This window comes from Rosa chinensis, chromosome 2, assembly GCF_002994745.2.
Source record: "Rosa chinensis cultivar Old Blush chromosome 2, RchiOBHm-V2, whole genome shotgun sequence".
Lineage (NCBI taxonomy): Eukaryota > Viridiplantae > Streptophyta > Magnoliopsida > Rosales > Rosaceae > Rosa > Rosa chinensis.
The window spans coordinates 78,263,620-78,335,434 of record NC_037089.1 but is presented as its reverse complement, the minus strand read 5'-3'; the positions used below and the strand labels follow the sequence as shown (position 1 = coordinate 78,335,434).

The window sequence follows — 71,815 nt, the reverse complement described above, 5'->3', positions numbered from 1 at the left end:
GAAAATTTAAATAGACAAATTGATGATTAATACAGAACTAGAATCACTCAAAAATGATATTTTTACATTTAGTTATGAATTTCTGAACTTAAGTGTTAGTAAATTATATTATTTTTAACCTAGGTAAACGTTTACTTAAAACTGTACCAATCCATTAAGAAACTTGAAAAAGTTCCTTCTGGACAATTTAAATAGACAGCTTGAGGATTGATACAGAACTAGAATCACTGAAAAATAATATTTCTACATTTAGTTATGAATTTCTGAACTTAAGTGTTATTAAATTATCTTATTTTTCACCTAGGTAAACGTTTACTTAAAACTGTACCAATCCATTAAGAAACTTGAAAAAGTTCCTTCTGTACAATTTAAATAGACAACTTGATGATTGATACAGAACTAGAATCACTCAAAAATAATATTTCTACATTCAGTTATGAATTTCTGAACTTAAGTGTTAGTAAATTATCTTATTTTTAACCTAGGTAAACCTTTACTTAAAACTGTACCAATCCATTAAGAAACTTGGAAAAGTTCGTTCTGGACAATTTAAATAGACAACTTGATGATTGATACAGAACTGGAATCACTCAAAAATGATATTTCTACATTTAGTTATGAATTTCTGAACTTAAGTGTACTTTGTTTAGGTGCTGGGGTGAAACTAAAAGATTACACTTCACCTAACCAAACTTGTATAAGCCTACATGTTTGGAACAAAAAGAAGATTATGAAAGAGTGAAAGGCCAAGTTGAATATCTGACAGATAAATTGGACAAGTTGACTCAAATTGTTCAAAGTTTGATGCCTAATACCTCAGACAATTCTAAAGCAAGAAACTCACATTCTGTGGTACTATTTCTATCTTTCAAATATTTGTATATGTTGCTATTGTTCATGCTATTTACTGCATGTTTTAGCTCTTACTTATTTTACATTCTAACTTCTGTGTTTTTCTTTTACAATAGGACAATATTGCAACAGATTCAAGTGCACACCATGATGAAGATGGTACTGATGAAGATGGTGATGAAGATGTTGCTGATGAATATGATGCAAACTCTAATTAAGACTTTTATTAGATATATTATTAGCTTCCTTGCTTAAGAATGATTATATTATAAGGACCAAATATTGAATATTTATCTTTATCTGAACATGTATGAATGATTAACTATGTTTCTTCTAATGCAATTTTTTTATGAAGATTTAATTGTCTCCTTGTATGATTAATAAAAAAATTATCTTGATACATCTACCTCTTCCAATCAGGTTAATTGATAATTAAATTGAGTGGGAGGAAAAAAAAATTGCTAACAAATTTCGATGAATAAACCTCGTGAAAAACATTTCCGACCACTTTTTCCGACTACAATATCATTCTCGGAAATATTAGACTATATTTTTCCGACAGAAAATATCAATTTCCGAGGAAAATATGACCCTCGAAACTTATTCATTTTCGATGCCAAATAGTCGTCGGAATTAAATATTCTTATCGGAAATAGTTTTTTCCGACCACTACTATTTGTCGGAAATAAGTCCTTGGAAAAAAATGGATTGGCTAGCAACCAATTTTTTCCTACAAGCAACGAATTATTTCCAACAAACATCTTTTGTCGGAAATATTATTTGTCGTCGTTGAGGAGTAACAATTTCCGACCACCGAAAAATTATTTACGACCACATCTGGCTATCGAAAATATATCTTTTTCCGAGGGTTGGTCGGAAAAAGACTATTTCCGATGATATTTTTTCCGAGGACCACCGAGGGCACCTAGCTGTCGGAAATAGCTTTTTCCGATGGGGAAAGTGCCTTTTGCGACCAAACACCACCCTTGGAAATGACTATCATTGTTGTAGTGTTTCTACAAAAAAAAATAGCAAACCAGTCAGCCTGGGACAATCTGATCAAAGGTACGGGTGTGGCGGAGATTGCTTACCAACGGCACCAGTAAGTTGTTGATCGACCAACAACTCCCAGCCAGTAAGGAGATGAAAATCCAGCAAGTTGCGATTCCGCCAGCAACCTCTGATACGTGCCACGCGGCACTCTTCTTTGCGAGTCAGGTTATAGCGCAACCCCGCTGCACAAAAAGTAATTGTCAATACAGAGTACAAGGCTATTTATAAAAAAAACCCGCCAGTTAAGTTCATCGGAGACCGAAAAACAACCTCGGATAGGCTGAAACTCCGACTTAATCCTAAACGTCGGCTCCCCCTCGTTGGACCCCGCTTGGTATTCCCACCCCGTCGTGGCAACACAGAAGGTACCCCGCCAGTGAGACATGGAATCTCTCAGGTTCTCGATTAGCTTGGGCGCTCCCTGGCGGCGACTCAGGTTTACCTGCCCTCTGCAACCTTGGCGCTTCACATACACCAGTTCGTAGAAGTGCAGCACCTCCGCCACAATTGGTCCTTCGCAACCAGACAATCGCCATAGCGAGTTCAGCGCCAGCATCAATCGCCACATGTTGGGGCAGACCTGCCTAAAAGCAAGACTAAACTCGCACCCCAAGATCTGAAGGTTTGGCACCAGCGGGAGTGTCACTCCCTAGCGGAATATCGCTTCGTGCACGGCGGCAAACCCCGCTGGAAGAATTGAGGCCTTCTCGTCCACCGTCGGCGGACGCAGCTTCACCATTCCTGGCAACCGGAATACCAGCTTCAGCCGGTTGACGGCGACAACGGTCATCCCCCCTCCCGCCTCATCAACAGGGGTGCCGTCTTGGAGGACCCACGCTGACTCAGCCTCCTCCCCCGCTACCTCTCCCCTGTAAGCCGAACCACTGGCAGCACTATTGCTTGCTAACCGCTCATCATGCATATTTTGGGCAGGGGCAGCCTCCTCTGCCCTAGAACTCTCTGGACGCGAAGCACGACCCATAACTATGTCCCAGGGTATGGTTTGCAGTGGCTCAACCGCTAGCGGTTCTGGCAGTGAGGTTCCTGCACGGACAGACGCACACAACGAGTCAATAAAAATTCTATCCGCCGCGCTGAACGACACTTCAGATCAGGAGTCCACACTACTTGAAATCTCTATTACGTTGGCCATCCCAAACCCTAAAACCCAAATAAGTCAGCTCACACAAGATCTAACCTATCCCTATATCAGTTAATACCTAAGAACGTCAAGAACAGTCACCCAGAAAATGCCAAAACAAGAACAAACACACTCAACCCAGATTCGACCATCTAGCAAATCCCTAAGCCCTAACCCTATCAAACACTATAACCCAGCCCCAAGACTCACTTTACACCCTCAGAACACATCGGGGAAAAACATATCACACAAAAAAAAAGACACAAAACCCAGAAACTGGCCATAGCAAAGATCCAATGAAACAGGGATGAGGTTCAGATTAGGGCTGTCAATTCCGACACGACCCGATAACACGACTCGAAACCCGCACGAAATAAAGCGGGTTGAACCCGCACGATTAAAAAGAGGGTCAGCCGTGGGTCAACCCGCCATGACCCATTTAATAAATGGGTTGGCCACGAGTCAACCCGCCAACAAGAAGTGAACCCGTATAACCCGATTATGTTATACTTCTTCTTGAAATTTTGGACGTTAGGAGTATTTGATCATAGGATTAGACAATTTGAAATATTTTGCTTTATAATTATTGGATTTAATTATTTATATTATTCATCTTGTGGAGTTTTTAGTGAATTTAATCAATTTATGCATTTTTTTAGTTAAATGGGTCGCATTGTTAACCCTTAAATGGGTCATTTTGTCTAACACGACATGACCTATTTGTTAAATGGGTTAAGCGGGTTGGAAACGGGTAACCCGTTTAATAAATAGGTTGGGTTTGGGTTTAGATTTTTGACACGATTATTAAATGGGTTGGGTTTGGGTTTGGGTTTGTATCTTGCGACACGACAAATACCTTGACCCGACACGAACCCAACCCGACACGACCCATTGACAGCCCTAGTTCAGATTACCAACCTCAAAGTTGAAGTCTCAGGTGAGATCGTAGGCACCTGTCTTCGATGCAGGAAATCGTCGTCCTTCCAGGTGTGATAACTCCACGAAATCGCCGCAGTTTCCTTCTCGAATCTCAGACGAACAGACCTTGAAGATGAAGTGTGGAGTTTGAAGCTTTGGCAAAGTGTCAAATATCGCTAACTTCCCCCCCCCCTTTTATGTTAACGTCAAACAATTCTTGGCCGTCTATTGAAAAACGACATTAAATACCAGCCGTACACGTGTCCTACGACTCCACTTACTCTCCGGATTAGCCTCGGTTACAAAATCCATCATTACTTAGCATTAATGGCGAGTAGACGGCTAGGCTGAAGATATACGCCTCCACACGCTAACCCTATATAGGTTAGCCTCGTGTCGACCACCATCAGACGAAGCGTCTAATGGAAGTCACCACTTGGGAAGAAATCGCTAATCGTCGGAAGTCTCCGCTGAGCGAAACCCCGCTAGGGGAACTTCTCCCTTGTTGCCTTCCAAGTGACGAAGTCTCCGCTGAGCGAAACTTTGCTAGTGGAAACTTCTCACTTGTCACATTCCAAGTGACGAAGTCTCCGCTGAGCGAAACCCCACTAGCGGAAACTTCTCAATTGTCACCTTCCATGTGACGGGGCCTCCGCCAGCGGAACTTCCACTCGTCAACTTGCAGGAAAGGCAGCCTCCGCTATGCGCAACACCGCTGACAGAACTCCCTTTCCATCTTGCAAACCACGTACTTTGCTGAGCGCAACACAGCTCAATAAAATACCGCCGGGCACGTCTACGCGACGCTGCTTCCTACTACGACCAGGGGGGGATATCCGCCAGCGGCGAATCCCGAGGCCACGCCTCACTCTGACAACGATCGCCACGCGACGTTATGGTCAGATCGTCCCTACGGGACACGGGGACGTGTCAACAGTCTACGACGGCCCTGATCAGGTATGTTGACCCCAGTCACTCAGGTACTAAAGATTGGGCTCGCTACCCAACACCCTCTGCTCCTTGCAGCTCCCCCTCAACAAACAAATTACCGACCGTTCGGAGGTCCGTCTTGGCTAGGGAGTGGGGGACTCCCTGGTGGGCCTAGCAGGGGCCCACCTGAAAGGGTATAAAGCGTTCGCTCAGTAAATCCATGGTTGACAACGCACTGACGCTAATTATGCTTTTGCAAGTCTAGCGGAGGTAACGCTTCACACCGCCGATGAACTCCCCAACCAAGATTGCCCTCCTTGACTAGGGACTTGGGGGACTTGTACCTACATGTGCATTTGCAAGCATAATTAGCTATAATGAGCCACGCTCATTGTACCGCCAGAGGTACCAACTCTCACCAAAGGAGTGACCTACGAAAGCACAGCCAGGCGGGCTACCGCCTGAGCCCCGGATCGCCCCCAGATCACCGTTAACGCGCCACCACGCGTCGTTCCAAGATAGCATCAGAAGCTCCAGACGCTGGGAATCGAAGCACATCAGTCCCACATCGAAAACAAGAAGAAGGTCAACCTTCTCCTCACCTATAAAAGGTTCTCCTCCTCTTTCCTCTTTAATTACTCATTTACTACTCATTCATTGTTATGCTGCCTACATGCATTGACTGACTTAGGCATCAGAGAAGTGAAGACCGCCCAACGCGGTCTCCCTCTGACGCCATGTTTCTCGTGTGACAGCTAGCAAAGGCTATACATCAATCCTCAGAGTAGCGGTCCGCCCACCGGACCTGTGTTAAATAAGAGATCGGCTACCGCCGGACTTTTAGCATTAACAGTCACTTTCCTGTTATATGGAAGATGCTACAGTTTAGCAAACCCCATATTAACCAAGTGGGAATGCAATGGTGTGGTGCATATACCAGCTCTGCCTAGACCACTATGACAATAACCAAAGGAGAAACAGACAAAAGCATTACAAATTTCCCTTCTAGATATCTATTCCAACTTTACATGATAACACAGAAGCAATGCAAATTTTCTCTTAAAAAGATAAGAACAAAGGTTTTTGAGATTTGTTCAAGACAAGCTGGAGAAACAATTGGATAAGTGAAGCAGGTTGAAAGATTCAGAATAAAGCAAATACAAGGTAGGGAGGTTCAAAATGAATAACATTAACATATATATGGTACAATGGTAATACAGCAACGCATTTCAAATCCTCCATTTCAGGACCTACATTGATTCAAGAAAATGGATGCTTTACATTAATGTGATTCCGACTACTCAGGAAATATGTTTACCAAGGCAGAACTTTCAGTAAATCTAGAGCCTATCATTCAGTTCGAATTTTGCCTAAGCAACTAAACATATATTGCCACTTAAAAAAGAACTTATCTTTTAGCTCAGTTCATTCCCTAGTCTCAAATTGCTGATCCGTATAACATGTGATCCAAGTACACTAATTCAACTGCTAACCCAAAAAGATTGTGCAGATCCTAAAGCATAACTCCATGTACAACAAAGTTAAGCCAACAAATCCATAGCAAATATAAGATTCAGTCTTTTTGCTAAAAAAAAAAAAAAAAAGATTAACAGTATGACCCCAGCTACAATTGTAAACTAAAATTTGAAGGAAAAAAAAGATTAACATACCATAACTCATGATTGAACAAGAATAGAAGCGAATTGGTATACTCACAGATAAGATATTTTTATTTGGATTTAGGGGTTGTTACCTGGCCATATCCAACATCAACTCCATAAACAAACAATGCACCATACTGAAGTAAACAGTCGGTAAATCCACCAGTTGACCAGCATGAATCAAGAGCTATGTTGCCAGTAATATCAATAAATAGCAGCTTCTAACTTATGTCCTGCTCTAGATATACAAAACAGAGGAACAAATTAGCATAACAGGTCTTACCAAAGTTCGAGCATAAAATGATTCTCATATAATGAAGTGCAGATTGATTTGTTAAAGTGAATCACCTAGATACATATTTGGGGACTTCAGCCATATTCTTTACAACAGCTTTATTAGATACTGGAGTACCGGCTTTGTTGATCACCTTCAGCATAACAGGTCTTACCAAAGTTCGAGCATAAAATGATTCTCATATAATGAAGTGCAGATTGATTTGTTAAAGTGAATCACCTAGATACATATTTGAGGACTTCAGCCATATTCTTTACAACAGCTTTATTAGATACTGGAGTACCGGCTTTGTTGATCACCTTCCCATCCACCAATACTTAACCTACACCATCAGACAGATATGTAAAGAGTTTATAACTTCATTGCACGCTTTGCTATTTTTCAATTTCCCAACCATTGAAAGAATATTAGGTTCAATTGCCTACCCAAAACAAGCATCAAATTGTGCATACATTCTCCTTAGACAAGTGAGGTTTCTGTATTTAGCTCAGAACATTTATTTCAAATCGAAGGAAACTAGGCTAAGTATTATTTCGTTAACGAGCAAAATTCATAAAGTGGTTGAAGTGCAAATAAATTAAACAAGTAAAAGAACCATTGCTAAAGCAAAACAAACCAGACCCACTTCATTTGTCTATAGGAAATCAAGCTAAAATAAATAACTATGCATATATCCATATACATTGAAATTGTGGAGGGACGAACAGCAAATCTGATTACAAATCGGATATAAGAAATGGGAAAAACAAAGTACACCCAATATGATGGACAGTTACTTGTATTGAACATATATGATGGTCTAGCCAAGTTATTGACAGTTACTTGTATTGAACATATATGATGGTCTAAAGTGTCTAAAACTAAAAAACCTGATACACAGAAAAATACAAGCAGTTTAAATAACGAATCTTGATTAGTTGAGTGCAGAAACAAACCATGTCAGGCTTGAACATCGCCTCACAAGCACCATATACGCACGCTGATGCAGTGCCAGCAACAACGAAATCCTTTGCTAGTTCCCTGAATATACATATGCACAAATGACATCACTATAGGAAGCTACTTAACATCTGTAAGCATATACACTCAAAATAGGAGAAAAGCATGCATCTTTATCCTTCACTTCATTTCATTTTGACAAGCATAGTGTGCAAAGTTTGCATCTAGCTGCTGTTGGGAAAAGAAATGCATTCCCATCATCCAAAAAATTGAGGCTTCCATTAATTTCTTTTCAAATTCATGATTCAACATAATTCACAAAATAAAACCTCAAAACTTACAAAGGCTAGCCTAGACATTTGATCCAGCTTTAGAATTCTTATCTGTAGCCACTTTAGTAAACCTTATTGGAAATATTTCAATGTTTGGAGCAACAACACAATACTCAAGAAGGATCAGTCTCAATAACCTTGAACTCGATACTCCTCATTCCTCCTCTCACAATCAAGAGATCACCCTTCCTCACTAGGGTGTAGGCCTCCAGGAAATAAGCTGCAACATATCATAACAGTATGTAAAGTCTAATCAATTAGCAACTTCTGGTCTCTGCCTACTGAATGAAGTATAATCATGAAGAAATAAGTGCAAAAAGGAAGCTAAAGTAAACCTGAGCACTGAAAGACTTAAGGGGGTCCTTATCTTCCTTGAATTTTTTCTTGAATCCACGGCGACCAAGGTTGGCAATCTTAACTCTCTTGCTGGCTTCTTTAGTTGTTGCATTCAACAGATAATCAGGCACAACTCGGTGAGGAGCAGGGGGCTTCTTGCTCAGAACCTTGTCATGTTTCAACAGATCTGCGCAAAAAAAAAAAATTAATAATGCTCATGTCTTGCAACTTGAACTGATACAACGAATATAATATAAGACTCAAATACATCCAAACACAGAAGTTTGGTACCTAGATCCTTTCGGTTAGCTACATATTTAAGCTGATTACTTCTCAATAAAAACAAATTTCTAAATCCAAATAAACTGCCAAATAAATTTCCAAGTTCAACAGATGTGTAAAACTTTTGGTTAGCTACATATTTGCCAAATATATATAAACTATGCCATGTGTAAAACTTTCTCTAAGGTAACTCCTTCTTGATGTAGCATATTGAATCTCAGAAACTAGCCGAAGTTAACAATATATTGCATCATTCTCAATATACACCTATAACATCCTTCATGTCAGAAGTACAACTAATACCCTTGACTAAAAGCAAGATCACTCTGTTATAAATAGACTTACTTGGGCATCACTTGCCAAAACAGACCACAAGAAACACTAATTAGTTAAAGACTATACAACCATCAAAGTCAAACAAATACAGAGAATGAATCAAAAAGTTACTGAAAGAGCAGAGCGAAAAAATCTAACTTACAGTGTGCCTTCTCCACACATGTTGCCAAATTTAGAAACAAAACTCCAGCCATACAATCAATAACAGTGCAAAACCCAAATAATGAATTGCATTACAGAAAGATTAAACATGCCTTCTCACAAGCCCTTGTTGATTGCTGCCCGTTGCTTGTTTACTTAACTTCAACCTAAGAAAACCATCTGAAATCAACACCAACCCAATTAATTCTTCACATCATTCCATCTTATAAAACACCACTTTCACGAAGCATAACAAGACTCATCACTAAAGCACTAAAAACCGAGACTTAGACACTGCTAACCATCACGTTTTTATTTTAAATGGAGTATAAAATCTAACAAAAGCAACAAAACTAGAACTTTAAACATTAGTACAAAACTTAAAGTAGAAAAGTGTACAAGAATCATTACCCAATATCAAGAACAGGGGAAGCTATTATACACAGAAGGACCAGCCTGAGTTGTCGAAATGGTGAAGATGATGCAAAGAATGGGAATTTGGAGACATTTGAATCGTACAAATATGGGGTATGGAGCAGCATCTTCCATCGTTCTAGATTGCTACTCTGATTATGATTATAATCATGGCACAGTTTCATAAAAGTAGGAGTTGCCTACAAGAAAGAAAGAGTAGCATTGAGGCAAAAAAGAGCCAAAAGGGTATTCAATTTTAGTGAAAAGGAGCTACCTTTACGAATCAACCTAAGTGCAAAATCATTACGGATCAGCGCCGCTTTGAAACACCCAAAGTTGTGAGTCAGCTCTTTTAGCTTCGCATCCATTATCCTCAACATTTACCCCTCTTTCTAGTTTTGCTTTCGCTTTTCGTTTTGCTTCTCTTCACTCTAGATCTGGGCATCAAATGGCGTTTCGGTTGTACCCCATCTTCGATTTATAGTTCGGTCGTCGGAAATTATAGTTGGAGAAACAGCAATCGGGGTCGGGGTCGTACCGATTCAACTTCCTTCAATCACAGATTATTGTTGTCATCAGAAGATGGGGCCGGAGGCGTAGAAAGCAGGAGGAAGTCGGGGTCGGGGTCGGGGTCGGAGGAGGTAGATGAAGGTAACAAGAGCAGCGAGTTCGAGTGAGGAGAGACGCGCTCGAGTTTGGGAGGAGCTCGAGACTGAGCTTAGAGCAAGTTCACCCGTAGTCAAGAAATGTCAAGGTCGGAAAGTCAAGAAATCAACCAGTCAAGTAACTATTCACTGCCACTGGACATGGATTTCCACCCGTTTTTTTCTTGACCGGTCAAGACTGTTCATTTTTTCACTGTTCATTTTTTTTGTACTGTTACCTATATAATCATACATATTAATTATATACCATTAGATATTCACATCAATTGCAACCAACGGCCAAGATTAATTGACCGTTAGTTTTAAAATTCCAAAAGCCCAACAGATGACTGCCACGTCCTTGCAGCTGTCCCTCCCGCGCTAGGCGACAAAAAAAGGCTCCTTCATGCGCGTCTGCACCATTCAGCCTCTCCCTTCCTTCGGCTGACATCACCCATGTTCACACTTGGGCCAAGCTGGCAGCTTCTTCGACTGGGCAAGAATTATGTCAACCCATTGCCCTTTTTCTTGGACTGGGTCAAGAAAAGCTAAATCTTGGCTGGTCAAGGACAAACTGGTGGAAGCCACAATTTCAACTTTGATGACTGCCACCTCACCAAATTCATGTTTTGCCCGGTCAAAGAAGAACCGCTGAACTTGCTCTTAGGGTTTCTGTTTCAGCTTTGGGGGCTTTATTTTTTTCTAAGTGCGAAAATTTTAAGTTTTAGAACCCGCTTCCTTCAATTCACTTAAACACTTAGCGCGTTCACGAAAATGAGGTTCCCGCAAATTTTCAAACAAAACTTTTAACACCGGTCATTTTAAGAACCGATGTTAATGGTATACATTTAAATCGATATTTTTCTAAAACGATGTTAACTTACTTTTTTACATCATGTGCAAGTCTGACAGATTTAAATGATGTGATGTAAATGAACATAATTCTAGTAGTGTGGCAGCAAGATGGTATATTAGAGGGTCCTAACTCCTAAATACTCTTCTTCTGATTAGTCCTCCCAATACTCTTTCATTCTTTTCTCCAAAAGAAGTAAATTATCAGGCATTCTAATGTAAATAGTTTATAAATTAACATTAAAAAGCAACAGATTATGAATGTAAATTAAATTATTATTCTCAATATCTCAATTTATATTTTATAAGACGTTTTCAAAAAAATGTCTGCTGTTTCATAGAAGTAGTGATCATGGTGGTGGAAACGGTTCTATGGTTCTTAAGAAAGGATATACTAAACCTAAGGTTGCCCACTAAAAAAATGTGTCCCTAAAGCATTGTTATCAAAAGTTTCCCACCTTGAATTATCCAACTTGCCAATTCTCTAGCAATTATAAGCTTTGCACCTTAATTTGGTAAAAGAATTATTTAACTTTAGCACCAGTGGTTGAGATGCCCAAAACAGCAACAATACCGCAAAACTATAACTTCAAACCTAGATTAAGATGTGTAAGTGAACGAGACAAAAACAAAAAGGCAGCTGGATTAAGTCAATACATTGAATCTAAATATTTCCAAGCCAAAATTTTTTTTTTTTGAAGAATATCATGTTGATTTATTAATAAACTCAGGCCAGAAAGGATCATTACATATCCTCCCTCTACCATCTCTGGGTAGATAAAGAATTTGTGGTATACCACATCGATACATAGATTAGATCCGATCATTTGATGGTACCCATGCTCACTTATTCAAGAAAGCTTATAAACTATGTTACCAAAGACAAGTAAATAGGCTAAGTACATAAAAACTTAAATGAGACCCAGCCATAGAAGGCTGATCCACTCCTCATGAGGCCCAAGATAAGGCCCAAAGACCTCATCCCGCCAGCCCCAAAAGAAGTAAGCAAGCCCAAAAGGCCCAGCCAATCCTAGCGTCGTGCAGTTATGATCCAGCAGCCCCATGCCATGGACTACATCGCCACCGGACGCTGCGAAAACCACCATATTGAAAAGCTTCAAGTGCAACCACAGTTGCACCATTTGGACTCCCTAGCCCACGCCTTGGAACGTTGAATCTGGTCGGAACCAGATGAACGAAAATGGTTGGATGAGGAATCTGATCTGCCAAACCAGCAACTCCGACGCCGATAGCGTCACCACCGCCTCGGCCGTACTCGTCCAGCGATAATCACAGTCGCTCGTCACCAGAGCTACAGATCGCAGGCTTGCCTTTTCTTGCATCACCGCCGGCAGCGCCCAAGCGGAGCCAAAATTGTGTATTCCTATTTAAGCAAATATATTGTGTGCGGCTCTAGATTCCTCTTTGCTAAACATTATTGTGTGCTTAGATTACGAGTCACTAACCCCCACCTTAATTATATGTTAGATTAATTAGGAAGCGCCCATAGAAATTGGAGACCAATCCTCAGCGGTTTTGCGAAAGAGAAAAGACCCTCCTAACATTTAGGAGTTAAATTTGTTTAATCGCAGGTGACGTTTCTCCACGAAACCAACGTTGCGGGTCTGACATTATTCCTTTTTTTTTTTTTTTTTTTTTGAGAAATAGGTCTGACATTATTCCTGAAACCCTTAACGTGAAGACCACGCGCTCTTCATGTGTCTTTGGTTTCGATGCATGGATGCCACATTTGTCTGAGCTTTTCCTCAGCTTCCTGCACGTGTCCTAGGGTTTAGAGAGCTTTTCGTCGACATCGTTCTCCTTCATCCTTAGCTTCCCATAAAGCAGAAGCCAATTGATGTCTGTACTCATCTCTCCGTTGCTTTCTTATCTTCTTCATTTTCTTCTTCTGGATCAGTTCGTTTTCTTATCTTCTTCTTTTTGGCATGATTGAGCTTTTTATTTTACTGTAATGAGTCGTTTCTGGACCGCTTGTTTCCACCCATGGAATTCTCTTTGTTTTGTTTAGTAGATCTCCGTCACTTTGGGGATTTTTCACGCTCATACAGTGTTTATTCCCGGATTTATTTGCCAAGTAGCTAGGACATTGATAGTTTAGTGCTATTGCACATGAGGCGCCCACAGGGCCTGGAATATAAAAAACCCTAAAACCAAAACCTGGGGAAGAAGAAGCGAGTGGTATTTTGACCATTACACTTCTCCAATGGGAAATGAGAAGCTTCCCAAAAACCAGGAGCGAGCTATTATGTGGGAAACCAGGTCGCAAAGGTAGTTTTCCCGCGACAACGACACGTGGTCGATTAGGTTTCGGAATTTACCGTTCAGCTCATTTTTGACCTGTCATGTCTGTGTGGACCACATTTTAACTGTTCTCCTATCTATCGGACACGTATGATAGTGGTGCACTCATGGAATTGGTGAATTTGATGGATAACCTAATCTAATGTCCGCGTCAACTCACTAGGGAGTTGAGAATTAGCTATATGTGGTTGTCATCCTTTTTTACTAAAAGCCGCTAGCTAGTTTTATATAGCTGTAGAAATTAATTTCACTTCTAAAGCCCCCTCCTCTAATAATAGAATCCGAAAACGTTAATGAGTAGTGAATTTAAATGAACTGTAGATTAATCCTAAATTGCAATCCCTTCTAAGAAGTAGATAAAGAACATGTTATTTTATAAAAGAAAAATCTAATTTTTCTTCGACCACTCTCTAAAGTGTAGAATGATTGCATTTTTTTTTTTTGAAGAATAGATAATTCATTACTTATATATCTATGACCAAAAGTCCAAAAGACATGTACTTTAAATGCTATCTTATACCAAAATCATAAAGAATGAAACTATTGTCACTCTATAATTTTCTTTGTTCACCCTACTTGCTCATTACACCCTACATTTTAATTTCAATTATTAGATTTACTTAATCAACTCATTTCTCTTTCCAGGAATATCCTCCATCATATGACATATCAAATTAAAAAAGAAATTTTGTTTAACGAAAATTTTTCATTTAATTTATATCAATTAAAAAAACGTCCTAAAATATATTAAAGTTTTCAAATAAAATCATAATTTGATTTACTTCCATTTTTTTATTTTTTCCATTCAGTTTCAATGTTCGTTTATTTCAATCCATATTAAAAAAAAATTAGTAAGTGCTACTATGAGCAATGAAAAAAAAGATTGAATTTTTTTTTTAATTTTTTTTTTTACTTTCGGTGTTTATAAAGATTAATGGTTTTATGAATTGAATAACGAATTAACGATGAGGGTGCAACAAAAAGATAAAAAAGAAAATTATAATAAATTGAAATTTGGATGGAGAACATGAAGATAAATTAAGTAGTTTTGTATTTAATTAGTTATGTATTTATTTTATTTTATTTTTGAGAAGGGAAAGACTTTTATTCCTTAATTGACAAAATTACAACCATTGGATAGAATATATGTACTCCCAAGAGCCTCCCTAACAGGAGGAGAAGTACTAGAGTCCCTAATAGCAACACCGGCTAAAGGCATATCGCTACCGATAATGGACATGAGCCAATTAGGCCCATCCTCTAACCAAATAAAACGCTCCCTCTCTCGGGCTACATGATTCGCTACTGCATGAGCAGCCTTGTTGCCTTCACGATGAACATGGTGGATGGTTGGGGTGTTGAGTAGAGCCATAAGACGTTGGGTGTCCTCAATGATTCTACCCTCAGCACTCAAGCATCTATCTTTAGAATTAAGCAATTGAATTGCCTCCAAACAATCAGACTCAACCACCACATTTCTCATCCTCCTTTCCACAACTACTTCCAGACCCAACTTAATTGCAAGTAGCTCAGTAACCAAAGGTGAGCATTGGTACTGGTACTGATAGTTCTCCCCTGCTGCCGCAAGTAACGTACCAAATTCATCTCTAATAGTCACCCCACCACCATAACATCTCTCCCCATCACTTGCTGCCCATCACAGTTAACCTTCAAAGAACCTTGATCTGGAGGAATTCACCTCCTAGCCAGACCCACTGCCATGTCACCATGTACAACCTCCACTCTCTTACGTTGACATAGGCCATCCTTATACCTCTTTAAAAACTCAACTCCATTCTCAAATATAATCTCAGAAGGCACAACAGTCCCCTTATGATAACAATTATTCCATTCATGCCAATTCAACCACAGTAGCACAGCCAAGAGTTGTATCTCCTCCTCTGCTAAAGTTGTAAACGCATGATGAAGCAATTGAATAAAAGAAAGGAACTGCCCAGATGACAATTTTGAGTAAAAACCCGCCCTTTCGAACACCGCAACACAACTCATACAACCCCATGTTGCGTGTACAGGCGACTCCCGACTCCGATTGCATCTGAAGCAAATATCCGACTGAGTAATTCGTTTCCAATAAAGAGCCTCCATACAAGGAATGTACCCCATAGCACACCTCCATAAGAAATGAATAACTTTTGGAGGTAACTTAAGCTTCCAAAGATGTTTCCAGAAGTTTCTAGGAGCTTGAATAATCTCCATCGCTTCATCCCTTGTTTCCTGACATGCCAACCAGTACCCACTCTTCACTGTATATCAGCCATTCTTACAATAATTCCAAAGGTACACATCAGGTCTACGTGATGCACTAACCGGGATACTACAAATGGCTTCCCATTCTTCCAACGTGAACCAGTGATCAATCATTCCAACATTCCATCCCCCATTATCCAATAATAGATCAGAAACTTTCAAAAACATGGGGGCACCAAGGCGCAATATAGGACGAAAGCTAGGTAAACCTGGTACCCATGGGTCAACAAACGCACGAACCTTCTGTCCATCCCCAATCCTCCACCTAATTCCTTTCCTGAGCAACTCCCTTCCCCACAAAAAGGATCTCCATAGATAAGAAGGATTCGATCCAACCTTGGCCTCCATAAAGTCACAGCTCGGGAAATATTTAGCTTTGAGCATACGAGCAACTAAGGAGTCAGGAAATAACATCAAACGCCAACCTTGCTTACCAAGTAAGGCCTGATTAAATAGGGATAGCTCCCTGAAACATAAACCTCCATCATTCTTATTGAAACAAAGATTATCCCATCTCCTCCAATGGATGCCCTTACCTCCATGCTTCCTCCACCAAAACCTTGCTAGACTTTTATTGATATCATCACAAGTACCAGCTGGCAGTTGGAAAACACTCATTGTATAGTTTGGAATAGCCTGAGCAACCGCTTTAATTAACACTTCTTTCCCCGCCTTAGACAATAGCTTTCCTTCCCAACCATGTACCCGCTTCTAAACTCTATCCGGCAAGGACTGAAAAAGCTTCTTCTTGTCTTTACCAGTCACCGTTGGAAGGCCCAAATAGCGCTCATGGCATGGTACAATAGGCATATCTAGAACTGCATTACATTCCTCCTTCACAGTCAATAGAGTCTTCGGACTAAAACATAAAGCCGATTTATCCCGATTAATCTTTTGCCCCGAAGCCTCTTCATAAGTAGTAAATATGTGTTTCAATGCTAAACAATCTTGCACCGTAGCATCACAGAATAATAAACTGTCATCCGCAAAAAATAGGTGTGAAACCGAAGGTGCTCCTCTAGCAATAGCAACCCCATGAATGGTCTGCTCCTGTTCAGCTCGCCTAATCAATGCCGAGAAACCTTCCGCTACCACTAAGAACAGATAAGGGGAAATAGGGTCCCCTTGTCTCAACCCTCGTGAAGGCCTAAGTTTTCCAAAAGGAGCACCATGTAGCAATATTGAATAGGTCACTGATTTCACACATTCCATAATCAGGAAAACAAACCTACTAGGAAAACCCATCACCTCCATCATTCGCTGCAGAAAGCCCCATTCTACCCGATCATATGCTTTTGCCATATCCAACTTCAATGCAATCTTCTGACGACTATCCTTCTCACGTCTCTTTAGACAATGAATAATTTCGAAAGCTGCTATAACATTATCATGAATAAGCCTTTGTGACATAAAGGCACTTTGGTTTTCCGCAATCACCTCCGGAAGAACAATCTTCAATCTGTTGGCTAGAACTTTCGAAATGAGCTTATACACCACATTGCACAAACTGATCGGTCGATACTCTGTAACTTTCTTAGGATTTTCGACCTTGGGAATAAGAGCAATTAGAGAATGATTAAAATCTGCCACAGAGCCATCCCCATTCAAAAATCCCAGACAAGCCTCTACCACATCATTTCCAACCACACCCCAGAAACGCTGAAAAAACCTTGCCGACATACCATCTGGGCCTGGAGACTTAGAAGGATGCATACCCTTCAGAGCTACCTCTATCTCATCCCTACTGTACCTCTGATCAAGAAAGCTTTTGTCCTGATCATTCACCCTACTAGTAACAACATTGAAGATAGACTCATCCTTAGTGCCTTGACCCGAGGTAAAAAGATCACGAAAATAAGAGACAAAGACACACCCGATATCATTCAGATTTGTTCTCCAACGATTGTCTTCACCCAAAATGCCTGAAATCCTATTAACTTTGCCTCGGTGCTTAGCAAACTGATGGAAGTAGCGAGTATTACGATCACCACATTGCATCCAATTAGCTCTAGATCTTTGTTTCCACATCAATTCTTCTTGCTCTAACACACCATCAAGTAAGCTCTCAACTTCTCGTCTCTTAATCATAATATTATTACTAGGACTTTGGCGTTGCAATTTGTCAAGATCATCACGAAGTGACTTAACTCTCTTCTTCACAGACCCAAAGGTCTCCACATTCCACCTCTTTAGCTCATCAGTGACCCGCCCTATCCTACTCCCCACCGAACCAGTCCCAACCCCCCAACACCGTTCCACCACACTATTACAACCCTCATGCGTTAACCACATGTCCTCAAACATAAATCGTCTCTTTCTCCTCCAATTACCACCGTAAGAAGAAGGTGGATCATCCTAAAAAACAAGAGAACAATGATCAGATGACATAGTGACTAAGTGGTGACAAGTAATACCACCCCATTATTGAATCAAAGCAAGGTTACCAAAGCCCCGATCCAACCTCTCTTTGACATTATTCTCTCCAACTCTTCTATTGTCCTAGGTGAACTTGAACCCCGTGAAAGCAAATTCATAGAGGCCACAATCCTCCACAGCATGTCTAAACCCATCTATCTGCCTTTGAGATCTCATAACAGCTCCAGTTTTTTCATTAAAATCAAGCAGCTCATTAAAATCTCCACAACATAACCACAGTTCTGAAAATTCCCCTCTCAACGATCGCAATAAGTCCCAAGATAAATGTCTCTGAGAAGTTTCAGGATGACCATAAAAACTAGTAACACGACACTTCTTTTGATTCTCCCAAGTCACCAATACATTAATAAAGAAGAAGCTGGAAGAAATATAAGACACTGAAATATTATTTTTCCACATCATACACAAACCTCCCCGAGCTCCCCCATTATCCTCATCCCTCCCTACACAAAGGACACCATCCATTCTCAGCCTTGTTCGCAACTTCCCCATTTGAGCTTCAGTCATCTTGGTCTCAATAAGAAAAATTAAATTCGGCTTATGAACAGACAGAAGGTCCTTCAAATCACGGAACGTCTGGGCCCTTCCCATTCCCCGGACGTTTTAGCATAAAAGCCTCATTGTTTGTGGTGGGGCAGCCCAGCCGCACCCACCATTTCAGACGTACTTTCAACAAGTAACATCTTCTTTGTCATTACATTATCAGTAGAGGAAGATTCTTCCTCCTTTTTCCGCTTCCCATTTTCCACTACTGCAGCTCCTTTATTCCCCTCAAGAAAAAGTTTTAGTTTCCGCCTTGCAGAAACCCTCAAGTGCTTCCTTCCATTCTCCTTAACAGGAGACTTAAGGGAGCTTTGTTGACTCCCCACCTTGAACTCAAACAGATAAGGATTCGTCCTCAGAACATCCATAGGATCAGCTTTCAAGTTCAATCCTGAAATATTCTCAAGCATCAGCGGCTCGCACTGAGTCCCCGTTTCCTCAAAAGAGTCTTGAAAAAAAGTCTCCAATCTCCTCATGGCATCCTTAGAGGCTTGTTCCCTAGATGTTCTCCAACCCAACTCACCTCTGACCTTCCCAGGGCGAGGGGTTTCCTTCCCATCAAAGAAAGGAACAACTACCTTACTGACCGCCCCAGATTTATAATTTTCTCCCTGTACCTTCCGAGGGCAATCCAACTCTCTTCGATACCCCATATATTTTTCACCATCACTATCATCCACCAACTCTCTTGACCTACTTGTCTTCACAGGGGAGGAGGCAGTATCCTGTAGAGGCCCCTCAAGTAGGAGAGGTCCCTCAACATTCACCCACTCCCTTTCACGTCTACCTGTAGCATCACCTCTATACTGTGAGTGGACCCATGAATCAGAACCACTACCACCTTCACTAACCCCACCTCCACCATAATTTCCACCACGAGACCCCATTCGCTTACCGTGCAAGTCCCACTATGCCCTTAAAGATGAGGGAAAGGGACGATCAGCTTCTAACTTTCCAACAATTCCTAGCTTCTTATCACATATCCTCGTGGGATGCCCAATCAGGCCACATTCTTGACCAAATTCTGGAAGCCTCTTATACCGAAAAGTAATCAATTTCTCACCCTCATCCAGGAAATCTACAAAGGTTCGATGGAAAAGTGCAAAGCCAATATCCATCTTAACCCTAATGTGAAGAAACCTCCCAATACAGTTCCCATCTTCTTCAGTTTTGACGTCCACCACAGAGCCCACCATTCCGCCAATATCTTTTGCCACAGCCTGAGTCCGATACCGCAGAGGAACCCCATGAGCTTGTACCCAGCCTGGGACAGGTCCACTGACATGATCGCGCCTGTCTCTGGTAAACGTCCCATAACCACTAGTGAATTATCAAACTCCCAAGGCTCTCTCTGAAGTACGTTCATCAAATCCTCTTCACACAGAAAGCGAGCAAGAAAACGATCGTCCTCCACATTGTTGATGAACACACCACGTCCACCCCCCCACAGTCTAGTAAACAAGTCAATAAAATACCGCTGACGAAACGTGTGCGGGGTTACAACCTTGCAGACCAAAGAAAATTTATACCTAATGACAGACTGAGCAGCCGCACCACCAATTCTCAAGCCTTTAGCCTCCCTCTCAGAAAGGACCAAGGTACCAGCAAACCTACGCTCCATCTCATCCATTCTGACTCACAAATACCTAAACCAGATCGAAAAAACAATCCCAGCACGGTCACTTACCCTCCAAACCAGCCAACTCCGTTGTAAGCCAAGAATCGAATCCCTAGAATAGACTGCGAAAAAACCCAAACCCTGGAAAGGCTAAACCCTAGCAGAACAACCCTCGTGACGTAAGTTAGAGGGACTCTTAGCTCTCTCTCTCTCTCTCTCTAATTTTTCACACCTAAGGTTTACAATTAATAAACCTAAAACAAAGGTTCTGGAGTCCACCAGAAATAATAGGGAAAAATCTCAATTTGATTGATATTATGATAAAAGATAATTAGTTAGTTATGTATTTAGTTTTCCTTAAAGATTTAAATTTTAGAAAATTAGTGTACTTATTAGTCATTTTGCATTTGGGTAATATAGTATTTCATAATTCAAATATTTGTAGGGTGAACAAGGAAAATGGTAGGGTGGCAATAGCCACACCTAATTATAAATGACACCAGTCGCCAAACAAAATGACACTTAACTATCATTGCAAACTAAATTCGCTCAATTATTAAGCCTAAACAAGAGCACAAATCCTTACCACCTACCTCCCTTTTAGTAGTAACCCTAATTGCTTAGAGATCTCAATTAGTGTACAACTAAAGAAACCAAGACTTAAATAGTTAAAGACCATAATTCAGGCTAGGCAAGAAACTCAGCAAACCTAATTGAAAAAATGATTAAGCAAAGGATCTGGTAAAAATGCTCCTGGGTCATAAATCCAGATCGACCCATAGAGATGCCTGGCCCAACAAAAGAGTGAAAGGAGCCCAAACACAGCCCAAACTCTGGATGGCCCATTTTGATTTGGACACCCAATCACCACAGAGCACACTTTCTCGACAGTCGACCGCCGCTGACTCCGTCCATACAAGCATCGTTTGTTTCCAACACAGCTACCAACCGACCGTCAACCTCAACGATAGCAGATCAGTCACTGGCACCATTTCTGGCCGCACCAGCGACAACTGCATCAAGGCCATCCACCATAGTAGGTCCCGTCTACAGCTCTGTGACACCTAAATCAATCGCGCTATCCCGCCATTGAAAATCAGACGCCTCCTGATTTAGATCCCGAATCTCCTCCACCAACCGCGACGACGGCCACGTAGTCCCGAGCACGATCGTGGCACAAAACAAAATCGTTGTACCGATAATGCCAACCGAAGCCTGGTATTCCATCCCTTGTGTCGAAGGAGAGGACGATTAGATGAGTAGCACATACGTTGAGATGAGCGAGGATGCATAGATGAGCTGAATTGTTGAGACACAAATTACTTATGCAATTGTGCCCCATAATTATGAAAATTGATTTGTCGTCCATGCTAATTTTACCCTTTTTTTTTTAATCCATTTCCTTTTAGTTGTAGGAAACCCTGCATTAAGAATAAAATGACTATTTGAGGCTTGAAATGCAGAGATATGAAGCTAAAGGAAGAAGACACGGAGATTGGAAGAAAATTGCAAATCGACTTTTCCGACAACTTTTCAGGCAAACATTTCCGGCGAGCCGCCATTCATGGAGGGTCTTTTCTTTAGCAAAGGAGGACCATGGTTGTGAGAATCTCCCATCACTTGAAATTCAAATATCTCCTTACATCTTGTTCTTTTGTCACGTTGCCAATTTGGGACCATTTTGGGGACAATGGTGTAAGAGCGTCTCTTGCACACTTTGGGACCAAAGAGGACACACATAGCTGATCATAGAGAGGCCAAAGACTAATTCTTCAGCATTCTTGACTCCATTCAATCATCTTCATCCTATCCAAGATCAATTTTTTCTCTCTAAAGAAGACACCACCATTTCCACCACAAAAACCACGATTTCCACTACTACAACCTCCATTTCCTCCACCACTCAACACCACAACTCATCTTAGAGATTCCAAATTTCACTATTCTTACCAATATCAAGAGCTTGCAGCAAGGAGAAAGAGGTGATTACCACCTCATCATGTTCTTGAAGACCTATCTCCACCACCTCTTCCAACATCATCAATAATCACCTTTTACTCCTTATCTCTTCATGTATTTGATGTTTAATAGAATGTTAAAGCTTGTATATCTAGCTATGTGTGAGTAGTGAACTAGTTGGGGCTAGGGTTGAAAGCCCTGGTCAAACTTGCTTGGATTGATGCTTTTGTTTATAAATTGATGCAAATTCATGTTGTCATTCTCACATGCTAAGTCAATAGTTGAATGCATTACTTGGACCTAATCAATTTGAGTTATGTGTTTTCCATGACATGAAGTTTTTCCTAGAGATTGATTACCTTTAAGCAAAAAGGGAGCATGAAAGCACACCATGTGTGCATGTGAGGGTAGTGAGCTAAAATCACCTAGAGATAGGATTGGTTTGCTTGCTTGGTTACCTAAACTCTAAGCTTTATGCATTTAGGGGCAAATGATTGAGACCTATCCGGTAATTGAATTTGTCTCTAGGTAGTTAGCTCTAGACTTATCCGGTTAGAGCTAATAAAATGAAAGGGGTTTAAGCATTAGTAGTCTTATCCGAATGTTAAGAGGGTAGTTGGACAATTAGTTTTGCATCATTTATATTCAATTGCTTTAATGCTTGCAAGTGAGGCAAAAAGTGAAACTCGATCCCCTAACTCCCATCCATTTGATAACAACTTGTTTGGTTTAGCTTAGTTTATATTACTTGCTTTCATTGTTTCAATTTGAATAGAAACCAATTTTAAAATCAAAATCAAATCTCTACACACCATCTTGCACATCCTCACCATGAACTTTGGTTCACTTGTGAGCCTTTGTTTGTGATTGTACATTTGCATATTCTTCTAGTTTTTCCTTAGGTTTTCCCTAGCTAGGAAAGGATTTACCAATCCTCGTGGGTTCGACATCCTTACTTAATCCCCTATTCTATAACTTGTACCTCTTGCACTTGAGGGTGGCTTCAATGCTAACATGAATCTCCATACAAGTAACACACCAAGGGCGGTTGCGCTAGGGTTTTGCGAGAGCATCTCGTTGAAATACTAGGCATTTTAGATATGTCTACGAATCATGGAATTTCATTAATCATTTAAGAGTTTAATTTAATCTTTAGTCATTTTTGCTTTCATTGACTGAGTGTTGATGAAAACTATTTTTGTAAAAAATTCATACCTATAAACCATGAGTTTAAGTACATCGCGCCAATTTTTTTTTTTTTGAAATAGAAGTTGAATGCAATAGATCAACAGCCAACAACTAAAGTCTACAAAGTTTACATAAGTCATCCGGTAAGAAAATCCGAACTACCTATCTAAACCAAAGCAAACTCTTAAGAATCTCTGGGACGCTCACAATTAAGCGAGCCTATACAAGAATAGAACAAACCTCGCCTCCTATGGAAAGGAAATCATTCAACTAGCCCTAACTCGCCAATCATGCAATTGTGGTACAAACTAAAAACTAGAAACGTCATAGAAGACTCATAGAACCTTGTTCCAACTCACACAGACTCCTGCCCAACAAACTGAAATTAATAGATAACTAGCTCATTCCCTTTTGAGTTGGAGCTCATACCAGCAGATGCAACCTTCACCTTGTCCTTTTTGGAAGCCTTCTTCCCTGACACAGCATCATCCTTCGCTGCACCTTTCTTTTTCTCCCCATATGGCAATTTATTCCTATTGCTAGTTGGGCGACCCGGCTTGCACTTCCCATCACTAGAGTTGCCTTCCTCAGACAAGGATACCAGACCAAGGTTTTCCGGTTCTAGACTTAGGTTACGCTTGCCTACAGCCAAGCTAAGCTTTAATTTCTTCAGGAATATAGTTACCCCCTCCTCAGAACGACCTCTATGCTTACCGGTAAGTCTCTCCAGTGTCATAACATTTTCCTGGACCTCTCTGATTACCACCTGCCTCCGAGGCTTATTCAAGAAGGAACTCAACGGAGAATGCAGTGTTGAGTTAGGAATAGGCGTCTTAAAGACTAGGGTTTGGCCATGAACCATAACCCTAGCATTCATACCCGCAGTGCTGCATCCCTTTGTCCCCGAACTAGACGCATAAGAGACCTGTGCCATCTGTAGACCACCAGCAGCCTCCGGCGTTTTAGTTTCCGATCGTGGCCCTAACCTCATCCTCTCAACCCCGTCATCATCTTCTTCTAGCGCTGGGAGCGAGCAAAGCAGGCCAACGTGCGTCACCAGGCCGCATATGGAACACCGGCCGGCCAAAAAGCTTGTCATATTTGAACTTGCACAAGAACTCAAGCTCATCTTCCACCCAATACCACCTTTTGAATGGCAGAGGTTTGGTCAACGGGATTTCTACCCAGATGCGAAGCTTTGTGGCCTTCTTCCTGGTCTTATCAATCTCTTGAAAATCCCCAAGCTTATAACTAATCATCATCATTACTCTTTCAGACCTAAAAGCTGGGGGAATACCCTGTAGTGTTATCTAAGTTGATGCCATGGTCAGAGGGACCTTTTCCACAGGCATCACACCATCATAACATGCCAGAGTCACTGGTGCATGGTTATACCCCCATGGAGCACCCTTCCAAATACGAATCCTATCCTATGGGTCCGACAAGGTGAACAAGACCCTCTGACCTTCAGCCTCCTCCACCTGCAATGATCCATTAATCCGCCAAGCATTGCGAAACATCCCATGAAAGGATCGGATCTTGTAGTCCTGAGCAGTGAGCAATTTTCCCACCATAAACACCTCTAATTGTCGCAAACCTTGGCCTTGTGTAGGCCGGAGATCAACTTGTTTCCTTCCTTCAGCAATCGCAAGAGAAGAAGCTAGCCTTGCGGCCATGGCATCAACGGAACTCATATTCACGTTGAAAAAGATAAGCAAAAAAACCCTGACCCTAGCAGAGAGAAGGGGAGATGGCTCTTCTAGCGTAACTTTAATTACTATCACTACAGGAAAATAGGTCATTAATGCGAGCAAAAACGCCGTAAATGACATTTTACGTCGGGCGAAAAACGCTCTTATAGACAGCGTCGTAAAATTGAATTCAAATTTTCACTTTTACGGCGTGCATTACCGTAAATGTACTCAAAAGCACACCGTAAATGTGCTCATAAGCACGCCTTAAATTTTCATTTACGACGCACATTGCACGCCGTAAATGTCTTTTGCAAAATTAAAAAAAAAATCAATTTATTTTCAGTTGTTCCAGGATCACTCCAACATTGTAGCTATTAGCCATATCAAGTTACAAAATAGAAGTACAACTTACCCAATGTAAAAGAAACTCTTCATCAAAATTATCTCAATCAACCACAATAATCATATTACAAAAAGTGTCATAATGATATACTAAACCTCATTACATCATTTAATCCTTTGACTAATAAAATCGATAAGTTAGCGAATAATATCTATCACAATATTCCACATTCCACATGGTATCACAATATATCACATTCCACATGATGTCTCTGAAGTCTGAACTCAGTGGTGCACAGGAACAAGTAGATGATTGCCATTGAAATAGTTTCATGGTTATTGGCCAAATCATCAAGTTCTATAGAGAAAGAAATGAGAAATAAGGGCACATAACAGTGCATTGATTATAGTTACCTTGACATTGAGGAGACTATACAACCTGGAATTTGCTTAGTAGATGGGGAGAAGCAATATACTTGTCTGAAAAGTAGCAAACAAGCTCAGTTTTTCGGCAACCATGCTTCTTAAAGGACTATGTATAATTTGTCTATTAATCAAACTGAATGATTAACAGAGAAGATGGTAACAGAAAGAATGGATCCAGGAGAGAGAGAGAGAGAGAGAGAGAGAGAGAGAGAGAGAGAGAGAGAGAGAGAGAGAAGGGAAATCGGAAGAGTTTAAGTTTAATTGTGCCGAAGGAGTCACTGTCCATGAATGTAGGAAGAAATTCAAGAAAAGTAACATAATCTAAGATATAAACAACATTAACTTAATCTATTGACAAACACACATGCATTCCAGCATCTAACCTACCAACATGTATCCCAATTCCAGCGATAGTATCACCTTACTGGATAAAAATATCAAACTTACTGGAGAAAAAGCAGAGCATAGTATCACCTTATTGTACTCCCACCGGAAACTAGAAAGAGGAATAGCTATATCTTGTAATGGACACTGTACCACCTTATTGATAAAGGCTTTGATCTTAGGAGATTGCAACCAATGAAATGAAGTCCAAATGTGTCACATTAACATAGGAAACAATAAGTACTACAAAACTGAGCTACATAATAGTATATGATAAATCGTATCAGTAATATGCTTGAAAAAGTAATCTTTCTGTCAAAGTTCCAGCATGAGAGAACAACTCTTCTTGTCCAGGTAAATATCTAGTTTTTAATTTTAATTTTATGGATATGCTTTAATTTGATGACTGTCACTTATCAAATCCTTGCTTGACAACAAAAAGCCATTACTTAAAAAAGAATACCACGGTTCACAAATGACTTGAAAAAACAAAATCAGAACAAAGTTCAAGGACTCATCATACTAAAGAAGTATCAGAAACTCAAAAGGTTATTCAAACTTTTAACTGTCTCACCAACTAAAGTCTCAACTTCAAAGCATTGCTGTGGTCAATTTCATATGTATTAGAAGCCATGCAGATCTTAAATAAAACTCTTGTATAAGACCAGACCATATATGTCTCACTTTGGAATATGCAGGATCCTCAAGGGTTCAACTGTGAAATCTCCGTACAGAACCTTAATATCTATAGTCCAGGTCAAGTCAAATGGCTTATCATATGAAGATGGTAACAGAAGATTAGATAAAAAATTAAGGACCTTTTTCTAATCCTTCACCTCCCATTAAAGCTGCTAGGTGGACAGTTTTGTTTCCTGGAGCTAGATGAACATGCATCAAGAACCTTCAAGAAGTTATTAATGTAAATTCTGCAAGCCAATCATGGAACAGAAAGAAAAATGTCTAGCAAAAGAGAAGACATACAAATAGTGATGAAAGCTTCATAGCTTGGGAAAGTACATTCTGATACACACCACAACATACCTCAGCAAAACCAATAGCCTTCTTACACTTGCTTGCCCAAATCGCACACCATGAGTCTACAAACATTTCAACCTATTTTAGAGTACTGAACCATTTCCAATTATAAGGCAAAACCACATTCTCTAGAAAATACTGCTAATGCCTAATGAGATAAGTAGTCCCATTTGTCCAGTCCATGGTCATTTGTTAGTTTTACCAAGCTAAAAATAGAAGGAAAAATTTTACATAGAAAACCACACATTGGAAAGGACTCCTCACTCCTAACCATTGTCTTTACGGAATAAAAGAAAGGAATGCTTAGTTTACTTAATTCATGTTGCACCAAAAAGTATATTTTGACCAGAACAATCACTCATTCCAAATAATGCAGCAGTCGCTAGTGAAGAACATAAGCATAACATATAGGAAAGAAATGAATAATAACATTCATCGCCACCATAACAATCACTGATTCCAACATAAATCTGAAGCACACAAATTGAGTAAATGAAATCACCTGCTGGAAGCCAAACGTAACAGAAGCTTAATTCAACAATTCACCTACAGCAACCACAAATCATATCCAATCAGTTCACAACTTAATCAAGCTATTAGAATCGCAATCAGTCATTCAGTCTCAATCCAATGCAACTAAAACAATTCCAGAAAAGCTCAAATTCAAAAGGCACAAAGAAAAACAGTGAAGTTCACGCAGCTTTAACCTCGTGATTTTCGATTTCTCGTCACTGACATAGAGAACCGAACCGTCACCGCCTTGGTGATACCCTGCCTTTCCGATGCTTACACCCACAAATCCAAAATAATTGGTTTGATTGGTTGGAGTTAGGGTTTTGAGATTAATGGAAATAGGGCTTACGACACCGACGAGCTCACATGGCTACGCTTCTCGCCACCATCATCGACCAGAAGCACCACGGTCCTTGTGTCGGCATCGGACTTTTGAATGTATGCTTGGGCTTTCAGCGGATCGACCAGAATCATCACCGGTCCTTGGAGATTTTGAGAGAGAGGGCTGAGATTTAGGTCCGAGTCTTTCTGTCTCTCCTTTTTCATTCGGGAGGGAACTTAAATTTTTAGCCAAATGTTTCGGGGCAGGGAAAAATATGCCTTAAACAACGAACTACTTATATCGTTTATGGCCTGCATGTTGTGCACGCTATACAAAAGTAACAAAAGAGTATGATTTATGGCGCGTGTTTCATTGTACGTCGTGAATGACCATCAATTACGACGAGCAAATAATGCACACCTTAAATAACGTGTTGTGAAAGATCACTTTTCCTGTAGTGTATGCCTTGATTAAACTTAGTACATTGCGCTAATTGTTAAAAAATAAAATAAAAAATTTACATCAACCCAAATAACATGGTAGCGCGTTGTAGAAAATAGTCTCATTTATTTAAAGTAAAATTTATATATTGTTACTTTTCACTACCATCAAGCATATAATAACAAATTATTTTACACCGTCTTCGGTAAAGTAGTGTACGTGAGTTAATTATAAAATTAACTAATGTAAATGAAGCAACCTGGACGAAAAGTAAGAAGATGCATCAGGGCAAAAGAAATTAAAAAGAGGGAATTCGATTGGCACAATGAGGAGTTTAATTATGGATCTTCGTGAAAGGAGAAGTCAAACTGAATTCTAATGAGTAGGAAGGTGATAACTAGGTCTTCCCCTTCCAAGGTAGTCGGGCCTTTTCTTTGGTTTAATAAATAACTATGGGTGTACCCATAAAAGATAAAACTATGGAGAATAACTTTCCATGGATAAAAACCTCGTGCTTTTTATCATATATTGGTTACGTACACAGTTTTTTTTTTTTGGTCAAGTTGGTTACGTACACAGTTCACCTTCCAATGTTATATAATACATATGCTTTTATGTATATAAGTTCGGTCGTATTAAGCAAGACTTTTTGCCATGCAGGGATAATCCTATATTCCTATATAGTTTCATGCACTAGATAGATACACAAGGAATATTGTTGATTATTTAATTATTGTTGATTATTTAATTACTAAGAAAAGCATCATTAGGGTTAGGTTGTAATATATCCAAAAGAACACGAGAGGCTACGAATCTTGCGGTCTAATTTACACTAACTAATGCGCAAACTTAACATAGTGCAAGTTGTATGCGTCGGCAATCATGAATAAAACATGACAATGCGCGCGAGTTGGTTCCCCTCGGTGCCATTAGGTAGTTAACACCAACTTAATTGGTAACTTCTTGAAGACTCTTTTCTTAATTAATTTCCCTTACAATTAGACCAATAATTTGCTCCAACCTAGGTGGTTGGATTAGTTTGAGTGACCTTCTGATAACTATCTAGCTATCCTTCAACGAAAAAAACCTATGTAGCTATTCATGGAAAGTAAGCATCGGGACAAGAAAATTGTTAATTTCTTGCGTTTATGATGCAAAAGAAAAAGAAATACTTTCCTGAAGCAAAGGAAAATATGGGGAAAATGGTTCATTCCGTACTCCAAATGAATCACTTTCCCCCTTCTTTCATTGTATTTATTACTCACAACACATTATTTTATTACATTAATTACAAGCTTTTAACAATTTTTCAACTAACTTTCCTTATGTCACCAAACATCGGAATGGAAAGTTATTCGAAAATTTCATTTTCATTTCCATAGAAAAAACAAATAAATTATTTTCCTTTCCGTGAAATAAATGAGGCCAATAGTAGTAAAACTCTTCAAAACTATCTCAATATCAAACTCTGATATGTGAAGCAATATATTATTGCACCGTTAAAAATTCTTTAAAACTTTATGTCCTATTCACAATTACTCCTCAAGCATCGTGTGTGGAATAACTTTGCAGAAACAAAGTTTCATAGAAAGAGAAAAAAAAATTAGCAAGTTGTGCATGGAATACCTTCTCCTCTCAACTAACACTATTGTTTTGTAATTAATGTACAATGGATTCCAGGAGTGAAGTTAAAAGATAATTAAGGTGGGTCAATTTTTAATCATATACCGTACGCAAGAATGGTTGGTGGATTTCGGCAAATTAATTTCCATATTAGGAGGCTGCATTTGCGTTTGTAACAACTTTCTTTTGTCAATCAAACCCTTTATTTGTTGTAGAGTTGTATATGTTTAGTTTTATATATAAGACCCCCATTGCCTTCAAACAGAAGGCAGGAGCCGAACACAGATTGTGCGGGAAGGTGGTAATGGTTTTGGTGACTCCTAAAAACCGGGAGCTAGGGTCACAAAGAAGACGGTGTCGTTTTCAACGTGATATATCGGACAATTGATGACCTCAACCCCCATGTGAAAGTGCCATGACTTTGGAGGCTTCTGCATGAAACCGATCGACCACCTTTCTGTTCAGCTTGCAGCAACCTCATCCCACTTGTCATGGCCAGCAGGTTTCCAGTTTTCAATTTCCAGAAGAATCACAAAGCATTTTCTCGCATTCAAATGCCCTGCGCCCCACAAGAAAAATAGAAAGTTAATTGATGGAAACAATCAAACTGGAATTTTCTTTGGGTCAAAGAATTATACTACAATTACGTTTTCTTGATGTCTAACGAATATATTGCATTGCATGTGGTGGGAAGTTTGGCTAGATTTCTTTCCAAGGCTCGCTTTATAGCCACCAACTAAAATCAATCACGACTTGCTGAGTTTTAAGAAATATATCATGTTATAATTTCGATCGGAACTGCGTGTAGTGACTGTAGTCAACTTTGACAATTTGTTTCAAGAAATTTTGTGCAATAAAAAACACTCTCTCATTTGCAAAGCATTAGACATTTTGTTCGACATTGATATGAATTTTTTAGAAACTATGATATACATAAGGTGGTATAGAATGATAGAAATTAGATACCTCTAATCGATCATTGAGAGTTGAAATAAATAATCGTAGTGTGAAACTATTCATCATGTGACTGCATTGTTATTGTTTATATACACGTGAAGGTGAAATCAAATAATATTTTTGCCACCTTTGTATACCACGCACGGTTGAGATATATTCAATGTAACGACACATCAACAACTAAGAAAAATACTTACAGTCTATCCATTGACATACAAAAGACTTGAAAATCATTAAGTTCAATTTATGAAACTGTAATATATGAAACAATAAATCTAAAACATGGGATGATGATAATTAGCTCAATGGTTAGAGTATTCACTATCTAAGATTTATGTCATGGGTTCGAGTTACCATGAGGATAGGAGTGTTCATCATCTTAAAAAAAAAAAAAAAAAAAAAAAAAACTCTTTTTACTTGTACGTAAGTTAACTAGTTTTTTTTTTTTTTTTTTTTTGTCCAATGTTGTACTTTTTTTTTTCTTTGTCAAAAAGTAAAAGGGTCTGGTCATATTTGAGATCCATTCTAACATTTTATTACAAAAAATTCACTTCACGCTGCACTCTGACATATTAGTTTAAATGACATTACAACGTTTCTATTGGATTTCTTCCTTCACCGAGTTTTATATTGAATGAAAAGTACCTACTTGTTAGAAAACAGGCATAGAAAAGTAGTTAATTAGATTCTACTCCACATGCATCAAGTTTTGGTCTGTAACTCTCTATGTGCAATGAATGGATGACTTGCAAATTGCGACTTTGTGTCGACCACGAGCATATGAATTGAATTTTTAGGTAATGATTTACATGTTTCTTTCTTTGTATGTCATGGGCTGCAAAAGTTGAGTATCTGTCACATGACTAAAATGATTTCTTATAAGCATTCTCTGACCATGATCTTCATATTCTACTGATTTAGTGCCTATGGCTTAATGTATATCACAATGTGGTCTGAAGCTAGCCATAAATGTATGTTATCATCCGATAGTCATACCAATCATGTAAGTTTAATCTCACATGAGAACACATAATTGTTACCGCCAAAGCGGATCCGTACAATCACAGTAAAATTGTTAAGTGGTGTTAAGAAAAATGCTAAAGTATTATAACTCTGATAGAACTTGTTGTCCGCACATTTAGCCCAACTCCATATATGTTTCTAAGGTTTTCAGTTGTTCGCACTACTAGAAATTTCCCCATTCCACACTGATCTGAAATAGTCCCCATTGTCCCAATACACATTGATAAAAGTGGCTAATCTCAGTAGCCACTATACAGCCACTAATGCAAAATCAGTCCCCTCTATTGTAGGTGCTAATGGGGCATTACACACCAATAATTTTACAGTGTCATACCTTTAACCAATGCATAATTACATCTAAATCAGTGCCAAAGCAACTGTCAATGGTGTGTATTGCTGGTTTTGAAATGCCACTGATATCAGTGGCAAAATTATTAAGCTAGATTAAAAAAACTAAGGTGCCAACTGGCACCTCTACACTCACCTGTATTTTTACATGAATTAAACTACCTAAACTAAAAATTTACAGATAAACCATCAAAATTTAAACTTCTCAAGACTCTTCCACCCCAAGGCTGCAACTCTTACTTTGATACAGCAAACCTTCTACGAATAAGCTGTAAGATAAAACCAGGGGTTATAGACAACTGATATATTAATGCTCATAATATACTTGTCGACCTTATTTAATGGTGAAGAGAGCAAGCATACAAATCAGTTTTTACGTTTGAAGGTGACAACAAGAAACCACATCAGAAACTTGACACATGAATTTTTGAAAGGCAATGCTAAACAACAGGACAATAAAAAAGTAAGAAGCTAGCTTTAATGCCAAAGACCAAGTTGATAGGATGATTCTATGAAAGTAGCCAACTGGCCAAACTCTGCCACCATAAAGACATGGTCAAGGAAAACACAAGGTCAGTTTCACAAAAACAGAAGATAATTGAATATTCATGCAAAATTCTCAGTTGTAATGGGAAACAATGTCAAACAAACAAAGCTTGTAAAATGTAAATGGGAAAGTAAGCAACTGTGCAATTAATTTTATTTACTAGGTGCTCAAAGCTATTAAAGGATGGTCATGCCACTCACTACCAGGCAGAAGAATAAACAGTCTGGAACCAGCTCATTTTTTGAACCTATGTAACCAATAAAATTTGAAACAGGAAATAAAAGTCATGGTGAAGAGAGTAAAAATTTAACACATGAAAAAGAATACAACAGAGTCACTAGTCATCAATCGGCAGTGACTGACTAAGATGCTTCACTAGTTAAGGTCATACATGTTTACTTCACTAGATATCAAAGAACAGCTAAACTAAGCAACTCATTGAGCTTTGGAGATTACCGGCAATTGGAAGAGGTGCTCAAAAGCTTCTTGCTTATGGCTTCTCCACTAAAAACATTACTTCTTGTACTCTAGAACTTAACTACATTCCAGCAAGTCTTTCAATCTGCAACATAAATTGGCATCCGAATGAAATATACTTATTAGCTCATATACTAAAATTTTAAGCTTCATGGTAAAATCGAGACATTATGAACTTCCATGAATTCTGAAAAATTACACAAGAAAAGCTAACCATGATTCAAACAATCAAGCCTAGTAGCAATTGAATAAAAAGAGATTACCTGGCTGAAAAGAATATCATAGGTGGCAATGTAAACCAACTCATCTGGCTTCTGCAAAACGACAAGCCAAATTTTCAATGTTTTACCACATTTTAAAAATAAACATTGAATTGTTTGTGAATATGAACAACACAGTACCCTCCACTTGCTATTCAGAATGTTGACAGCCTTCAATACCTGTTCGATTAACATAAGATCTGAAAACAGATAAGACCTTAATTATAAACCAAGAAAAACATACCCAAAAATGCCCATACATATAAAATCCCAACTCTAGATTGAAGATCCAGTAAGTTCAAACCCAGAAATACCCATACCAAAACCTTTTTTGAACCAAGAACTTCATGCCTAATCATATCAAGCTTTAGCTCATCTAAATTACCTCGAACCCAGCACTTAAAACATCTTAATAACATCCTAAAAGATTTTAATTTAACAAGAGAGGAAATTAAAGAACATTTTAATAACACAAATATACAGATCCAGCGCAAGTAAAAGACCAACATCCAAAGAAAAATTTCAAGGAACTTTAGAGCTAATATGTTCAATAGCCAACAAAGTGTCAAAATTTCTACTTGTTTTGCAAATTCAAAAAAACGAAACTTCAACTAGATAAATCACACTACCCACAAAATTAGAAATGGGTGACTCACCTTCTCTGCCCTTCAAGAAATCACTTCAAACACAACACAAATTTCTTCTGCAAAAAACAACCACAAAGTTAAGCCTCCAAAAGCTTTTACTTTTCTTCAATAACAAAGAATATAACCCAAACCCTTTTACTTGCATATGGTTTCATGCTTCTTCTCGCATGTTTTGAACTTTAGGGTTTTCAGAGGGTAAAATCTCGATTTTGAATTTAAAAGGAGACTGATGACGACCTCTTCCTTGGCCATCGATCTGGACGGTGAGCTTGACCCTTCCAGTCCTCGGCGATCTCGAAGAGAAGAAAGAGAGGGCGAGAGAGCATAGAAGTCGGCCGGTGAGCCAATAGAGAAGAGAGATGTCTCTCTCGACTGAGACTGAGAGGGAGCTAGAGAGAGGGTTGAGATTTTGGCAGATCTAGATCTAGATCTGCTCGACTCTACTCACCTTTTGCACAATTTAAATAACACATTAATCGCAGCCCACTTTACCGTCTTTCGAAGTTGGGATACAGTCACTATTGTCCATAAACTAGTGATATTTTATTACGTACTGTTCATAATGCCCACTCATTTGCCACCCATAGAGTAACTATTATCTTTGAATATCACGTTCTGTTCATGATCCCCACTGATGATCAGTGACAGAAAAAAAAAATCCACCGATTTTTCAAATCAGTGTGAGACTATTCACTGTTGCCACCGATAGATGTTTGGTGGCTGATCAAGGGGTGCTATTGGGGAAATTTCTAGTAGTGTCGCTTTAAATGGGAAACATCAAAAATATAACGTCTACATGTGCTTTTGTGTCACAACATAAAAGTTGGTGGGGTGTTTCACTAGGATTTTTGCTACGCAAGAGTGACAACAATAAGAGTAATATCTAACATAAAAAAATGAAAGAACTTGTACAAAAACATATTAAAAGACAATTTTTTAACTTTTTGAGAATTGATTTGAATTGGATGTTTAAATCAATTTATAGTTTCAAATCCTAAATAATTCCTTTTTGTTTATTTTCAGACAAATCAAGCCCAATCCAGCTTCATTACGTAATAGCTACTACAGTTGTTGTGTATGCATCTCAAGACAACTTTGAAAGGGATAAGGTTTGGGGAGGTCCAAATTCAATCAACAAAACTATAAATTGGAGCTCTCCCCCACCAGACATTGTGAAAATAAATTTTGATGGTTCAGGTACTAGCAACTCTGCTGCAAGTGGCTTTCTCATCCGAGATTCCAACAACAAAGTACTTATTGCTAGGGCAAAATTAATTAGTGTAACCACTGTTCCTGTTGTATAAGCTATTGTCCTAGTTGATAGTCTTAATACTGCCTAATAGAAACGCTACAGACGTATTCAAGCTGAAGGTGACTCAAAATTTACAATTGATGCTGTCATAGGCACAAAGAATTATGAAGGGCATTTGTGACATTCAACAGCTCACAAGGCATTTTGAGTGCATCTCTTTTAACAATATTTTTAGAGAAGTAAATTTTGCAGTCGATTCTTTAACAAATATAGGTCATTCTCTCGATAGTGACCAATTTTGGTCCAATGTCATTCATGTCCATACTTTTAAAGCCATTTTATTCTAGGCAGAAATATCACTTTGGTCATTGAACTATGGCTTGCTCGACACTTTGGTCATCCAACTTTTAAAAACTTCATTTTGGTCATCGAACTATATCATCACATATCACTTTGGTCATTATGTTTGTTTTCTCTGTTAACTCTAAGAGTATTTTGGAGATTTAAAGGTTTACTCGCGATTTTTATAACTTAATCCAACTTTTCCAGCCTAAACATAAAACTTCATCCAATTTTACTAACTTTTCCCTCCTTTTATAATTCCTTAATTTATTAAATCAATATTTTTCTTCCTTTTATATTCCATCACTTTGAATCATTCTCTGACTCGATTATTTTTCTTTGTTGCATGCTTTGATTATTGATGATGAATGCATGAATAAAAGGAGGAAAAAGTTGGCAAAATTGGATGAAGTTTTATGTTTAGGCGGGGAAAATTGGATTAAGTTATAAAAATAGCGGTTAAAACATTTCATCTCCAAAATATCCCTGGAGTTAACAGAGAAAGCAAAGAAAACTGACGGAATGACCAAAGTGATATACGGTGATATAGTTAATTTGATGACCAAAATGAAGTTTTTAAAAGTTGGATGACCAAAGTGTCGAGCGAGCCATAGTTCGATAACCAAAGTGATATTTCTCCCTTATTCTAAGTTGTAAACTCAGGTTGGCTAAGAGGCTTCCTAATGAATTAATTTTTGTATAAAAAAAAAACAATACAACTATACTTTCTAGTCGCTTTCTGGGTAACTTTTTTTTCTTTTACCGCACAAGAAAAAAATCGAAGTTACGTGTGAGATACTATTGTGGAAGTGACACTTAAACAAATCCAAGTTGAGCCTCCTGGCTTATAGGATAAGCATGAGAGGCTATAATCGACAAATCACCCACCACTCTAGTTGTACTTGTGCAATTGCGTGTGTGATCCTAAGTGAGTCTTTGAGACACCTCCAAAACCGTGGCCTAGTTGGCGCCCACAGTCCCACTCTCAATACCGAAAACCAGAAACCGGTCGACGGTTTTCACAAAACCGACTATATTTATACGACTTCCCGAAAACCAGGAGCTCTTTCTAGCCCTCTCTTCTGGTCTATATTATATTCTTTATCTAAAAAACTACAAGCTCCCACCGCTGGGGCCCACAGTCATATGTGGCGATTCGACCGCACCCTGACACCTAAACGTGCTCGCCACGCGCTACACTCTTCCTTCCCCACATTTTGTCCCCACTTGCATGCCTACTTCTCCCGTTTTCTCCCACCTGTCCCACTTTCTGCCTCCATTCGATTGAAATCCCAATCTTACCCTCACCGTCCAGTCCCATTCGGATGGCAGATTTGTAATTTTATGAGACAGTGGTTTTTCATTTACGAGAAAACCCCGTTTCGTAGGGATACCCATCGCATCATGGGGTGTACGGCCCAATCCCAATGGAACGACAGAGTGAATCCCCATAATTGGGGAGTGAGAGTCACGCGCTGGGAGCGAGATTTGCGAAGAGAATTATCACCTGGATTAAATGAATTAAAATAAATTATACTTGCGAATGAAAAAGTGGGTTGAAGGCCAACCCTGCTTGAATGTGGAAACCAGTCTTGTTTGGGAGTTTAGATAAAGATAAAACAACCCTGCGTCCAGTGGGCAGTACCTGAGGAAACCCAGCGGCCCCCATTCCTCTCTCTCTCTCTCTCTTAAGTCTTAACCTTCACACTTAAATACCCACAACACCTTCTTCCTCCTCTTTCATAAAAACCACAACCCCATTTCTCTCCTCCCTCAACACATATCTCTCAAACCCATCTCTTAATCTCTCAACTGTCAACGAAGAAGAAGAAAAGCGAAAATGCGGATGAGCTGTAATGGATGCCGAATACTACGCAAGGGGTGCAGTGAGAATTGTAGCATCAGACCCTGTTTGCAGTGGATAAAGAGCCCCGAATCCCAAGCCAACGCCACCGTTTTCCTCGCCAAGTTTTACGGCCGCGCCGGGCTCATGAACCTCATCAACGCCGGACCCGAACACCTCCGACCTGGTTAGTTCACTTTTTCCAAAGCATTTTGATTTCGAAGTTTAATTTTGTTGTTGGCAAACGGCTAACGAGACCTTTTCTGTTAACAGCGATTTTCCGGTCACTGCTCTACGAGGCATGCGGGAGGATTGTGAACCCGATTTACGGGTCGGTCGGGTTGTTGTGGTCCGGGTCATGGCAGCTATGCCAAGCCGCCGTGGAGAACGTGCTGAAGGGCCAGCCGATCACGCCGATCACCTCTGAGGCCGCGGCCAGCGGGCATGGCCCACCTCTCAAGGCGTACGACATTCGACACGTGTCCAAGGACGAGAACTCCGCCGCGTCCAATGACCCCCAGAAGGCAAAGACGCGCTACCGGTTCAAGAGGTCCGTCGGGAAGCCCAAGCAGCCCAACAAGACCGGGTCGGGATCCGGAGTTGAGGACGCGGCGGCTCGCTTTGAAGCCAAGCCGAACTGGACCAGCGACGAGTTCAACCGGTCGACGAGTCACGAGTCGTCGCTGAGTCACCAGTCCGAGGCTGCCAACGTGGACGGCGACAGCAAGGAAACCGAGAGCATGGTTTCCTCGGAGACGGCCGAGGCTTCGCTGTTGTTCCGAGCCGAGCCGGAGTCATCGGCTCACAAGCGAACCGCGCCGGTTCAGGAAAACGAGTTAGGTCTGGAGCTGACTCTCGGATTCGAATCGTCATCACGTGCTCCCCACGTGGTTCCGGTCAAGAAGAGAAGGGTAGACGCCTCAGGATTCTGCGGTGGGTCGTCGTCGGGCGACGGCGCGTGTAAAATGGAGCTGGGCCTTGCTTGAGGAAATTAACTGAAAAAAGAAGAAAGAAAAAGAAAAAAAAAAGGTTCCAGTTTTGACGGCTGATATCGGCTCTTTGTTCAAATTAAAGAGATCCTGACCCTTTCTTTTGCGTAGTACTACTTTTTTGAGTTGTATTAGTCCCTAGTTTTGCGTCTTTTTACTTTTTTTTTTTTTAACCCTTTGTGAAAGCAAGCGATGTACAAATGTGGGTTTTTGCGTTTGCACATACAGCAGGAAATGGTAAATGAAAAGAGGGGGACAAAAAATCTTGGTTGGATCTACCTTTAATGCTTGCAGTAAAAGTTAAAAGATATGTTTAATGTTTTTACAGTGCAAGTACAAGTACTAGTTGTTGTAGTACAGTAGAGTACAAAGGTGGTGTGGGCTTTGAATGAAGCCTCTTTGCTTTTTGTCAGAATGAGAGAGTAACGCCATTTTCCAATGGACTCATACATTCCGCATGCTAAGGCTTTTGTCTTGTTTTTGGTGCCAAACTCATTGGATAGAAGGGTAAGGGTTGGCAAGTACTTGCAGAACCTTTTCCTTTCAGAATTTTTCAATTTTTGAATTTTAGTTTCTTGGTGGTGTAACTAAGAGTATGTGCACCCGTAGTCAAGAAATATCAAGGTTAAAAAGTCAAAGTGTCGATCAGTCAAGTAATTGGTCGATCAGTCAAGTAATTGTTCACTGCCACTGGATATGGGTTTTCATCCGTTTTTTTTTCTTGACAAGTCAATACTGTTTATTTTTCACTGTTCATCAATTCTTAACTGTTTATTTATACTATTCATTGAGTGTTTTACTGTTTATCGAATTATTATTTTTAATTACTGTAATAATTATGCAATTTACTATTTTTCTAATATTTTCGGTGGACAAACTATGAGCCACCTACAGTGATCGACAATTTATATTGAAATAAGTGAAGCCACCTGTGAACTCCGGAAAAATTTATTGAGATAAGGTGAGATCGTTTGGAATAATTTGACGATCTTGGTAATTATTAGGGTCTTTGGAAATAAGTATTGGGATTTTTCACAAGGTGGAATCTCCAAAGTTTGTTCGGAGTCTATAATAAAGTACGCGACATTATGAGTCTGTGAGAATTTTCGGGGAATTTTTCCGACACCGGAACTATTTATTTTGAATTTCAGAAGTTTAGGAATTATGGAAATTCATTTTAAATAAAAAGAAATGCTCTGGCATGATCTGGACTGTTAAAAAGTCCACCGCTTGATCAGCACCGTTCGTCTGAAATGAAACTCAGGCTATAAATAGCCCTTAGATCGAATCACCGTCCCAGATCATTCCAAAGACGATCAGAGCTCTTGACCCGTTTATGCTCCTCGACGACCCGAAGCCACGACCCGGACAAAACTCCTCCGTCCTACCACCTCTTCGCGGCAAACCACAGGCAACAGCTTCGTCTCGCTGTCGCCTACGTCCATGCGTTCTCGGATTGTACATGCATCGAGGGTGAACAAAGAATCGATGACGAGAAGCTACAGGTTTTCCGACGAAGTTCCTGCAATCTTCTGCGATCTTCGGGACTGCATGAGGTACAAAAGTTGATTCTCTCGACGTGCTTTACGTCTTGCTAAGTTTAGTTTTTGAATTCGATCGATTATTGACTGATTGGGTTTGTAGATTAGCTTCATCAGTGCGTCTGTTTCTCTTCTCTCTCCGCAGACGTCACCCACGTTTAGGTGTGGGCCGAGCTGGCACAGTCCTTGCCCGGGTCAAGGAAAATGTCATCCTCTTGCATTTTTTCTTGACTTTGGCCAAGAAAGTTTATCCTTTGCCCGGTCAAGCTTGTGTTGGTGGAAGAGAGATTTTGGGGTCGGCCGGTCACCACCTCACCAAATCCATGCTTTGCCCGGTCAAAGAGGAACCGGTGGACTTGCTCTAAGGGATGTTGTATAGTGCTTTGGTATCGAAATTTTAAAGTATCGAAATTTCAAAAGAGAGGATTCGTTGGATTAGCTCATTTTGCGGTAGTTAATGTTAAGATTTTTAGAATTTTTTTTTTATAAGTAAGCGGTGTAGATGAACCACGGCTGATATTTATACATTTTTTTTTGTAACAATAAAAATATACTTGATGTTATCTAGTCATTTTTTTTGAAAGGATCTAGCCATTTATTTTGTTAGTACAAGTGTACGTCGGTGCACTAAATACTCTGTTAAAGGAAAAACATATTGTGTGCCTTCGTCAAAGCAACTGACGGAGAGGGAATCAAGGAATCAGTGATTACAATCAATCAGCGCAATTACGGATCAATCAGCATTTAATATCATTAATGTAATCGATATTTCCGTTGTAATTCTATCCCTATATAAAGGGACTATGAAATGAAATGAGTAGACCAATTCCATCTCAATTTCACTTTAACACATTATCAGCACGCTCAGAGCAAATAGCCAAGAAAATAAACCTAATTTTCTAATTTCTTTTAGTAAAAAAAAAAAAAACACAAAACTCTTGAAGAAAACTTCTTCTTCTTTTCTGCAACTGTAAAAAAAAAAAAAAAAAAAAAAATCCTCGTCCTCACCTCACTGGCCTTAGTCCATGATCTCTGACCCTTGCAGATCGACATCGTGCCTGCGCAGCCCACCTAGCGTCAACCGCCTGCATCACCGAGCCTGCACTCACCCTCCAGCCTCGATTCTGTCGCTGCTCCCCATACCCACGCTGCTGCACCTAGCCTCTGATCTCAGCGGCCCCGATCGCCATCTCTGACAGAGAGGACCAAGACCACCGGCGTCACCCTTGAGACTCACCGATCACGAGCATCAGACCCGATCTTGACTCTGCAGCACGACCCAACTTCTCGGACCGGATTCCTCTTCGGATTCCGACGTCACTGCACTCGTCTGCACCAGCAACCCGGCTGCAGAAGACAGACTCAATTGGACGACCCGTTGCTGCCCTCGACCCGTTTCAGGTCCATCTCCAATTGGGCTGTTGACCTAAATTTGAAAGGAATTTTTTTTTTTTTTTTTTAAAAGGGCCCTGAGCCCAAACAGAAAAAAAAGGGGGGGGGTTGACTCGGCCCAGCAAGAAAAAAAAAGAAGGTGTTATCCGGCCCAAAGTAACGACCCGGCCCAGAATTAAAAAAAAAGAAAGAAAGAGAAACCGGCCTTGCGGCCCAGAGAAAAAAAAAAAAAAAAAAAAAAGAGAAAAAAAGAGAGGCCCTGCGGCCTAGACAAGAAAAAAGTGTCTGTAGGCCAGAGAGAAAAAAAGAAAAAAAGCAAAAGATGTTAAAGTAAAATGACAATTGGAATTGATCTGCTCATTTCATTTCATAGTCCCTTTATATAGGGATATAATTACAACGGCAATATCGATTACATTAATGATACTGAATACTGATTGATTCCGTAATTGTGCTGATCGATGGTAATCACTGATTTCTTGATTCCCTCTCCGTCAGTTGCTTTGACGAAGGCACACAATATGTTTTTCCTTTAACACTCCCCCTTGTGCCGACTCAAAGATGAAATGGTGCATGAGTTGTTGTCTCACTAAAAACCTTGCCAAGTAACAATAAAAACCCTGTGGGACAAAAATAAAACTTGGTCGAAGGAAAAGAGCACAACGCACCTTCTACATTTGAGAATGACATGTGTGTATTAGACTCCCCCTGACGTCTATACCTTCTCCTGATCTTTACATTAATCAAGTGAGCTAGGAAAGTCTTCGCATTCCTATGCTTTTCACATGTTTCTCAAATATGGCCTTAGCTAGTGATTTGGTGAACAAATTTGTCACATTCTCCTCAGACCTTACTTGATTCACTTGAATCTTGAGGAGGGTCTGTTATTGCTGATTGTAGGGAAACTTTGGCGATATGTGTTTTGTATTATCCCCTTGATATATCTTAGCTTCATCTGTTCAATGCAAGCTGCATTATCTTCATAAATGCAAGTAGGCACTTTAGTGGTATAACTCAAACCACTAGTCCCTCGAATATGTGTAATGATGGCTCTTAACCATATACACTCACGAACCATCTCAAGTAGAGCAATGATCTCTGAGTGGTTCGAGGAGGTAGCCACAAGAGTTTGCTTGGTTGATCTCCAAAATATCGCCGTGTTCCCAATGGTGAAGTGAATACATAACCATTTTAGGAACGACCTTTATGTGGGTCAGAGAGGTACCCAATATCAGCAAAACCAACCAAAACGTCATTTGGTGTTTCAGTGTAGTGAGTGACGCTTTCGCCATCAACATTTCCTTTAGGGATTGCAGTTCTATATGCGGTCCCTCTTGTCTCTCTGTAGGGAAAGAACAGTCCTAAGTCAATGGTTTATTTTAGGTATCGGAAAATGTTCTTGATACCATTCCAGTGACGCTGTGTTGGCACTAAGCTAAATCTAGCTAACAAGTTCGCTGAGAATGCAATGTCTGGTCGAGTACATTAGGCTAGGTACAATAACGCGCCTATTGCACTTAGATAGGGAATTTCAGCTCCCAACACCTCTTCGTCATCTTCCTTTGGACGAAATGGATCTTTCCTTGCATCAAAGCTTGGACCGATCATGGGAGTGTTAGCAGGATGCGCTTTGTACATGTTATATATCCTGACTTTTGGACATACGTAGACTGGTGGATTAGTATTCCACAAACTCGGTGTTCTAGTTCAAGGCCTAGATAGAATTGAGTTTTCCGAAGATCCTTCATCTCAAATTCGGATTTCAAGTAGCTCGCGGTTTCTCTTATTTCATCAAGAGTACCTATTATGTTCATATCATCGACATATACAGCTACAATTGTAAATCCGGAACTTGTTTTCTTTATGAATACGCAGGGGCATACTTCATCGTTCTTATATCCATTTCCAATCAAGTAGTCACTTAGACATGTATACCACATCCGCCTGGATTGTTTCAATCAGTAAAGTGAGCGTTTCAACTTAATTGCAAACGCACTCTGTGGTTTAGAGTCACTTGACTTGGGTAATGCAAGGCCATCAGGCACTTTTCATATATATCTCTGAATCTAGATCCCCATAGAGATATGCAGTAACCACATCCATCAGCTGCATTTGCAGTCCTTCGGGAATTACTAAGCTAACTAAGTAGCGGAACGTTATAACGTCCATTACGGGAGATTATGTCTCCTTGTAGTCAATTCCAGGGCATTATGAGAAACCTTGCGCCACAAGGCGAGCCTTGTACCTCATGACTTCATTCTTCTCATTACGCTTTCTAATAAAGACTCATTTATGTCCTACAGGCTTTACACTTGGTGGGGTTAGCACTACCTGACCAAATACCTGTCTCTTTGTCAGAGAATCTAATTCTACCTGGATTGATTCTTTCCATTTAGGCCAATCTGCTCTTTGTTGACATTTTTCAACAGAGCGTGGTTCGATATCATCGTGCTCTATGATTCCTTGAGCAACAGTATATATCATCAATGTGTATGGAAGATCTTTCTATCAACTCATACGCACTCTCATAATCCTTTGAGATTTCTTTGTTCTCTGGAATCATTTCAAACATCGGAGCGTCCTCCAGTATTGATTCATGGACATAACTATAATCAGAGACAATCTCATGAGAGGGATTCTATACATTGATGATTGGTTTGTGCCTTACTCACCCTCTTCTTTCTTGGGTGAGTGTCAATCGAACCAAGTGACCTCCCCCTCTTCCTTGGGGAGCCACGGCCTCAACCACACCTCCATTAAGTGCGGTTGCAGTGCCTCTATCTGCGGCACCGTGCCCCTTGTTGTGGACTTCTAACCTTGCAGGCACATTTGCAGCTGATATACGTGATCTCGTCACTTTTACGATATCAGTAAACGCATCAGGCATCGAATCTGCTACATTCTGAAGATCGATTATTCTTTTCACTTCACTTTCACTTTGTGAAGTGCGGGGATCAAAATGAGACAGAGTGGGGACAAACCACGAAAATTCTTGTCGTTCCTTTGGAAAATCCTTTTTCCTATCTCCCCCTAACGACGGGAAGACTGTCTCATCAAAGTGACAGTCCGCAAATTTAGCGGTAATTAGATCGCCTGTCAAGGTTTCCAAATAGCGGATAATTGTTGGGGATTCGTATCCAACATAAATACTTAATCGTCTCTGAGGACCCATTGTAGTGCGCTGTGGGGGCGCAATAGGCATATATACTGCTCAACCAAATATGCGTAAGTGTGAAATGTCAGGCTCATATCCAGTTACCAACTGGTACGCAGAAAATGGTTGGCTAGTTGTGCGTCTGAAACAAATAAGTAAAGCTGCGTGCAATATTGCATAACCCCATGCAGATATAGGCTGGTTGGTGCACATAACCAATGCCCTAGCCACCATCTGTAGCCTTTTGATGGTGGCTTCTGCGAGACCATTTTGTGTATGCACATGGGGTACAGGATGCTCTACATCGATCCAAATAGATATGCAATAATCATCAAATGCTTTTGATGTAAACTCTCCAGCATTATCTAGCCTTATAGACTTGATAGGGTGATCAGGGTGGTGAACCCTTAAACGTATAATCTGTGCTAGGAGTATTGCAGCATTTCTTGTGGACAATAAAACGACATGTGACCAGATTGTCTAAGCATCCACCAGAACCATAAAGTACTTGAATGGTCCGCATTCTGGATCGATAGGTCCACAGACATCTCTTTGTATCCTTTGTAAGAATGGAAAGTTTTATTTTGTATCTTTAGCATAGGAAGGTCTCGATCCTGTTTTTGCTAAAGAGCAGGCTTTGCAAAACTAGTGATGTGCCTTTGAAATAGTCAATGAGGCATGATGGGAGGGAGGTAGTGCTTCTGGTACTTCAGAAGGCAATGACTGCATTTGAGCAATACTAGAACCGACACCTTGCAGTGTTGCGGATTTTTCTCCCATTTTTCACTTGAAAGAAGGGATGTCCGTGTGAGTTCTTTAAAAATACGGATCATCATGTCACGACCTCGGTGCCATAGGCGGTCATGCAAAAGCTTGTATGAGTCAGTGTCCCACATTTCATTGTTGGTGACAGTATAAGATTCAATGATCCAAATCGTAGTGAGGTACAGTCCACTAGATTGACTCATAAGTTTCTCTAAAATGCGTTTCCTCCCACATTCATTAGAGTTAATATCAAGGTATTCAATTCCATTCTCACTGTGTGTTTCTACTGGATAACCGTTGGCACAAATAGTTTTGAAACTTAACAAGGTTCGATTAGCTCTTGGTGCATATAGAGCGTCTGTGACTTGAAATGTTGTGCCATTAGGCAGCAAAAATTTAGCAGTTCCTCGCCCTTTTATTACTTGTGATGATCCAATCATCGTAGTCACAAAGGAATTATAGGCTATTGATTCAATGAATAATTGCCTATTTCTTAATATTGTGTGGGTAGTCCCACTATCAATTAAGCACTCAAGTTCTCCTCCATTCATTCCTACAAATAAATGGGAGGTATTTAGAAAATATAACTCATATTCTTTAGAGTATTTCTATTTGCGTAGAATGGTATTCTTTTCATTCTAATAATTTTTCTCTAGACGTATTACTTTACATCTTTATAGTGCTATTTCGAACCATGTAAATATATGTAGTAAATAAATTTTAATAAATTCAGTGCTTCAGAATAAAATTCAAAATTTATTAATAAGCCAACGATAATCAAATCAAGGTCTTGTTCAGAAATCTTATTCATCAATCCAAGATTGAAAATAAACTTTAAGACCAAACAATAGTCTAATTAAAAGTGAGGCATTATGCCTTCACAACTGTCTTTGGAAAATAAAAACAGATCAGTCAAGCTTGAGAGCATCCATTGACTTAGCAAGTTCCTCTTTGCCATTGAAGTCTGCAATTGTAAGGTTGACGTCTAGGTCATGACCTCCTTCTTCCATATAGTGATCAAGGCTCTTGTTCTTTAGACTCTCTATACCTCTTGTAATTGGCAGCTACTCTGTTGTTTGCTTGGCAGTTCTTGTAACAATGCCCAATGAATCCACACCTATAGCATGGTTCATTGTCAACTCTTTCCTTTTGCATCTTGTTTCCACGATCCCCATGTCCCTTTCCACGTGGTGCATTGTTGCCACGTGGGTAGGGATCAGCACGTCTAAACCCCCTTGCAGTAGAGTTATTTGCACCTTTTATTTTTCCATAATTAGCCTCGGGAATTTTCTTTGTCCCATTGGGCCTGACATTGTTATTCAAGAGAATCTCATTTTGTCTCTTAGCCACTTGCAGTAGGCTTAGCAACTTATTGAAGGTTGTGATTCTTTTGTTGTCATACTCCAACTGATACTGGTTCGCTAGTATAAAAGCTGAAGTAGGAAAGGTGGTAAGAGTCTTGTAGATCATATCATCTTCTGTGATTTCCCTTCCACAGAAATTGAGACGTGCCTTTAAGCGCAACATGTCCTTGTTGAAGTCATTGTCCTTTTTATAGTCAAGCAAGCGGATTCCATTCCACTGAACAGCCAGTCCTGGGAGCAAAGTATCGTGAATGTTCCCAAAACGTCCTTTAAGGGCATCCCACAGTGCTTTGGGTGTCTTCAGCTGAAGGTAATCCTAGCGTAGGCTAGGATCAATATGTCGCCTTAGAAACATTAAGGCATCTGCTTTCACCTTATTAGATAGTTCATCATCTTTGGGGTCAGTAATGGTGGCAGTGTAGTCTTTTGCCACAAAGGCAGTTTCCATATCGGAAACCCAATGATGGTACTCAAGTCCTTCTGAGTCCAAAATGTCAAACTCAGGTCGAGTTGGATCAGCCATCTACATAAAACAAGAGGGAAGATATAAATTATGCAGTCATAAAGACATCCACGTGAATTATTTTCCAAAAATATGAATTAGATTTCAATACCAAGATTCGTAATGGTAACATTTTTTCGATGCTATGTGACAATACTTTATCACAGTAAGTGTGTATTTATAATGCGCATGAACTTTCATTATCATGGCAAAACGCAATTCTTTTTGTATAGCATTCTAAACAAGTAATAATCATAGCACGTAATAAATAATAAAAACATAGCATATATTAAAATAAATTACATGGCATGCTCAAATTTCACAAATGTATACCAAAATATATGTTACATATAATAATAACAATAATATATCATGCGTAAAATAAAATATAAATAATAGCATAATATAAAGCATGCGTAGGCATAATTTATATAAGCGTAAAATAAAATAAAACATGCTCAAAATTTCATGATAAAAAAACATAAGCAATAAAACATAAAGCATGCTTAAACATAATTATAAATTATATAAAATATAAATAATAAGGCATGCTTAAAATGATCAAAATTATCTAACTAAACATGCTTAATAACCAGATATAATAAAGCATGAATAATGAAGTATAGAGACAGACTATAGTACCCCCCAGTATGGGATACCTTTTTATTTTTATTTTTTAAAAATATATAACAAGTTAATATGATGGTAACCTGATGAATAGGTCATCAGGTTACCCATTTAAATTTTGACACATGGCAATTTAAAAAAATTAAAATTACATTTTTAAGCACACATTTGTCATCAATTTGTAATATTATACATATACTTGTAAATATTGTCCTAAATTGAGTAATTACTAAAAGGTTTACCCCAATTACAAAATGGAGAACTATATTACGTGAATGAAAACACATGCTCTATTTAGTATGAATATGAAGATTTACCACTCGTACAACACATTTGTTGTCAATTTTGTAAAATGGTTCATAAACTGGTAGATGTTGTCTTAGAACTTGTAATTACTACAAACAGAACATTTTTTACAACATTTTTCATCATTTGTCCTTATATTAGTAATAATCGTTGTTAGTTATGTAATTATTTTTTCAATGAGGAACATTACACAAGTTATCACCCAATTACACAATCGAGAACTCTACTACGTGGATGAGGACACATGCTCTATTTAGTATGAAATATCAAGATTTACCACCCGGACAACACATTTGTATTCAATTTTGCAAAATGGTTCATAAACCTGTAAATGTGGTCGTAGACCTTGTAATTACCACAAACAGAACAATTTTTACTATATTTTTTATCATCTGTCCTTATATTCATAATAATCGTTGTCAGTGATGTAATTATTTTCTTTATGGGGAACATTACACAAGTTACTACCCAATTACACAATCAAGAACTATATTACATGAATGAGGACACATGTTCTATTTAGTATGAAATACGAAGATTTACCACCCGGACAACATATTCGTATTCAATTTTGTAAAATGGTTCATAAACCTGTAAATGTGGTCGTAGACCTTGTAATTACCACAAAGATGACATTTTTTACAACATTTTTCATCATTTGTCCTTGTATATCGTAATAAGCAGGTCATATAGATATTTATTTTCTCAATGACGAACATTATACAAGGTACCACCCAATTACACAATCAAGATCTCTATTATGTGAGTTAGAACACATGCTCTATTCAGTCTAAACAACATATTCATCTTCAATTTTGTAAAGTGGTTCATAAACCAGTAAATTTGGTCCTAGACTTTGTAATTACCACAAAGAGGACCTTTTTTACAATATTTTTCATCATTGTAATTACCACAAAGAGGACCTTTTTTTACAATATTTCTCTTATCTCATTTTCAGCTCCTCTCGGCCTCTCTCGCTCTCTCAGAGTCTCTCCCTCTCTCTCATAGTCTTATCCACACACTCTCGGTCGCTTCACCAAAGATTGGGTAAGGTCCGAAACTTAGGCCTATCTAGTTCAATGTCTGATTGAAATTTGGGTTTCTGGGTTGCATTTTTCTGGGTTTCATAGTTTGGGGTTTCAAGTTCATATCAGTTTGCATCTGGGTTTTCATAAGAACCATTTTTGTGACATGGGCTCATCTCAATGATTCAAACTTCACCGATTTTCATGAAGATTTGTTTTTGATTTAGAATTAGAGTTTTGATTTGGGTTTTAGGGTTGACAATTCTGATTTCCTTGTTTCGGGTTTGATTTGGGTAGTTGCCCTTCCGGCTCTGGATTCCCAAGACTCTAAGCACGCTAGCTGGTGCTGTTCTCGGATCGTCGTCTCCGGTGACGCAATTGAAGAGGAAGCGGTCGGCGAAGCTTTGCATTCCGATTGTATCGACGGGATTTAGGGCTGCTCCGGGGACGCCGTCTATGGCGGCGTGGAGAGAGGTGGTGGAAGATTGAGAAGGTTGCTTCTCTGTATATTGTAAGAAAGGCGGGGGGGGGGGGGGGGGGGAGGGGGAGAGAGGATCTGTATTCAACCACTTTCATCTGGGTTGCTTCTTGCTTGTTACTGGTTAGCTTCAGTTTCTCTTAGAAAAGTATTATTTGTTTTGTTCTTTCGTTTTCTGTGTGTTAATGTGAAGATTATGACCTCCTATGCACACTGCAATTGTTTGTAGGGTGGTTGGTTAGTTGAGTACTAGTTATTTATTGGGTAATACGCACTCTAAGCTAGTTGCTGTTTAGTTGTGTAAATATTGAAAATGTATTGAAAGGATTGTTTGTTTGTTTTGTTTGGGAATAGCGAGTGGAATAACTTCATGTAACAGCGTAGTGAGAACTGAATACATCAATCTGCAAAAGTATCACCATGTCTTACATACATCATTACATTGTTACCTTATCTAAGTCTTTTAGATGAATTTCTGGTTGGGATTATGATGTTACGTATAAATAAAATGTATGATGAAGTAAAATTCTTTGGTTATTTTTTGTAGACAGAGTTTTGAAATTGGTTTAGCCAATGATTTTCTGATTGTTTGACTTGTCTCCCTTCTGCTCCTTGCAACCAACTTATTCAAGTGTATATCTAACTTGAGTGCTATTGCAGAGCCATTCAAGATTAATGGTGTTCCTTTGAGACGTGTGAATCAGTCCTATGTGATTGGCCTTCTACCAAGGTCGATATTTCTGGGGTTAATGTGGAAAAATTTGATGACAAGTATTTTGGAAAGGCCGTGGAAAAGAAGAAGAAGAAGGGGGAGGGAGAGTTTTTTGAGGCAGAGAAAGAGGTTAGCCTTATCAACTCGTCATTTATAATTTCCTGATGAAGTTTCATATTCTCCTGTATTTAAATTGAAAAACTTAGGTGTCATCATTGCCTTTTTTTGGTTATGTAAATAGGCTTTTTTTAAGATACATGTATATCCTGTGTTGAGATTCTAATAGTAAATCCGTTTGTACAGATGTTCTGTAACTGTTAGGTTACAATTATAAAGAGTCCTTGTGCTATTGACACTTAATTTCTGTAATTGGTTTCCAACGCCAGTTTCATTTGGTTTTCATTTTTGTAAAGACATGATACACCCATCTGTTTTGCTACAGATTTTGTTCAAGTTTGCTATTGGAAAGTCATAAATAACCTACCAGCTTATTTCAACAAATTGCAGGACAAGAAAGTGTTCCCACAAGAGAGGAAAGATGATCAGAAGAGTGTGGATGCTTCGTTGATAAAGTCCATTGACGCTGTCCCAGACTTGAAGACATACTTAGCTGCAAGATTCTCTCTGATGTCTGGCATGTCTTTTAGACAGTCAGCTCTTTTCTTACTTAGGATACTTGTTCCCATTCTTGTTTGTTTCTCTACTATGATTGTATGTTCTGTTCACATTGAGATATGAGATTTTGTACTGATCGACATTGACTTGCAAGGGATGTTATGATTTTCATTTTGAAAAAAAGAAAGAAAAAAAAACTCATATTAGGATGAAACATTTTAGATGAAGTTGTGAGGAGGAATGACAAAATGAAACTTAGAGTTGATTGTGAAAAGAAACAAACATTTGACAATCTCATAAAGATTTTGTTAAAACAAATTGTTCATGTTTTGATTTATTTTCGAGAGCTTTTATTCTTTGCACCACGAGGGCGACCACGACCCCTTGCTTGTAGTGTTGAGGTTTTTCTCTGCACGACTTGTGAACAGCTCTTGCCATGATGTTGATCAACACTATTTCCAGTAGCTTCGTCAATTTCTTCTATTGTCTTGATCTTGTTCTTGGCACCATCATTTTTGTTTTCATTATCTAAAGCCTCATTAATTTTCACCCATGCTTGGTTCTTTGGGTGCTTCAACATCCAAAGGGCAAGTTGCACACAACGATTTACGGAATCTAACTGCATTTAGTAAACAACAAAGTTATACAATAGGGGAAAAAAACATCATATATTGCAATTAAAGTTGAATCATCTTACCTCATCTTTCAATGGATTATCATAGTTTATTATGTATCTGAGCATGAAAATGCCACAATCGAAGTTGTTTTGTTGAATGTGAATGTCATCTACATTGAAAACTGTGAATGAACATAACGACCATCCTTTCTTGAAACAGCTTTGGATTTTAGTGTCAAATATTGTGTCCAATGCCAAAAGCTGTATTTCAAACAACAAGAAGCTAAGTGTAATGTGCAATACAGTTTCCATATAATCAAGAGAATGATTTCACTCTTTAAAATTTATTACGACATAATAAACAAGATCATTTCGAGCCATAGTGCGTGCAGGGTTCGGATAAGTGTCCCATATCTCTACATCCGTTCTCGCTAATTTAATCACAATGAAGAACCAGTGGTTTGGGGTAGTATCTGGATCCAGGATAGGGATAAATATCTACAAATGATGAAGTGTTAATATATTGAGCAATTATTTTAGGAATGCTATGTACAAGTAACTACATCTTATCTACCAAGAAGCCACACAAATCATGGCGTACTCTAGTGCACGACAATTGCAACAAGGTGCCAAATCCCATTCCCTTTGCCGCAGTAATTTGATCTTCTGAAAATCTGGAAACAAGATCTTGAAACTTTTTCGGACTACACCATGTGGCCATGAATTTTGAGTCTGCTAAAGAATCACTATTGACCTTAGGAATTGCATTGGAATCATTCGAGTTTGGAACAAAATATTCGGCCTTCTGATTAGGGTTCAATGTATGCCATTGAAAAGCAACCTCTTTTCTGAACTGCAATTTATTCCACAGAAATCAGTCAACCTCAAACGCTATAGGGAAAACATTAAACATCTAAGAAATTGGATATTATATATCTCACCTTATTATCTATCTTTGCCTTTTTCTCATCAGCTTGAATTTTCCTAAACAAAAACATGTTACTCAGAATTGCAAATATGAAGTTACAGAACACATAATATTATAATAGAGGCGAAACAAAACCAATAATTATTCCTGAACCTATGCAGTAAATCGAAATAAGCCAACAATACGAATACATATGTAAATCACAAGGATTCTGAAGCTAAACACTTCCATAGAAATAAATATCAATGAAAATAGGAAGTGATCGATATGAGTTATAATCTAAATAGGAAGTGATTGATATGACTTATAATCTAAATAGGAAGTGATACTTACAGGTATCGGTTGAACGCATATCGGCCAACCGTCACCTTCTTGTTTTTGGCCGCTTCACCAGAATTGATTGCTTTGTCGTCTTTTATTTTCTTCGGCCCCATAATCTAAATACCGAATGGGAGTAGCCAATTACATATATGGGAGGAGAGAACGGCGTGATAGGTCAAGAATCATTCTGAGAAGAAGTTTTATTCTTTCTGAAAGAATGGCGTGATAAGTTTGAGAACGGCAATATCATTCTTAGAAGAGGTTTAATTCTAAAGTTTGTGTAAGGAAACATATATCTCGAATAATAAAGTTTGGGTAAGGAAACTAGTAATGGTTTACCGAATTATAAAGTTTTTTTTTTTTTTACATAATTTGACAAAATGGACCTAAACCCCAAACCCTAAGCCCTAAACCCCAAACCCTAAACCCTAAACCCTATACCCCAAACCCTAAACCCTAAATAATTTTCAGTGCTAGGAACATAAATCTTGGCAAGGAGGTGTCGATGAACATATATATACTGCTAGGATTGAATATCTCATCTATGAGCATAAATCTTGTGAAAGAGGTGTAGAGAAACATATATCTTGTCTAGGAGGGTATCTCTCTTCTATGAGCAGAAATGTTGTCAAGGAGGTGTATTGAAACATTTGTCTCAACTAGGATCAAATATCTCATCTAGGTCAATTGGTTTCTAGGAGGGTATCTTTCTTCTATGAGCAGAAATCTCGTCAAGGAGGTCTATTGAAACATATATGTCGTCTAGGAGGGTACAAAGATTCTATGAGCATAAATCTCGTCAAGGAGGTCTATTGAACCATATATGTCGTTTAGGAGGGTATCTCTCTTCTATGAGCATAAATATCGTCAAGGAGGTCTATTGAAACATATATGTCGTCTAGGAGGGTATCTCTCTTCTATGAGCATAAATCTCGTCAAGGAAGTCTATTGAACCATATATGTCGTCTAGGAGGGTATCTCTCTTCTATGAGCATAAATCTCGTCAAGGAGGTCTATTGAACCATATATGTCGTCTAGGAGGGTATCTCTCTTCTATGAGCATAAATCTCGTCAAGGAGGTGTATTGAAACACATATGTCGTCTAGGAGGGTACAAAGATTCTATGAGCATAAATCTCGTCAAGGAGGTCTATTGAACCCTATATGTCGTCTAGGAGGGTATCTCTCTTCTATGAGCATAAATCTCGTCAAGGAGGTCTATTGAACCATTTATGTCGTCTAAATCTCGTCAAGGAGGTCTATTGAAACATATATGTCGTCTAGGAGGGTATCTCTCTTCTATGAGCATAAATCTCTGCAAGGAGGTGTAGAGAAACATATATTTTATTGATAACTTACAACTAATAATTATGCATGGTTGCATGACTTCATAGTAACTAGTAATCAGGGCTGTCTCTAATTATGTAATTAAATTAAGATTATAAATATAGAAATAACACCCTATTAATACCCAAATGTATTGTTGAGCAATTGGTTTGGATGCCTAGTTTTCACTTTATGGGTCTGAGGATCGAGCTCTAGCAACGTCAATGCTTTTTGTTCATTAAACTTGTCAATAGATTCATGCTTTTGTGTCTTCATATTACTGCAAAGTTATTGAAGTTGCCATTAAATTTGGTCCCAAGGTATATATGGAAAACCATAAATAGATTCATCATCATTCAAACCAACAAAATATAGGTCAAGTGAGGGGAAAAAAGAAAAATAATAACAACAATGACAATTGCTCCTATGATAGAATTTACAACGTGCCTCAATCTTCAATATCACTGAGCCGTCGAAGTTTGGGTTTATTTTTTGCCACAACTCTAACTCTGCCACGTACCCTATTCTTCTATGGGCATGTAGTTTTATTGTGTCCATAGCTTCTGCATAAACGACATTTTGGCTTTGTTTTTGGTTCATTGCTTCCTTGCATGCCCTTGCTCCTTACCTTGATAGGATATCTTACAATGTTATTACATGGATCTGGACTATCACCTACATCTTTTTGTTGCTTCAAAACATCTCCAAGTATCGGCTCCAATCTGCTGAGTTCTTTCTTCAAAATGTCGGTACCCTCCTTTGTCTGTGAAGCAAGATATGATACCCTGCTACTTAAATAACTTAAATCTCCATGCCTGCAATGCATTAACACAAGAATTAACCCAAAAAAAAAAAGTTTCTGTACAAAAAGAGATCTTTCTTTACATTAACTTATTATATGAAATAAAATAAAAAAATATCACTGATATTAACAAGGATGTTTATGTACCTGGCCAATCGTACAGCTTCACTAGGCATATTTTCCTTGGGAATTGTGGAGTGAACTTCAGATTTTGCTTGCTTTGTCCACCGCTTTAATACTAAGGACAAAGGTATCTCCCTCATGCGCTCATGCTTCATTACATTAAATAAATGAGAACATGGGATGCCTTCACATTCATAAAGTTTGCAAGAGCATACTACTCGAGGATCACTTTCCCGATGGTAATAAGTAGTTGTGCACTCTTTCTCTTCATCATTGTTATAACTAGACGTAATGTACACACGACATGAATTCAGATGCATAATCCTTGAAGTTATCAGTCCTCCAACCCGATCGATCTCCACACATATTAGTTGAAACACATTATCCGTATAAATGGTAGAGGCATGCTTCTCTAACTGTCTGAGTTGGGTAGAAAGTACATGAGCGGAGTTATTTGATCGAAAATCTTCTTCAGCTACTTTATTTCTAAGTCGTTCCAATGCTTTATCAAGCTGCGGAATGAGTTCAATCAATTTCACTCCACTGAAGCTGAGACTATCCTTCACATACCTATTCATGCCTTCACATCGCTGCGTGCTACGCATGCGAGCAAAAAAATGTCCACTCACAAATGCTTCAGCCCATTTCTCTCATTTATCATACATCATCTTCACCCAATTTCTATTATGAAGACCATATTTTTCCACCATAGCTCTCCATCGTTGCTCAAAACCACAAGGAGTTGTTTCATCAAACATGCAACGTCTGAACTCTGCAACTATTTCAGGGTTGCGTAAGTTTTTCTGATCATTTTTAGAAATATGCCATGTACATAAACGATGTGGACAACCTGGAACCACTAGTTCATTAGCCTTTCTCATTGCTTCATCACCGTCGGTCAAAATGCCCAGAGGTTTTTTGCCCTCCATAGACTCTAAGAACATCTGCAAAACACATGTGTATGTCTCAACTGTTTCATCTACCAATAATGCAAAACCAAAAATTGTAGTCAATAGATGGTTGTTTGATCCCACAAACAATACCAAGGGCTTCCCATAGTGATTAGTCTTGTAGGTGCTATCAAATACCAAAACATCCCCAAAACAACAACAATTTAGCAATGAAGTTGAGTCTCTCCAAAATAAGTTGGCCAACCTGTTACTCTCATCTGTGCTGTACTTGCAAAATAATTTCTTATCTTCAACTGCTTTTCCTTCAAGATAGGCAAGTGTAGCTTTTGCATCCCCTTCAAGTACAATTTCACGTTGACTCGAGTCCAATTTATTGTACAAGTCTTTCATTTTGAAACCAACATTCGCAAACCCTCCAGATATGTCAGCCATGTATTGATATGCATGACAAGTCTTAATAGATAGTCTCCGCATAGATGTGGCTAAAGCTAAATGAGAATTTGGGACAGACCGATGTGACCTAAGAAAATGAGACTCCTGTGGCTGTGCAAGATCATATGAATGATCTGTTTTGAAATCAACTACGACATACGAGTTCTTCTCCTTGAAGTACCTTACCTTGAACAAACATGGGCAGTGACACCTTGTCAATTTCTTTGGCATACGGACATTATTATTGTTGTCCATATATTTCTCTAGTCTTTCACCCTCTACAGAACAAACCCATTTGCGGATAGTGACTCTCCCAGTCCTTGCACTTGTTCTCTTGTCATCCTTTCTAACATCAAAACTCATTGCTTTCGCATAAGCATAGTAAAAAGTCTCTGCTGCCTCAACAGTTACAAACTTCACGCCTATAATGTCTTCTGGAGCCAACTTATCATATCTAATACCATTATATTCCAACTTATTGATGCCACTTTCAGACTCTTGCAAATTAGTGTCTGAAATCTCAGGTTGAGGTTCATCTAATGCATCCTGACTTGACATCTGAAACATATAACATGAAAATGAATATAACCACTACCAAATTGAAATTCATAACAAAACAAAATATCAGCAAATTAAATCAAAATCTCAAATGAATAAATAAAACACCAAAATCAATGCAAAAAAAAACAAATCCAAGTAAAAATAAAGCACAAACAGAGATGAATCTCACTTTTCTCCAAAACTCTGTTCTAAAAGAAACAAAAGGAACCAACGCTTCTGTCAAGCAATTAGATCAAGCTTCTAAAGAATTTTATGGGACTTAAATTAGTTATTGAATATGATTCGACTTAAATTAGTTATTGAATATGATTCCATGAGAGAATTTTTATTTCTATTAAAAATTTTGAGCTCTCATTAGTGCTTTCTAATTGCTTTCTGGTGTTCAGATTGGTAGCAGAATAAGTTGGAAAAGGAATTATGCAGCTAAGGATATTAAATTTTGGTTTGCAAGCCCGATTATTGATGCTTAGGGGTGTGGAAGAGTTTGCTAATGCTGTTAAAGTCACAACGGAGCAAAAAGTGAGTGACTTTTCATTGTTATTGTTGGACTTGATGCTTTGGTCAAGCACAATCATATGTGTAATATACATAATATATTTGTATATTGATTTGTTGGTAGTAATTTTGCTGCTGCAATTATATATTTGAATTTTGTTGGTGAATTGGTTCAGTTTGAGTCTGAGATGTGCTTGTTATCAGTTTTTCTTTGTCTTTTTTGTTTCTTCAATTTGGTACTTCTTGCAATTGAAGTGGAGAATAAGTTAGTTTTAGTGGTCTTCAATCTTCAATTCCATCAGAATAATTAACTGTTTTGACAAAGCTTTGGAGCTCCTAAAGTGACAAAGGATGGTGTCACTATAGCAAAGAGCATTGAGTTCAGAATTACATGCTCAAATTCCTTGAGCTTCCACATGAAGAAGAAACACAAATCAAGTTGGCTTCTGATAGGGGATACAAGTTAGGTGGAATGGCTTCCTGTAAATACAATTTCAAAAGAGTATCAATTTTTAGGTGACTCTTTATAGCTAATTAGCTTACTTGCATCTTTTGATGTTTGTAGGAGAAAGATATTGAGGTTGAGGTTACTGACCATACTATGCCCGAGTCATTCATACTTGATGAGGTAAGGCATTAGTTTATCTAGTTCATAGCTAGTATCTGCTATTTGTTTTCTTGTTTTTTTCTTTTTCTCTTTCTTTATCTTTATCTATATCTTTGTCTGTTCATGCAACTGTTTTGATTTCTCTCGCTTTAGGAACAGGGAAGGTAAATTTAACAAGGTTCTCACAACCTCTGCAATCCACAGTTCCTAATTACAGGAGAGGATTATTTATGTTGATCTAAGTAAGTTTATTTCTTTACATGCTTTTATTTTTATTTTTTATTTTTCATTTTTTACAGTTGATTCAGCACTAATCACAAATATTAAGAATCTTCAAACTTTCTTATGCTTTTTGCTTTGGTAGATTATTTAAGTAGTGGCATGTCAATTTTGCTTTCACGTAAATAATTTCATGTTTAATCTAACGCGAAGAACAGTTTGGTAATACATCATAAAGAGTTCGGATGTGTTTTTGTGTAGGTGTGTATCTGATGCCAACTTCTATGGTTGTGCTCATGAAAAAGTTAACACTATACTTGTAGGTAAGAATATATTTTAAGGTCAATAAGATGTGATACTTTGTTTGAAATATATATTTTCGGCTAATTGTGTCAGTTTGTTATAATATTTGAATAAGCTTTCAATATTGTGTTTTTGCAGTTTAGAGACATGTAAGTTTTGGATGCTGCTATGGAGGAGAAGTTATAGATCAGTTTTGTTCTGTTGAGGACTTTTTCATTTATACGCAAGGAAAAGAATGAGAAAATGTAATGCTTGTGTATTTCAATGAATGTTACATTATGTTTTGATCACTTCTGAGATTGTTTAATAAAAATCTGCATACTTTTGATTGTACTTGTGAGAACTTATTGTTGCCAATGAAAGTGTTATGACAATGTATAATAGCTGTTTTAGATAGTAAAATTTACGTACAAGATAATAGCAGTTGAAATGCTATAATTCCCATAATCAATGAGCAACTCTCTTGAGATCTTGATTGTGGTAGACCTCACAGCTAATGTAAGACACCATCAAAGAATATGAATGCACTTACTTTTTTGGGACCAACCAACTAAGTGTGGGTGTTCTGGTGATGCATTTGAGCAAGAAAATGGTTACTTTAATCCAACAGATGCTAGCAGCTCTACTGTATCATCAAGAAGTAATTCAAATACAAGTCTCAGTACCAGAACTAATAAAACACTACAAAGCTATCCCCCAGAAATGATGGTAAGTCTACTTAACCACAAAGCATAATGATGCATAATAGTTACTCTATGCAGATGCATCGCATAAGTGGATATGGATTGGTATTAATTGCACTAGTCGCTGTTCTTCTGGCAATGGTGCTTTGTAGCATGTGCTACCTACTACGAATAAGAAAACTTAACAGAACAATCTGACCTTAAGTCCTTTCGAGAACAATCTGACCAAACCAACAACAGAAACAAGAACGCCCAAATATCCAGAATTCTAGATTCACCAAATTTCCAACTTTGCAACATTACGCCTTTACCAAATTCCCAGTTGATATCAATAGCACATAAATAAATTGAACAATACCAATTCAAAATTACAAATTTCAATTTTCCAATTCAACCTCAGTTCAATAATTCCCATAATCCCAGATTCTCAATTTATCAGAACAAGAACATTGGAAGAAGTAAAAAACAAGAACTTACGTGGAGAACCCGTGGGCTAGAAGACTGGAGGAGCAGTGGAGTGGAGGATCGCCGCGCATGGAGGCCCGACGCCGGAGGCACGGTGACGAACAAAGACTGACGGCGAAGTGAGGCTGTGAGGGTGAGACCGCTCTCTCAATCTAACCGTACGTTCGTGTTTTTTTTTTTTTTTTTTTTTTTAACAGGTTACCTGCTGAATAGGTTAATTATTTGTTGAATATCCATGACCATTAGATATATTACTGATCTAATGGTCACAAATATTCACAAAACCCCCAGTATGGGATACCCCCAGTACTGTAGAATTTTCCATGAAGTATAAAGCATGCTTAAAAATAGAAAACATAAATAAAATTCACATGTTTGATTAAAATCATAAAAACAAAATAAAGAAAACATACTTGATTGCGAGAAAACAAAACGATCCTAGCGCACGAGCGTGTTGATGCAGGCGTGCGTAGCGATGTTTTTTTTCTTCTTGCTGGGCTGCTTCACCAGTGAGGCCTGCTTTTGTTTTTGTTTTTGTTTTTTTTTTTCTGTTTTTTCTTTCGGGCTGACTCTTTACTTTGGGCTGGGTCCCAGTTTTTTTCTCTCCTTTTTTTTTCTTTTCTCTTTGTCTCTCTCTCTTCTCCGCGTCTTCGTCTTCTTTTGGTTCTCTGTTCTTCTTCTGGGCCAGAGGATGGAGGCTGGGCATGTGTGCGGGCAAGGCGGAGGCGGTGCTGCAGATGACCCTCCGGTGAAGGGGAGTAGGTGAGGTTCTGGTGCAAGGCGGAGGCGATGCTGCAGATGAGGCTCCGGTCTGTACCGGGCAGATGCAGGGCTCGGTCTGACTGGCCGTGGAACTTTGCTGCAGGTGAAGGGGAGAGGCCGGTGCAGGCAGGGAGGTCGCACGGGCTGTGCAGGCTAGGCTGGAGACCGCACAACAGCAGGTGGACGAGCGCGGGGATGGGTTGGGATGGAGTGCAGCGCTGGACAAGGCTGAGGCCGGTTTGGCTGGTGAGGTGGTGATGGCAGAGGGTGGGGCTGTTGCACGAGGAAGAAGAATTTTTTTTTTTTTAAATCTTTGGTGGTGGCAGAATAAGAAGAAAAGGTTTTTTTTTTTTAGGGTTTTGATATTTTCATTGGCTATTGGCTCTGAGCGTGCTGATAACGTGTTAAAGTAAAATGACAATTGGAATTGGTCTGCTCATTTCATTTCATAGTCCCTTTATATAGGGATAGAATTACAGCGGAAATATCGATTACATTAATGATACTGAATACTGATTGATTCCGTAATTGTGCTGATTGATGGTAATCACTGATTTCTTGATTCCCTCTCCGTCAGTTGTTTTGACGAAGGCACACAATATGTTTTTCCTTTAACAAAAGAAAAAAAAACAAGGCCTTTGTGACCCACTGCTGAAAAAAGAGGAAGCGGCCTAGTTTTTCTCAAACTCAAAAACATCGCTACGCACGCCTGCATCAACACGCGTGTGTGCTAGGATTGTTTTCTTTTCTCAACAACAAGTATGTTCTCTTTTATTTATTTAATTTCATACTCTGATATATTTTTATAATTAGAACTTTTGAGCATGTTTAGTTAGATAATTTTGATCATTTTAAGCATGCCATGTTATTTGTGTTTAAGCATGTTTTAATTACGCTATAGTTTATACTTTATTTTGAACATGCCGTATATATCTTGTTATATATTATTTATGCAATTTTGAGCATGTTTTGTGAATTTTTATTTACGCATATATAATTATTCCTAAGCATGCCTTTATATTATGCTATCGTTAGTATTTTATTTTTTACTCCTGATATATTATTGCTAATTATTATGTGTAGCATATAATTTGTTGTATATGTGTGAAATTTGAGCATGCCATGTAATTTATTTTTATGTATGCTATGTTTTATATGGTTAATTTTAGAATGCAACATATCAATTCCGTTTTGCCATAATAATGAAAATTCATGCGCATTATCCATACACACTAGGGCTGGGCATTTAAGCCCGAAAACCCGCAAACCCGGATCGGTCCGTCAAAGCCCGACCCGTTCGAGCCGGGCCCTATATTTTTTTTAGCAAAACGGTTCGGCCCGGGCCTTTACTTTCAAAGTTGCGGTTCGGGCCGGGCCGTCACTTTCAAAATGACAAAAGCCCGTTAGGCCCATCTTATATTTAAAAGGGACACATGTCCATTTCTTATTGGAGATAATATAAGGCTCAATATTTTTACATAAGATCGGACACACTGAAATATTCTCACTCAAATACCTAAATGACTAAACCTAATCAATCACTCTCTCAGCCTTCATTTCTTCCCAAATTGAGACTGAGAGACCGCCTCCTTCATTATCAGTCCTTTTTTATCAAACCCGATCTGAACTGAGAGAGGCCGCCATATCCGCCAACGCCCAGCACTCAACGCCGAGATTGCTCTCTCTCTCTCTCTCTCTCTCCTCTTCACCTGCACTGCTGCACGGCCGAGACTGCCGTTTTCAATCTTCTCCTCTGCCAACGCCGTGACTCGCAGACGCGGGGAGGCTGAGAGGACGCGCAGACGCGGGGAGGTTGAGAAAACTCGCAGACGCGGGGAGGCTGAGAGAACTCGCAGACGCGGGGAGGCTGAGAGAACTCGCAGGCGCGGGGAGGCTGAGAGAACTCACAGACGCGGGGAGGCTGAGAGAACGCCCAGACGCGGAGAGGCAGAGGCTCGAAATCCCGATCTGTGAGTTTTTTTCTCAGTTTATCCCTATACTCTCTGAGTTTAATGTACTCTCTCAATTTCTTTCTTTCTCAAAATCCTGGAAATGGATTTTAATGTAGCTTGTACTATGTGATTGCAGGCTTTGTTCAGTTGTTGTGATATTCTGATACAATGATCGTGTTTATGTTTGATAGAGTTATTGTGTTTTGATTTTGGGAAGCTTCAAATTGGTGGCTCTGGAGTTGTGATTGTCTGGTATCAGAAAGTGGACTAGGTATTTACTTATATTTTTACTGAATTTTCGGCTTTTCTTTTGGTGTGGAAATGAAATGGGATCTTAGTTTACTTTACTGATTGTTCTTTTGGTTTTTGGCTGTTCGAATTTTGCAGAATCAGGCCGGCTTGTGAGCCACCGTCTCCGAGGACGGCGCACGCCGCAGCTGCAGTGGGGACTATGGTGGTTTTTAGGTGATTTAAGGATTATGGTTTGAGGAATGATTGGAAAGTGAGGTTTTTGCTAGTAGAGAGATTAGGGTTTCAGGTGGATTGTAAGTGAGTGTGAGCTTTTATATTAATGGATTCTTGTTCTGTGGATAGGGTGGCATTGGAATATCCAAAATTTGCAGATTCAAATCTGAACAGGTTGAAATGAATGAAATATGGGTACATAGCAAAGTAGATATATATATCCTACTAAGCAAAAGTAAAATACAGGTTTTTGAGCCCGAAAGCCGGCAAGCCCTGCCCGAAATGAAACGGGCCGGTTCCGGGCTCAGTGAAAAAAGGGCCGGTTCCGGGCCCAGTGAAATTATAGTTGGGCCCGGCCCGTGCCCAACCCTAATACACACTTACTGTGATAAAACATTTTCACATAGCATCGAAAGAAAAAAATGTGACCATTGCGAATCTTGGTCTTGAAATCTAATTCACATTTTTGGAAAATAATTCACGTGGATGTCTTTATGACTGCGTAATTTATATCTTCTCTCTTGTTAATGTAGATGACTGATCCAACTCGACTTGAATTTGACATCTTGGACTCAGAAGGACTTGAGTATCATCGTTCGGTTTCCGATGTGGAAACTGTCTTTGTAGCAAAAGACTACACCGCCACCATTACCGACCCCAAAGATGATGAACTATCTAATAAGGTGAAAGCAAATGCCTTAATGTTTCGGAGGCGACATATTGGTCCTAGCCTACGCTGGGAGTACCTTCAGTTGAAGACACCTAAAGAACTGTGTTATGCCCTTAAGGGACGTTTTGGGAACATTCACGATACTTTGCTCCTAGGACTGGCCGTTCAGTGGAATGAAATCCGCTTGCTTGACTACAAAAGCGTCAATAACTTCAACAAGGACATGTTGTGCCTTAAGGCACGTCTCAATTTATGTGGAAGGGAAATCACAGAAGATGATATAATCTACAAGACTCTTACCACCTTTCCTACTTCAGCATTTATACTAGCGAACCAGTATAAGTTGGAGAATGACAACAAAAGAATCACAACTTTCAATAAGTTAATAAGCCTACTGCAAGTGGCTGAGAGACATAATGAGGTTCTCTTGAACAACAATGCCAGGCCCACTGGGACAAAGAAAATTCCCAAGGCTAATTATGGAAAAATGAAAGGTCGAAATAACTCCAATGCAAGGGGGTTTAGACGTGCTGATCCATACCCACGTGGCAACAATGCACCATGTGGAAAGGGACATGGGGATCGTGGAAACAAGATGCAAAAGGAAAGAGTTGACAATGAACCATGCTATAGGTTGCAATTAGGTTGAAACGCTCACTTTACGGATTAGGTTGAAACACTCGTAATTAGGTTGAAACGCTCACTTTAGGTTGAACCATGCTATAGAGTGCATTTGCAATTAGGTTGAAATGCTCACTTTATGGATTGAAACAATCCAGGTGGATGTGGTATACTCGTCTAAGTGACTACTTGATTGGGAAGGGATATAAGAACGATGAATTATGCCCCTGCGTATTCATAAAGAAAACAAGTTCCGGATTTGCAATTGTAGCAGTATATGTCGATGATATGAACATAATAGGTACTCTTGATGAAATAAGAGAAACTGCGAGCTACTTGAAATCTGAATTTGAGATGAAGGATCTTAGGAAAACTCGATTCTATCTAGGCCTTGAACTAGAACACCGAGTTTGTGGAATACTAATCCATCCGTTTGCGTATGTCCAAAAGATGCTTAGGCGATTTAACATGGATAAAGCGCACCCTGCTAGCACTCCCATGATCGGTCGAAGTTTGGATGCAAGGAAAGATCCATTTCGTCCAAAGGAAGATGACGGAGAGGTGTTGGGAGCTGAAATTCCCTATCTAAGTGCAATAGGCGCATTATTGTACTTAGCCCAATGTACTAGACCAGACATTGCATTCTCAATGAACTTGTTAGCTAGATTTAGCTCAGCGCCAACGTAGCATCACTGGAATGGTATCAAGAACATTTTTCGATACCTAAAAGGAACCATTGACTTGAGACTGTTCTTTCCATACAGAGAGATAAGAGGGACTGCGGATGGAACTACAATCCCTAAAGGAAATGTTGATGGAGAAAATGCCACTCACTACACTAAAACGCCAAATGACGTTTTGGTCGGTTTTGCAGATGCTGGATATGTCTCTGACCCACATAAAGATCGTTCCCAAACTGGTTATGTATTTACCTTTGGGAACATGGCGATATCTTGGAGATCAACCAAGCAAACCCTTGTGGCTAGCTCCTCGAACCACTCAGATATCATTACTCTACATGAGGCTGTTCGTGAGTGTGTATGGTTAAGAGCTATCATCACACATATTCGAGGGACTAGTGTTTTGAATTCTACCACTGAATAGTCTACTTGCATTTATGAAGATAATGCAGCTTGCATCGAACAGATGAAGCCTGGATATATCAAGGGTGATAATACAAAACACATATCGCCAATGTTTTCCTACAATCAACAACAACAGACCCTCCTCAAGATTCAAGTGAATCAAGTAAGGTTTGAGGAGAATGTGGCAGATTTGTTCACCAAATCACTGCCTAAGGCCACATTTGAGAAACATGTGAAAAACATAGATTCGTGAAGACTTTCCAAGCTCCCTTTATTAAAGTAATGATCAGGGGGAGTCTAACACACACATGTCATCCTCAAATGTAAAAGGTGCGTTGTGCTCTTTTCCTTCGACCAAGGTGGATTTTTTGTCCCACAGGGTTTTTATTGTTACTTGGCAAGGTTTTTAGTAAGGCAACAACTCATGCACCATTTCGTCTTTGACTTGGCACAAGGAGGAGTGTTAAAGGAAAAACATATTGTGTGCCTTCGTCAAAGCAACTGACGGAGAGGGAATTAAGGAATCAGTGATTACCATCAATCAGCGCAATTACGGATCAATCAGCATTTAGTATCATTAATGTAATCGATATTTCCGTTGTAATTCTATCCTTATATAAATGGACTATGAAATGAAATGAGTAGACAAATTCCATCTCAATTTTACTTTAACACTATAATGATTTTTCAATTTTAGAATTTTAAAATCAGCGTGGAGACTCAGTTTGATTAATTGATTTAATTAATTCAGAGGGCACACAAATAGTGATTAATCTAGTGATATTCAGAGTTTTAATAGTGATTTGTCAAGACCCACCCCGGAATTACCCTCCTAACTCCAAGATGGACCATTCAAACGCTGGAAGACATGTTGAGAGCTTGTGTTTTGCAATTCAAGGGGAATTGGGATAATCATGTGGCATTGAAATTTATTATACTTAGAAGTGTTTTCAGTAGGTTTAGGGTTGTCCACTTTTATGGGAAGTTTGTCGAATTTTCCACTCGGGGATAGTTTGGTGGACGCCAGTTTGAGCAAAGCATGGGATGCTCCAGAGTGTGGGACACTCCGACCAGAGCCTGAGAGGCTCCCTTCTTTCGTATGGTGAAATTTCTTCCCTATATTTTATCGTTGCTTGACTAGCGGGGCTAGTCTGATTTTCATTATAGCCAGCGGGGCTGGTCTTATCTTCTTGAGAAACGAGATTTCAGTTTGAGAATCGTTCATTTCAAGTATTGAGGTTTTGAGAGCATTAGGTTGTCAGATTCTGTAGGCTAGGTTAATTGAGGTCGGGCGTACATGGAGTCGAGGCATAGCCAACAGCATTGCTTCCGCGTACTCATTCTATTTCTGTTTTCGTTGTTACCTAGTGGGTTAGTATTGCTCTGATAATCTGTGGGATTAATGTTATTAAGTTGAGATTTGTGTAATGTGAATTGGAAGATGTTGTGATTTGGGGAGCAGGGTAGCTCCAGGAGAATAAAGATGGGTAATTTAGAAGTGTAAATTTCATTTCTCCAGGTTTTGGGTAGTCCATTTTAGGGGAAGTTCTGCCAAATTTTTAGAAGAATTTATTCTAAGGTGGACCCCGCAGGGCTACTTCGGATTTTAGGGTGAAATCCGGGGGCGGCTCCTGTCATGATTAGTCTAGTGATATTCAGAGTTTTAATGATTGTGGGAGTTCGAAGTGTTTATTTTTCATGAATGGCAAGTGTGTGTGCAAACCAAAGATTGTTAAGTGTCACTGTGTGAAGGAGGGGACACAGTCGTACAACTGTGTGTGAGTTCACGTGAACTCATGAAAATGATGTGAAAATTGGATAGAATAATGTGACTTGGAAGATTGTTCTTTCGTGTCGAGAAATTGTAAAGGCCCAATTGGTCTTGCTCCCACACGCACCTAGTTTTTGGCCCACTACCTTTAAAAGCCCAGCCGCCCTTGAGAGTTGAGACTCCACAGTGGAGGGCATAGAAAAAATTGAGTTCATATTCCGGTAAGCAAGATTCCATTTCTGACCCGGAAAAATGGATTAGGAGTAGCACAAGTAAGATCTCATTGCCTTGAAAGATAACAAGTTCTGCAATATAAAGAAAGTTTCTGTTCTGTACTAAAATCCCTGAAAGTAGGAAATTTTCTACTGTTATATATAAAAACACATGGAAAAGGATGAATTATAAAAACATGGAGATTCCTTATGATTCTCAAGAATGGAATTTGAATTTGAATGCTAGTGATCCTACATACTAATGCAGACTGCCTTTTTCTGTTCTAAAGCTGATTGCTGAGAGGAGGCTTTGTTTGCAGACGTTCTTTCTTGAGAGCCATGAATTTAGCTGCAATATCATCATAATCTGGCAGCTTTGGATGAACATGAGTAGGATACTGAAAACAGTCCGAAATGGATCGTTGAAACTCTTCTTTCCGCTTGTCGTTGACTCTTTCCGGCGGCATTGTCACATTTCTGAAGTAAGGAGGTACCATTTCTTTTCTCGTCCAAGAACTAGTCACAGTTGGAGAAGATGATGATGATGAAGACGAAGTATAAGAGGGAAGCTTGCATTGAAAACCAGATTCCTCTATGTTTCCTTTGAACACTTTGCTTTGCGGTTTTGGCTGGTGATCAGGGTAAGTGAAAACATTGTACACCAAACTTTTATGTTCATGACCAGGATTAGCAAATCCCACCCTAGTTGAAATCCCTCTATTTTGCTTCAATGTTGGAACTTCAAACTCGACATTTTCATTCCCATTGCAAACATAACATGGATTTACCAGGCTGCACTTGCATGACAAAATGTTAGGTCCCAATTTCTTCTGATGCTTCCTAGCATAGTAACTTGAAAATTCACTATCCTTCGAAAACTGATTTTCCTGAGACACTGATCTCTTCCTAGGTCTTTTCCCATTTCCCCCAAAACTTCTCGTAGAGACTCTTGACCCTGAATTCACACTCCATGTGTTCATATGACCACGATCAAAGCTGTTTTCAAGATTCTCCTTTTTCGGAACACTAGCTTTGAACTTGAAAGCTCTTTGGTCCTGGCAGTCATCTCCATCTCTTGTTCTGCAAGACTGAACCTCTTCAATGTCATCATTGTACACCACTATTTCTCCACCCCTTGGAGAATCCACTTCAACAAAGTCCTGTTCTTCCTGTATTTCATTATGCCCCGGAGAGTCTGATACAGTCGGGGCCAGCTTAGCTACTGAAGAAGTAGTAGTAGATATACTGGAATCATGAACATCTTCTGTTTCAAGCCCTTCGACAGAGCAAATTTGCATTTCAGATCTCTCGTAGTAAGTCCGAACATTTGAATCCAGTGCTTGATGTCCACTAATTTCCTTTACCTGAGGTTTATGGAACAAAGGACTTGAATTGTATATCATACTTTTGTCTAACTATAATGATCAAAGCTGTATGTAGTCACTCACCTTCTGTTGCCAATCGGAATAGTATTCGATGGCTAAAACCTCTGGTTTGATGCAGTAATTCCTTGCTATTTCATTGACCAATCTGTGCTTCATATCATCTGTTACTGACTTTAGGGACAGTTTCTCTATTACCTGTGATTTCGGATTTTGTAGTTCACACTCTTTTCATGCTGTCACTCATGAAACCCCTTAAAATATGTCAAAGTTGAGAGAATTAATAACTACCTGATAGTTCACAAGGTTCCCGGGGAATAGTTCAAGAGCAGTCATTGCATATTTCTGACCATAACGTTCTCTGAAGAGCTTTCGGATTGTTCTAAGCTCAGGGAGATCTCCACATCTAGCAGAAGCATATATAAGACTTGAAACTGCTTCATTTATGTCATTTGGACAGTCCCTGATGAAATTACCCAATAACAAGAAAAAATTATCATTTAAGATCAGAAACCAGAAAACGAAACAATTAAGAGAGAAATGGCAATGCAAGGCATACTTGTGTCTTCGGATATATGAAAGGTGAAGGAGGATAAATTCACAGAAATTATCCAACAGTTCATACAGTGCCACTATGCATTCATCTTTGATTATCTGCTCAACCTGCAAATTTGAAAAGAAAAAAAAATGATGTCTGATATTCCTTTAATTTCTGCAGAAAGTTTCCGACTTACGGTACTAAAATGACCACACACCTGTTATTATTAGAGGAACTAATCACATCAAGAAATAAAATTAGTCCATATGAAATGAAATCAAGATTTTCACAACCAAGATGGTTATTACTTATTAAATATGACATTAACTCTGTTTTTTTGCTTGATTGAATAAGAATATTATTTGAACTACCCCAGCTACCAAATTAGTTCAACAAACTAATGTCACATATGAAAAAACTAAACCTCTTGAGTGATCAAAATTAAAAACAGAGGAGACGTTATGGGAGATTTTGGTCTACACCATATACCCTATTGAAGGCTTTGCCTTCGTAGCCATTCTTGATCAGCTCCGCCGCGTCTTCTCGCAATTGCCTCACAATAGTAGCCCTCTTGTTCTTCAGCAACTTGAGCCGGCACTGCACCTGTTTGATCAGCTGCTTGCTGCAGAAACAAACAAAAACCTATTGGTCTATAACAGCCACCAAAACATATTCATTGCAAACAAAAGCAGCCTCAGTATATACGATTATTGTTAAATGTAATTACCACTTTGAAGCTTTTCTCCACCCGAACAATATGTCAAACATGTCTATGCCCGAAAACCAAGTTCAGGGATTTTTCTAAGGAAAAACATGAAAATGGTGCGAGGAGCACCGGATTAATTTGCAGCTAGAGCTTGAGGAAAGAGAGAAGGAGCGGTTTTAGCAACGAATGAAGGAGTAACCAGCATGATACAGTTGGGTGAATCAGTTGCAAATTTAGGAGGAGTGGGTTAGAAAAAAGGGAGTGGGAGAGAGTCTGAGGCACGAGACAGTTGTTGGTCTCCTTGAAAAACTGCTCCCACTATCACGGTGAAGGACACTTGTGAGGCTACTAACGCAAAACCCTCATTATGAGCAAAGGACATGGGGCTCAAATTTATGAAAAAGTCGATTCCTTAGAGAAATTTAGGTAATTGGGTTAAAACGGAAAAACGGGTCATTTTGAATAAAAAAATAACAACAGTCAAGCGAAAATTATTTGAAGACTCAAAGAGACAATCTGAGAAAGAAAAAGTCCAAGGGAAACTTGTTGATCATTGAATTATGATTGATTGGATTAATACCTAAAAGTCAAGCGTTAAGGGACTAGTTAGCTACAAAATAAGATGAAAATGTTGTAAAACAGAAAAATTTTGAGAGAGAGAGAGTTTGAACACAGAGAATCATATTGTGTGTCTATTCATCTCACCGTGAGAGGGTTTATATAGGAGTACATGATGTATACAAATAGGCAACGTTTAATAGCAACGTTAATTACTCCTATTCACAATTCTATCAATCACTAATCTATAGTGAAAAACATACATGACCCTCCATCTATTTACATGATATTAACCATCACTATTTACAACACTCCCCATTGGATATTTTATGTCAATAGTGTTGCCTAGGCTGAGCGCTTCTAAGTTGCCTCGTCAAAAACCTTGCCAAGTAATAAAAACCTTGTGGGAGAAAAACAACCTTGGTCGAAAGAGAAAAAGAGCACAACGAGCGTGAATGTGGAGTAATCGTATCACAATAGAGATAGGTGAAGTCTTCTTATCAGCATCATAAGTAGATAGTATATCTATGAGAGATATGCATTAGAGTTGCTACACCAAAACCTTGCCCGGTAAACCCAGTAGGAGAAACCCGTGGTCGAAGGGAAAAGATGAGTAAATGTATATATGTCAAATCAAAGCATCTTCAGGATGTATTATAATTGGGGTGACCATGCTAAAGATGTGCCTCGTTAAAACCTTGCCAGGTAACAAAACCCAGTAGGACAAAATAACCCTGGACGAAGGACAAAAAGAGTACACGTGGTCAAGTGGGTATGCTTCAGGATACTCCCCCTGATTTTGACTCCCCTTGAAAATTACAAGTTAGGTAATTCAAATAGTTTACGTAGACCAATATCTTGAACATGCTTCTGGAATGTATACTTTGGTAGTGACT

The 71,815-nt window shown here is 39.1% G+C and overlaps 3 protein-coding genes, 4 long non-coding RNA genes and 1 pseudogene across 10 annotated transcripts; 3 read left to right on the top strand and 5 right to left on the bottom strand.

Annotated features, from left to right (window-relative positions):
- Nucleotides 1–6,273: 6,273 nt before the first annotated feature.
- On the bottom strand, nucleotides 6,274–7,865 carry LOC121051202. Its single transcript, XR_005805339.1, has 3 exons — nucleotides 7,786–7,865; nucleotides 6,904–7,172; nucleotides 6,274–6,788 (listed from the first exon to the last, which is right to left on the bottom strand). It is a non-coding gene; the product is annotated as an uncharacterized LOC121051202 (long non-coding RNA).
- A 6,694-nt stretch (nucleotides 7,866–14,559) lies between these two features.
- On the bottom strand, nucleotides 14,560–18,743 carry LOC112185095 (annotated as a pseudogene).
- Nucleotides 18,744–32,406: 13,663 nt separating this feature from the next.
- LOC112184707 lies at nucleotides 32,407–35,008 on the bottom strand. The gene is made up of 6 exons (XR_002930085.2): nucleotides 34,737–35,008; nucleotides 34,509–34,555; nucleotides 33,994–34,052; nucleotides 33,856–33,906; nucleotides 33,572–33,677; nucleotides 32,407–32,837 (listed from the first exon to the last, which is right to left on the bottom strand). It is a non-coding gene; the product is annotated as an uncharacterized LOC112184707 (long non-coding RNA).
- A 2,734-nt stretch (nucleotides 35,009–37,742) lies between these two features.
- LOC112189548 (LOB domain-containing protein 41) lies at nucleotides 37,743–39,233 on the top strand. The gene is made up of 2 exons (XM_024328895.2): nucleotides 37,743–38,123; nucleotides 38,210–39,233. The coding sequence occupies exons 1-2, from the start codon at nucleotides 37,934–37,936 to the stop codon at nucleotides 38,920–38,922; spliced, it is 903 nt and encodes a 300-aa protein (XP_024184663.1). The 5' UTR covers nucleotides 37,743–37,933; the 3' UTR covers nucleotides 38,923–39,233.
- Nucleotides 39,234–50,135: 10,902 nt separating this feature from the next.
- Nucleotides 50,136–51,559, top strand: LOC112190312. The gene is made up of 3 exons (XR_002932346.2): nucleotides 50,136–50,202; nucleotides 50,740–50,920; nucleotides 51,299–51,559. It is a non-coding gene; the product is annotated as an uncharacterized LOC112190312 (long non-coding RNA).
- A 3,362-nt stretch (nucleotides 51,560–54,921) lies between these two features.
- Nucleotides 54,922–57,134, bottom strand: LOC121051981 (protein FAR1-RELATED SEQUENCE 7-like). 2 transcript variants are annotated; one of them, XR_005807684.1, is made up of 2 exons: nucleotides 57,051–57,134; nucleotides 54,922–55,411 (listed from the first exon to the last, which is right to left on the bottom strand). XR_005807684.1 is itself a non-coding variant. In XM_040515750.1 (2 exons), exons 1-2 carry the CDS (start codon nucleotides 56,124–56,126, stop codon nucleotides 55,385–55,387), a joined length of 594 nt encoding a protein of 197 aa, XP_040371684.1. In that variant the 5' UTR covers nucleotides 56,127–56,190; the 3' UTR covers nucleotides 54,922–55,384. The 2 variants fall into 2 exon arrangements, 1 of the variants encoding a protein (XP_040371684.1); XM_040515750.1 differs by lacking the exon at nucleotides 57,051–57,134 and adding an exon at nucleotides 55,560–56,190.
- Nucleotides 57,135–58,241: 1,107 nt separating this feature from the next.
- LOC112190867 lies at nucleotides 58,242–59,263 on the top strand. Of its 2 annotated transcripts, XR_002932633.2 has the most exons (5): nucleotides 58,242–58,382; nucleotides 58,486–58,548; nucleotides 58,681–58,769; nucleotides 59,008–59,069; nucleotides 59,188–59,263. It is a non-coding gene; the product is annotated as an uncharacterized LOC112190867 (long non-coding RNA). The 2 variants fall into 2 exon arrangements; XR_005807686.1 differs by lacking the exon at nucleotides 59,008–59,069.
- Nucleotides 59,264–67,843: 8,580 nt separating this feature from the next.
- LOC112188450 lies at nucleotides 67,844–70,722 on the bottom strand. Of its 2 annotated transcripts, none has more exons than XM_040515749.1 (6): nucleotides 70,383–70,722; nucleotides 70,138–70,277; nucleotides 69,677–69,780; nucleotides 69,409–69,580; nucleotides 69,184–69,315; nucleotides 67,844–69,099 (listed from the first exon to the last, which is right to left on the bottom strand). In XM_040515749.1, exons 2-6 carry the CDS (start codon nucleotides 70,171–70,173, stop codon nucleotides 68,020–68,022), a joined length of 1,524 nt encoding a protein of 507 aa, XP_040371683.1. In that variant the 5' UTR covers nucleotides 70,174–70,277; nucleotides 70,383–70,722; the 3' UTR covers nucleotides 67,844–68,019. The 2 variants fall into 2 exon arrangements, with proteins under 2 accessions (XP_040371683.1, XP_024183335.1); XM_024327567.2 differs by having other exon boundaries at nucleotides 67,845–69,099; nucleotides 70,145–70,277; nucleotides 70,383–70,721.
- Nucleotides 70,723–71,815: the final 1,093 nt, after the last annotated feature.

Excerpts from the sequence above, each read along its gene's own strand:
- LOC112189548 (XM_024328895.2), top strand. The coding sequence starts at position 37,934 with ATGCGGATGAGCTGTAATGGATGCCGAATACTACGCAAGGGGTGCAGT. Across the intron at positions 38,124-38,209 it reads ACCCGAACACCTCCGACCTG|CGATTTTCCGGTCACTGCTC; the intron begins GTTAGTTCACTT and ends TTCTGTTAACAG.
- LOC112188450 (XM_024327567.2), bottom strand. The coding sequence starts at position 70,423 with ATGTTTGACATATTGTTCGGGTGGAGAAAAGCTTCAAAGTG. Across the intron at positions 70,278-70,382 it reads TGGAGAAAAGCTTCAAAGTG|CAAGCAGCTGATCAAACAGG; the intron begins GTAATTACATTT and ends TTGTTTCTGCAG. Across the intron at positions 69,100-69,183 it reads ATTCCGATTGGCAACAGAAG|GTAAAGGAAATTAGTGGACA; the intron begins GTGAGTGACTAC and ends CATAAACCTCAG.
- LOC121051981 (XM_040515750.1), bottom strand. The coding sequence starts at position 56,126 with ATGCGTAGCACGCAGCGATGTGAAGGCATGAATAGGTATGTGAAGGAT. Across the intron at positions 55,412-55,559 it reads AAAATATGCCTAGTGAAGCT|GCATGGAGATTTAAGTTATT; the intron begins GTACGATTGGCC and ends AATGCATTGCAG.